Below are 72,089 nucleotides of genomic sequence, written 5' to 3'. Positions count from 1 at the left end.
GAGAATTAGCCATGAAAATGAAAGAATTAAGCCTTCATTCTGTCTTCTATCAATTATTTCAGTGCAACCAAAAAGCCATAGTGTACAAGGGAACATTCTTTATATATAAAAAAAAAAATATATATATATATATATATATATAAAAAAAAAAAACTTCCAGCTAATGAATGTGGAAGGATTAATAGGGTTAGAAAATCACCTTTTACAACTCCTAATAAACTAATGGATTCAGGCAATAATCACCAATAGATGAAATGATCATATGAAAGGTTGACGGGGAAATTTCCTAATGGAGGGATAAGGCTGTCATCGTCTTTGCCCACTGATCAATCTTAGCACCACTGTTGGAGCCTCCTGAAGTGCTGTTATTGGAAGTGCACAGCCCCCACCTATGTAGTAGTTGCCTAGTTTGAATCTCCAAAAAGCAAATCCTAAGAAAACGATTTGGGTGCAAGTAGTTTATTTGGTCCCAGGAAACATCCTTAAGGGAGTAGGGAAGTGAGATAGAAAAAGAAGAAAGCTACTACAGAGTGAATTAATGAATGGGTCACCACTCAGTATACCAGGATCGGTTCCTGTGGGGACCCTTTGAAAGAGTGCAGAAATCTCCCTAGACAGGCAGGGAAGCTGGGGTATTTAGCCACCTACTCCCGCCTTGCACTGCTCAAAGGCCGCTCCTGGGGTGTTAAGTCTTGAGCTCTTTTCATGGCCAGAAAATGCCCTCAGGTTCCAGGACACTGAAAGGAAAAGAGCTGCTGGTACAGCAGAGCTGCAGGTGGTCTCCAGGATTGACCCGGGGGATAAGGTGAGGCTCCGACAGTATCACCTTGCCAAAAGAGTTAGACCTTAGGGCTGACTTCTATTTACAAGGGAATATTGGAGATGGGGGATCGAGTTAAATGATACCATGAAGAAGCAAAGAGACAAATCCAGAATATGGCATGTTCTATAGAATAAACGATTTCTTCAACAAGGATGTCTCTGAGCTGACTACCACTGTGGGCAGCTGTGCTCAGTTGCGCTGGGGGTGCTCTGAGGAACCACGAGAACTACTCCTCAGAATTGTTTCACCTAAGGACAGCAGATGGTTTGTGCTTGACTATTAATCTAAACGTTGGTGATTTAAACCCACCCAGTGACACTGTGGAAGAAAGGCCTGGAGATCTGTTTCTGTAAAGATTACATCCCAAAAAAACCCTGTGGAGCAGTTCTACTTTGTAATGCATGGTCACCATTATTCAGAACTGACCTGACAGTAGTAGGTTTGTTTGTTTGTTTGTTTATGGACAGCAAGGGAGTTCCTGGGTGATACAAAGCTCAATGCATAGGCTGCTAACCGAAAGGTTGGAAGTTTGAGTCTACCCAGAGGCACCTCAGAAGAAAGGCCTAGTGATCTACTTCTGAAAAATCAGGCATTGAAAACCCCATGGAAACAGAACAACCAGAACAGAACTATTGTGAAGAGTTTAACCAATGTGACCAAAGAATATGTGTAGAAATTGTTGAATGGGAACCTAAACTGCTGTGTAAACCTTCACTGAAAACACAATAAGATATTATTAAAAAAAGAAAACTCTATGGAGCACTGTTCTACTCTGACACACATGGGGTTGCCACGAATCAGTCGACTTGATGGAAACTGGGTTTCAAAGACAGAAACTGAGGCATTTATTCACTGACTCCCATGATTAAGGGTTGCCCCAGGGGTATCAGCTTCCTCCATTTCCAGGCTGTGCCTGCCCAGGGCTGAGTGGCCTTCCCCAGCTGAAGAGAAAGCCCTGAGGAGAAAAGATAAAGGAAGCAGCAGGACAATTTGAAGTGGACTGCTGGCAAGGCTGCCTGAGTCTGACCATGTCATTCCCCTGCTTAAGATCACCAGGCACCCATCGATGGCTATGAGGTTCCGACCCTGAGATCCTGGTTATGGGGCTGGAGGATGGACTGCTGCTCCTTCGGCTGGGTCAGGTACCTAGGCCAGGCACCTGGGCCTGTGGGGCTAATGAGATATTGAGGCACTGGGTCTCTGACCTGGTCCCTGTTAGTCCCCTGTCCTGGTCTCTGTCTCTCCTCATCTCTCATCTCTCTGGTTCTCTCAGCCTCACTCAGCCTCATTTCTGTGTCAGCCTCATTCTCTCCCTCTCTCCTCCCTAACCTGTCCCTCTCTTGTCTCCCTCCAAATTTCCCTATCATCAGCCCCCTTCCTAGGCTCCCTGGGTGGCACAAACAGTTAAACACTGTTTCAAGCCCAGGCAGAGGTGCCTAGACAGACAGGGCTGGCGACCTGCTTCTGAGAGATCACAGCCTTGAAAACCCTATGGAGTGTAGTTCTGCTCTGCACACGAGGGATCACCATAAGTTGTAATTGACTTGACAGCGACTGATTTGCTTGTTTGTTTGGCCCCATTTCTGCCTCTGTTTTGGCTTCTGACCTCCACTCTTTGTGTCCTTCCTCTCCCTTCAGAATAGTTTTCTACTTTCTTGTCAGGATCCAGTTTAAAAACAAAATAAATAAAATCTCATTAAAAATTTTTTAATCACAAACATATAATAAAGAAACATTTAAAAGCTGGATAAATAGACAAATTAATAATTCCTTCACCCTGATTCGGCAGCTGGGGTCAATTTTGGTTATCTCCTTTCAGCCTTTCAAAAATTATTTTTTAAAAACATATCATCCTATAATTTGATTTTATGTTCTGCCTTTTTATCTCAATAATAAATTCCTCCAGTGGCTTCCACTCTCACTTAGAACAAAAACTAAAGCACCTTCACGGTGGCCTACAAGGTCCTATGCCATCTCCTTCTTCCACCTCCCTGTCCAGACCTCTCTGACCTTTCTTCCTTCAGACACTCTGCTAAGCCATTGTAGTGGTTAATTGTGTGTGTCAATTTGGCTAGGCTACTATTATTAGTAGTTTGACCAGCTGCTCTGTAATGCAATGTAATCATCTTCCATGATGTGATCAACCAATCAGTTTGAAGGAGAGTTTCCTTGGGGGTGTGATCAGCCTCCAGAATATAAATGGATATTCTGGCAAAGCACTCTCTTTCTTGACCCTGCACTCTTCTCATCGTCTGACCTATAGATCTTGGGTGGTAAGCCTGTAGAAGTCTCCAGCCTGTCAGCTGACATGGATTTGGGACCTGCCATCTCCACAATTGCGTGAGCCAATCCGTTGAAGGAAGTTTCTCTCTCACTCACTCTGGTTTTGCTGCTCTGGAGAACTCAAACTATGACAGCCACAATGGTGCCCTCACTTTCCTGAACAAGCTAGGCGTGTTCCTTTACACTGACTGTTCCCTCTGCCTGGAAAGTCTTCCCCCAAAAGCCTTCATGGTTCACACCTCACCAACTTTAAGGGTTTACTCAAGGATCATTTTCTCAGTCAGGCCTTCCATGACCACCCCACCCAAATGACAACACCCCCAGTGCACTGCCGATTTCTATTACCCAATTTTTCACTATAACAACAATGCTATAAAACAACTTTGCGTACATGTATTGGACAGACTCCTTTACTCATGCTTTTCTCCACCATTGCCTGGTTGGACATTTGGTTGAAGTGAAGATGCGTACATTAAAATTTCTATAGAATTGCCAAATTGCCCTTTAATAAGCCTCGCCAATGAATACTTCTATCAGTGGCATATGGCAGTGCATTTTTTCCCTCATCTGTCTTTTAATTTTTGCCATTTTGCTAAGCAAAAATATCTTATTGTTGTTTTAATTTTCATTTTATTAATTAGGACTGAGACTAAATATCTCTTCACATGCTTATTAGATGTTTATATTTCTTCCATGAATTTTCTTTCTCATACCCTTTGCCCATTTCTCTACTGGATTCTTGGTGTCTTTTTCATTGATTTTATAGTACTCTTTATATATTATGAGTATATTTAGCCAAGGTAGATTTTAACATTATCTAGTTCTACATAAGTACTACATCTCTGGAAAGAGACGATGGAAAAGCTCAATATCATCAGTCAGAACAAGGCCAGGGCCAAGTGTGGAACAGGCCATCAATTGCTCATATACAAGTTCAAGCTGAAACTGAAGAAAACTAGAACAAATCTACAAGAGCCAAAGTATGACCTTGAGTATATCCCACCTGAATTTGGAGACCATCTCAAGAATAGATTTGACCTGTTGAACACTAATGACCGAAGACCAGACGAGTTGTGGAATGACATCAAGACATCATACATGAAGAAAGCAAGAGGTCATTAAAAGACAGGAAAGAAAAAAAAAAACAAAATGGATGTCAGAAGAGACTCTGAAATTTGCTCTTGAACATCGAGCAGCTAAAGCAAAAGGAAGAAATGAAGTAAAAGAACTGAACAGAAGATTTCAAAGGGCAGCTCAAGAAGACAAAGTATTATAATGACATGTGCAAAGAACTGCAGATAGAAAACCAAAAGGAAAGGACACGCTAAGCATTTCTTAAGCTGAAAGAACTGAAGAAAAAATTCAAGCCTCGAGTTGCAATAGTGAAGGATTCTATGGGGAAAATGTTAAATGATGCAGGAAGCATCAAACGAAGATGGAAGGAATACCAGAGTTATTATACCAAAAAGAATTGGTTGACGTTCAACCATTTCAAGAGGTAGCATGTGACCAGGAACCAATGGTACTGAAGGAAGAAGTCCAAGCTACACTGAAGGCATTGCTGAAAAGCAAGGCTCCAGGAATTGATGGAATATCAATTGAGATATTTCAACTAACGGATGACGTACTGGACATGCTCACTCGTCTATGCCAAGAAATTTGGAAGACGGCTACCTGGCCAACCGATTGGTAGAGATCCATATTTATGCCTATTCTCAAGAAAGGTGATCAAACCGAATGTAGAAACTATTGAACAATATCATTTATATCACATGCAAGCAAAATTTTGCTGAAGATCATTCAAAAGTGGCTGCAGCAGTATATTGACAGGAAACTGTCAGAAATTCAGGCCAGATTCAGAAGAGGATGTGGAACCAGGGATATCATTGCTGATGTCAGATGGATCCTTGCTGAAAGCTGAGACTACCAGAAGGATGTTTACCTGTGTTTTATTGACTATGTAAAGGCATTCGACTCTGTAGATCATTACAAATTGTGGATGACATTGCAAAGAATGGGAATTCCAGAACACTTAATTGTGCTGATGAGGAACCTGTACACAGATCAAGAGGCAGTTGTTCAAACAGAACAAAGGGATACTGCGTGGTTTAAGGTCAGGAAAGGTGTACGTCAGGGCTTATCCTTTCACCATACTTATTCAATCTGTATGCTGAGCAAACAATTTGAGAAGCTGTACTATATGAAGAAGAATGGGGCATCAAGATTGGAGGAAGACTCATTAACAACCTGAGTTATGCAGATGACACAACCTTGATTGCTGAAAGTGATGAGGTCTTGAAACACTCACTGATGAAGATCAAAGACCACAGCCTTGAACATGGATTACACCTCATCATAAAGAAAACAAAAAACTGGACCAATAAACAACATCATGATAAATGGAGAAAAGATTGATGTCAAGAATTTCATTTTACTCGGCTCCACAATCATCTCCCCATGGAAGCAGCAGCCAAGAAATCAAAAGACGCACACCAAAGACACAAGGAAAATATGAGCCCAAGAGACAGAAAGGGCCACATAAGCCAGAGACTCCATCGGCCCGGGACCAGAAGAACTAGATGGTATCTGGCTACCACCAATGACTGCCCTGACAGGGAACACAACAGAGAATCCCTGATGGAGCAGGAGAAAAGTGGGATGCAGACCTCAAATTCTGGTTAAAATACCAGACTTAATGATCTGACTGAGACTGGAGGGAACCCAGAGGTCATGGTCTGCAGACTCTCTGTTAGCCCAAAACTAAAACCATTCCCAAAGCCAGCGCTTCAGACAAAGATTAGACTGGACTATAAGATATAAAATGACACTGGTGAGGAGTGTGCTTCTTAGCTCAAGTAGACACATGAGAGACTATGTGGGCAGCTCCTGTTTGGAGGCAAGATGAGAAGGCAGAGGGGGATAAGAGCAGGTTGAATGGACAATGGAAATACAGGGTGGAGAGAAGGAGTGTGCTGTCACATTGTAGGGAGAGCAACTAGGGTCACATAACAACGTGCATATAAGTTTTTGTATGAGAAACTGACTTGAATTGTAAACTTTCACTTAAAGCACAATAAAAAAGAAAAAAATTTATTTCCTGTATTGAAATAAAGTAAGCTTGCCAAAAAAAAAAGAAAGAAATCAAAAGACGCATTACATCGGGCAAATCTGCTGCAAAAGACTTCTTTAAAGTGTTGAAAAGCAAAGAAGTCACCTTAATAACTAAGGTGTGCCTGACCCAAGCCATGATATTTTCAATTGCATCACATGCATGCGAAAGCCGGATAACAAATAAGGAAGACTGAAGAAGAATTGACACCTTTGAATTGTGGTATTGGCGAAGAATATCAAATATACCATGGACTGCCAAAAGAACAAACAAATCTGTCTTGGAAGAAGTACAACTAGAACGCTCCTTAAAGCAAGGATGGTGAGACTACATCTTACATACTTTGTACATGTTGTCAGGAGGGATCAGTCCCTGGAGAAGGACATCATGCTTGGTAAAGTAGTGGGTCAGCAGAAAAGAAGAAGGCCCTCAACCAGGTGGATAGACACAGCGGCTGCAACAATGGACTCAAGCATAATGACGATTGTGAGCAGGGGCAGGATCTGGCAGTGTTTTGTTCTGAGGTACATAGGGTGGCTATGAGTTGGAACCGACTTGATGGCACCTAACAACAACAACATCAACAACAATGTGAGGGGCCTTCACTTCCGTATTACCATCTCCTGTTAAAGATCCCACTGTCTGGTTTGGGGGCTGATGAATGTCCTGAGGCATTTGAAGAGGGGGATAGATTAAAAGAGATTAGTGTGGATGGGGCTCCTGTCTTAGCTATCTGGTGCTGCTATTACAGAAATACCACAAGTGGATGGCTTTAACAAACAGAAGTTTATTCTCTCACAGTCCAGTAGGCTAGAAGTCCGAACTCAGGGCATCAGCTCCAGGGGAAGGCTCTCTCTCTCCATAGGCTCTGGGAGAAGGTCCCTGTCCTCAGTTTTCTCCTGGTCTAAGAGCTTCTCCGAGCAGGAACCCTGGGTCCAAAGGACGCACTCTGCTCCTGGCATTGCCTTCTTGGTGGTATGAGGTCCCCATGTTTCTCTGCTTGCTTCTCTCTCTTCTATCTCAAAAAAGAGATTGATTCAAGATAAAATCCAACCTTGTAGCTTGAGTCTTGCTTCATTAACATAACTGCTGTTAATCCCATCTCATCAACATCATTTACAGCACACAGGAAAGTCGCATCAGATAACAAAATGGCGGACAATCACACAATACTGGGAATCATGATCTAGCCAAGTTGACAGACATTTTTGGGTGATGCAATTCAATCCATGACAGCTCCTCAGCAAAGTCTTAGGGGATGGGTGGGTATCACTCCTGCTGGGCACTCTAGGCAGCCATCAATGAAGGCCTTTACTGGACAAGGAATAGCTGAATGACTAAAGTGGCTCTTCAGCCATTGTGGCCTGTGGCATCCACTTGAGTGGCCCTGTCCTCAGGAAGCTCCCAGGTGGTGGTGCTAGAGGGGACTTAGCAGTCTCTGAGCTGACTGACTCCACTCCCCCTCCTCCCTGTTTTTGGTCTCACAGGCTGTTGCCTCATCCAAGGCTTTCTTGACCTCTTTCAAGGTCATGCCTCATCCCAGTCACCTTCTCTTTCCCAGACCGGTGACCCTATTTACCTCCCCAGGTGGCACATGGATTGGGTCTTCGCTGTTCTCTTTTCGATCTATAGTTAAGGCATAAAGTCTTTCTCCAACTTCTTTCAGGACATTCCCTTTTGATTTTCAAGAGCATTTTCTTCTCTCCGCAAAAGCAACCACTTGTAAATCAAAGGCTTTGCCTTTCAAAAGTGTGGTTTCTGATGTGGGCTTCAATAGTCTATCTGGAAGTTAAAAAAACAATGACATCTGAACATTGACTGTTTCTCTCTCTTTATATTCCTGCAATAAAACTGCTAATTCCCCTGGAGGTAAAGTGGAACCTCTGATTGACATGAGGAAGTAGAAGAAAAAAAAAAAAGCAAAACTGTTATTATTTCAAGATATTTTCTTGTTGCATTTCTGTATGTCTGAGGCAGGTTTGTTAGTCTGCTCATAGAGTCTTTTGTCATCCAGAAGTTAAGATATTTTATGTTGTCAAATATATCCATTTTTTCCTACTTTTCTTCTTACACTTTTATGGGGTTTTGTTTTTTACACTTAGGTCTTTAAATCAAAGGGACTTTATACGTGTGTCTGGTGGGAGGTAGAGTTCAAATTTTACATTTTTCAAATTGAAGAGCCATTTTTCCTAAAGCCATTTATTAAATAGTCTGTCTTTTCCTTATTCATTTGAAATGCCACACTTACATAGATAGATAGACAGGTAGATAGGCAGGTAGGTAGGCAGGCAGGCAAATAGATATACTGATAGATATATTTCTAGTTTCTAGCCTGTCCAAATTATTTTAAATTACCTTGTTTTATAAGATGTTTTTATGTCTAGTTGGACTGTTCCTTCTCATTTTATTCATTAAATTTTTTTCTTGGGTATTCTATTCTTGTGTATTTTCTAGTTTAACTTGAGAATCAGCTTGTCAAATTCTATAAAAATACCTTTGATATTTTGATTGGAATTGCCTTAAATTTGTAGAATACTTTGGGGAGAACTGACATCTATACGATGCTGAGTCTTTCCATCCAGGATTGTGGAGTGTCTCTCCATTTACTCAGATCTCCTTTTATGTCCTTCTTTAAGTTTTATAATTTTATTCATATCAGCTTATTCCTCTGTATATGGGAAGATTTTAGTTGTCACTGTAAATGGAATCCGGAGCATAGCACAGGGACTGTCCCTTATCTGTCCCCAGCCCAGCTCCCGGATGCACGCACGCCTGGGTCCAAAAGACATCTGGGCCAGGAAGTAAAACCTTCAGGAGTCATTTCACTGAAGCCTCTGCAATAGGCAGCACGTGATTCCAAGCAAGAGGTTTGGCAGAAAGGGAAGGGAGGGGTTGAATTGAACAGGAGCTAGCAAGGTCAAGGGGAGGGACTTTCAGGATCAGAGAGTTCATTGTGAAAGAGGACAGAAAAAGGGAGAAACATGCTGGAGAGCGGACTGACACTCAATGTCAATACTGATGTAGCTAAAATCCATTTTTTGTAGGTAAAATGCTGGAGAGTGGATTGTGGCTTTGGAGCCAGGAGACCTGAGTTTGAACATGGACTCTGTCACTCACTAGCTGCGTTACCTTGGGGAAGTTACTTATCTTCTCGGAACCCCAGCGTCCTCACCACCAAAATAAGGGTGATAGTGCTTTTCAGAATTGTAATTATATACTTAGTTGTTTAATTATGTGTGTACCTCCCACTGGACTATAACTTCTCATGGGCAGGGGCCACGTGGGTTTAATTCATTAATGTATAGGGCTGCTTTGCAGCGCTTTTGAGGGAGTTAGAAAAAGGCACCCTTTTTGAGCAGACGCAGCTCTGCGAGGCTCCAGCTTGGTGACTAGTCCGTGGGCTGGGCCTTGGCCTCTACTTGCCCCTCAGCCAGTGTCCTTGTACAGCGAGCAGCCTACCCTGGTGTGTATCCCCAGTGCTTAGCATAGGCCTGGCACATGGCAGGTGCTCATGAAATTCCCTTAATCGATGATTAAATGTGGGGGTTTAGAGAGAGAGAGATGAAGCAGGAGGTATTTCTGGGAGCCCCTGAAAGGTCCTCACTCTTGCTCAAAAGAAAGCTTCTCCTTCCAGGTCCAGAACAACACAGAATTTTCCAAGGGCTTCATTTGCTGCATTTCTGTAGAGGCTGGGGGTACCAGCACCCAGACTGGGATCCGTACAGGAATGGGCCAGTGGTATGAACTCCTCAGGCTTATCTGCATGAGGCAGAGGTGCCTCCGTTAAGAACCCCACTAGGGAAGATGGGAGCCTGACTCCATAACGAAGCCTTGAGCAATCCAGGGAAGTGGTGATGAGGAATAGCTCGGGAGGCTCTCTGAGGAGGGAAAGAATGTAATGGCCCGAAGGATGGGGGGGAGCCAGCCACGTGAAGAGCAGAGAAGAATGCTTTAGGCATGCGGATAGAACGCACAAAAATCCTGAGGCTGGAAAGCAGTTGCCTGGCCCGTTTGGGGAGTTGAACATGGGCCACTCATTAGGTGCCCTTTGGTATTTGCCTCTCTTTGAGGCTCAAGTAACTGAGACATGCCTCACTGCACCACTGTCCCCCAATGACATGTACATCATTTCTTTGTATATGGCTGGCCTAGGGGCTGATAAGGAGTCACTGGGTAGCGCAAAAGGATAGACGCTAGACTATTAGCCTAAATGTGGGCAGTTTGAACCCACCCAGAGGCACTCGGAAGAAAGGCCTGGTGATCTGCTTCCAAAAGATCACAGCCTTGAAAACCTTATGGGGCACAGTTCTACTCTGTACACATGGGGTTGTCATGAGTTGCAACTGACTCATTGACAACTGGTTTGGTTTTTTAAGGACTGATAGAGTCATTCCACTGAGACAGATGAGGATCCCAGCTTCATTGTGTATTGGCTGCAGACTCTGTTAAGTTATTCAATTCTTCAGAGCCTCTTTTTCCATCTTTCAAAGGGGGATAATACTGACCTTACCAAATGTCTTAGTTATCTAGTACTGCTGTAACAGAAATACCACAAGTGGATGGCTTTAACAAAGAAAAGTTTCTTCTCTCACGGTCTAGAAGGCCAGAAGCCTGAATTCAGGGTGCCAACTCCAGGGGAAGGCGTTCTCTCTCTGTCAGGTCTGGGGGAAGGTCCTTGTCATAAATCTTTCTTGAATGAGGAGTTTCTGAGTGCAGGGACTCCAGGTCCAAAGGACACGCTATTCTCCTGGCTCTTGTTTCTTGATAGTATGAGTCCCATGTCTCTCTGCTCCCTTCTGTCTTTTATATTTCAAAAGATATTGGCTTAAGACACAACCTGATCTTGTAGATTGAGTCCTGTCTCATTAACACTGTTGTTAGGTGCCATCCAGTCAGTTCCGACTCATAGCGACCCTATGTATAACAGAACAAAACACTGCCCGGTCCTGGCCATCCTCACAATCCGTGTTATGCATGAGCCCCATTGTTGTACTCACTGTGTCAGTCCATGTCATTAAGGGTCTTCCTATTTTTTGCTGATCCTCTACTTTACTGAGCGTGATGTCCTTTTCCAGGAACTGATCCCTCCTGATAGATAACATGTCCAAAGTGTGTGAGACGTAGTCTCGCCAAACTTGCTTCTAAGGAGCATTCTGGTTGTGATTCTTCCAAGACAGATTTGTTCACTCTTTTGGCAGTCCATAATATTTTCAATACTCTTCACTAACATCACAATTCGATTCAAAGGCATCAATTCTTTGGCCTTCCTTATTCATTGTCCAGCTTTCGCATGCACATGAGGCGACTGAAAACACCTTGGCTTGGGTCAGGCAAACTTTAGTCTTCAAGGTGACATCTTTGATTTTCAACACTTTGAAGAGGTCTTTTGCAGCAGATTTGCCCAATGCAATGCATCTTTTGATTTCTTGACTGGTGCTTCCATGGGTGTTGATTGTGGATCCAAGTAACATGAAATCCTTGACAACTTCAGTTTTTTTCTCCGTTTATCATGATGATGTTGCTTACTGGTCCAGTTGTGAGGATTTTTGTTTTCTTTATGTTGAGGTGTAATCCATACTGAAGGCTATGGTCTTGAATCTTCATCAGTAAGTGCTTCAAGTTCTCTTCACTTTGGGCAAGCAAAGTTGTGTTATCTGCATAACATAGGTTGTGAATGATTCTTCCTCCAATCTTGGTGCCCCATTCTTCTTCATATAGTCCAGCTTCTCAGATTATTTGCTGAACATACAGACTGAGTAAGTATGGTGAAAGGATACAACCTTGACGCACACCTTTTCTGACATTAAACCATGCAGTATCCCCCCGTTCTGTTTGAACAACTGCCTCTTGATCTATGTACAGGTTCCTCACGAGCACAATTAAGTGTTCTGGAATTCCCATTCTTTACAATGTTATCCATAATTTGTTATGATCCACACAGTTGAATGCCTTAGCATAGTCGATAAAACACAGGTAAACATCCTTCTGGTATTCTCTGCTTGCAGCCAGGATCCATCTGACATCAGCAATGATATCCCTGGTTCCACGTCCTCTTCTGAATCCAGCTTGAATTTCTGGCGTTCTCTGTGGATGTACTGCTTCAGCTGCTTTTGGATAATCTTCAGCAAAATTTCACTTGCCTGTGATACTGATGATATTGTTTGATAATTTCCACATTTGGTTGGATCAGCTTTCTTCGGAATAGGCATCATAAATATGGATCTCTTCCAGTTGATTGGCCAGGTAACTGTCTTCCAAATTTCTTGGCGCAGATTGGTGAGCATTTCCAGTGTTGTACCCATTTTGTTGAAATATTTCAATTGCTATTCCATCAATTCCTGGAGCCTTGTTTTTTGCCAATGCTTCAGTACAGTTTGGACTTCTTCCTTCAGTACTATTGGTTCCTGATCATATGCTGCCTTCTGAACTGGTTGAATGTAGACTAATTCTTTTTAGTATAATGACTGTGTATTCCTTCTATCTTCTTTTGATGCTTCCTGCATTGTTTAATATTTTCCCCGTAGAATCCTTCACTATTGCAACTTGTGGCTTGAATTTTCTCTTCAGTTCTTACAGCTTGAGAAACGCCGAGCCTGTTCTTCCCTTTTGGTTTTCTATCTCCAGCCTTTTGCACATGTCTTTATAATACTTTACTTTGTCTTCTCGAGCCATTGTTTGAAATCTTCTGTTCAGTTTTTTTACTTTATCATTTTTTCCCTTTGCTTTAGCCACTTGACATTCAAGAGGAAGTTTCAGAGTCTCTTCTGACATCACTTTGTTCTTTTCTTTCTTTTTAATTACCTCTTGTTTTCTTCATGTATGATGTCCTTGATGTCATTCCACAACTCATTTGGTCTTTGGTCATTAGTATTCAATGCGTCAAATCTATTCTTGAGATGGTCTGTAAATTCAGGTGGGGTATACTCAAGGTTGTACTTTGGCTCTCGTCAACTTGTTCTGATTTTCTTCAGTTTCAACTTGAACTTGCATATGAGCAATTGATGGTCTGTTCTATAGTCGGCCCCTGATCTTGCTCTAACTGATGATATCGAGCTTTTCCATCATCTCTTTCCACAGATGTAGTTGATTTGATTCCTGTGTATTCCATCTGGCGAGGTCCACATGTATAGTCACCATTTATGTTGGTGAAAAAAGGTATTTGCAATGAAGAAGTCATTGGTCTTGCAAGGTGGGATTATCGGCAGTTATGTTAATGAGGCTGGAAGCATCAAAGTAGATGGAAGGAATACACAGAGTCATTATACCAAAAAGAACTGGTGAATGTTCAACCATTTCAGGAGGTAGCATATGATCAGGAACCAATGGTACTGAAGAAAGGAGTTCAAGATGCAGTGAAGGCATTGGTGAAAAACAAGACTCCAGGAATTGACAGAATATCAATTGAGATGTCTCAACAAATGGACGCAGTGCTGGAAGTGCTCACTCACCTATGCCAAAAAATTTGGAAGACAGTTACCCGGCCAATCAACTGGAAGAGATCCATATTTATGATGCCTAGTTCCCGGAAAGTTGATCCAACCAAATGTAGAAATTATTGAACACTATCATTTTTTTTTTATCATTAGTATCACACCTAACCTAACCAAGTGCCGTCAAGTCGATTCCGACTCATAGCGACCCTATGGTAAGTGAAATTTTGCTGAAGATCATTCAAAAGCAGCTGAAGCAGTACATCCACAGAGAACGCCAGAAATTCAAGCTGGATTCAGAAGAGGATGTGGAACCAGGGATATCATTGCTGATGTCAGATGGATCCTGGCTGCAAGCAGAGAATACCAGAAGGATGTTTACCTGTGTTTTATCGACTATGCTAAGGCATTCAACTGTGTGGATCATAACAAATTATGGATAACATTGTAAAGAATGGGAATTCCAGAACACTTAATTGTGCTCGTGAGGAACCTGTACATAGATCAAGAGGCAGTTGTTCAAACAGAACGGGGGGATACTGCATGGTTTAATGTCAGAAAAGGTGTGCGTCAAGGTTGTATCCTTTCACCATACTTACTCAGTCTGTATGTTCAGCAAATAATCTGAGAAGCTGGACTATATGAAGAAGAATGGGGCACCAAGATTGGAGGAAGAATCATTCACAACCTATGTTATGCAGATAACACAACTTTGCTTGCCCAAAGTGAAGAGAACTTGAAGCACTTACTAATGAAGATTCAAGACCATAGCCTTCAGTATGGATTACACCTCAACATAAAGAAAACAAAAATCCTCACAACTGGACCAGTAAGCAACATCATCATGATAAACGGAGAAAAAAACTGAAGTTGTCAAGGATTTCATGTTACTTGGATCCACAATCAACACCCATGGAAGCACCAGTCAAGAAATCAAAAGATGCATTGCATCGGGCAAATCTGCTGCAAAAGACCTCTTCAAAGTGTTGAAAATCAAAGATGTCACCTTGAAGACTAAGGTATGCCTGACCCAAGCTAAGGTGTTTTCAATCGCCTTATATGCATAAGAAAGCTGGACAATGAATGAGGAAGGCCAAAGAATTGATGCTTTTGAATTGTGGTGTTGGTGAAGAGTATTGAATATAGACTGCCAAAAGAGTGAACAAATCTGTCTTGGAAAAATCACAACCAGAATGCTCCTTATAAGCAAGTTTGGCGAGACTACGTCTCAAACAGTTTGGACACGTTGTCAGGAGGGATCAGTTTCTGGAAAAGGACATCATGCTTGGTAAAGTAGAGAATCAGCTAAAAAAGAGGAAGACCCTCAATGAGATGGTCAGTGTCCCAACAATGGGCTCAAGCATAACATGGATTGTGAGGATGGCCAGATCCGGGCAGTGTTTGGTTCTGTTGTATATAGGTTGCCATGAGCCGGAACCGACTGGATGGCACCTAACAACAACAACAACAATCCCACCTTATGAACATCTTAGAGGTAGGATTTATAACACTTAGGAAAATCATGTCAGATGTCAAAATGGTGGACGATCACAGAATACTGGGAGTCATGGACTAGCCAAGTTGACACACATGTTTTTGGGGGACACAATTCAATTCATAACACTGAGTTATTGGGAAGATTAAATAAATTAAGAAATAGAAAAGTTCCTAACATACAGCCTGTCACAGAGCAGTTGCTCAAAAAAAAGAAGAAAAAAAAAGCCCCAGATTCTTGCCCTCAATAATAAAGAATAAAGGAAACAATTAAAAACTGTAGGAAAAAATTAAGATGTACAAAGAGGGAAATATACAAGCACACTCCTTGACTCAGTAATGAATAGTATTTAGATGACCACAATAGTCCTAAGCTTTTTATTGCCTTTTTTTGGTCTTTCTGTGCTAACTGAAAATTCCAATATAATGTTGAACAAAGGCAGTCATAGTGGGCAGCCTTGCCTTATTCTTGACTTTAAAGGGAGTGGTTCTAATGTACACAATTAAAGATGACTGCTACCTCAGGCAACCATGGGAATAGTGAAATCTGAATCCTCACAAAACCTCTGAACATTTCCTTCCTGCAACTAAACAGTCCTTGACCAAGAATGTCGTCTTTTTTATGCTTCGATTGTTTCATGACTCCACATTGCCTATGGAATAAAATTTAAGCTTTTTAGCCCAATGCTTAAGGCCTCTGACCCTTTCCCAATGGTGAGTCAACAAGGTTCGCCCATTCCCACCATACTTATCATATTCCAAATGTGTGGGCATTCCAGATCACAGCCCTCTCCTTCATGCCTGACTGCCTGTGTACACGCTCTTCTGTTTGCCTGGAATGCCCTTCCTCTTCTTTTCTGCCTGGAGAAATCCTGCTCATCTTACAAAGGCCAACTTACCGGCTTGCTGAGGCTTCCCTTCCACTCCCTCTAGCACGTGGTATAAAACTCTTTTACAGCCCTGAACACGGAGCCCAACAGGTACCAGGATCTTTAAATGTTTGCTGAATAAATACATACCTGAACCCCTGACTAAAATTCTAGGTTTCCAAAAGGTGTGGGGATGGAGGGGAATCCTGTTCCTCCAACAAACCCAGACAGTGCTGTTGCCTCAGCCTCCAAACTTCCCGCACATGTTCGAAAATTTTGTCTTTTGCCTTTATACTTGAACAAGGTTTGGCTGAAAATGAAATTCTTGAGTCACGCTTTTTTTCCTTGATGACTTTGTAGGTGTTGCTCCATTGTATTCTAAAGCTTGATGCTGCCATGAAGTCAGAGGCCAGCCTGGTATTTTCTTCCTTGTGATTTTCCTTTTGATTGTGGTGAAAATACACATAACAAAACATAAGCCATCTTGACAATTTCTACATGTGCAAATAAGTGACACTGATTCGTTCTTCAAGTTGTACAGCCATTCTTGCTATCCTTTTCCAGATCATTCCACCACCATTAACATAAACTCAGTGCCCCTAAACAAAAACTCCCCATTCCCACTTTCCTCCTACCCATGGTAACCGCTAATAATTTTTGGTTTCTATACATTTGCTATTACATTTAAGTGAGGTCATACAATATTTGTCCTTTTGCTACTGACTTATTTCACTCAGCATGATGTTTTCAAGGTTCATCCATGTTGTGGCACACAATACAACTTGATTTCTCTTTACGGCTGAGCAGTATTTCATTGTGTGTGTATACCACATTTTGTTTATCCGTTCATCTGTTGATGGACATTTCAATTGTTTCTGCCTTTTGGCTATTGTGAAAAGTGCCGCAACGAACATCGGTGTACAGGTTTCTGTTTGTGTTCCTACCTTCACTTCTTCTGGGTATATACCTAGGTTTGGAGTTGCTGGGCCATATGGTAGTTCTATTTTCAACTTTTTGAGGAACCGCTGAAAGGCTTTCCACACTGGTTGTTCCATTTTACATTTCTACCGGCAGTGGATGAGGGTTCCAGTTTCTCCACAACCTTGCCAACACCTGTTGTTCTCCATTTTTTTTTTTAAATCATTGCCATTCTAATGGGGGTGAGGTGGTATCTCATTGTAGGTTTGATTTACGTCTCCTTAATGGCTAATGGAAACCCTGGTGGTGTAGTGGTTAAGAGATATGGCTGCTAACCAAAAGGTCAGCAGTTCAAATCCACCAGGTGCTCCTTGGAAACTCTATGGGGCAGCTCTACTCTGTATTATAGGTTCACTATGAGTCGAAATCGACTCATTGGTAGTGGGTTTGGTTTTTAAGGTCTAATGATGTTGAGCATCTTTTCATGTGCTTGTTGGCCATTTGAATATCCTCTTTTGTGATATGTCTAAGTCCTTTGCCCATGTTTTGATTGGGTTGTTTGTCATTTTGTTGTTAAGTTGCAGAAATTTTTTTAAATATATTTTTTGGATATTAAGATCTTTATTTGGACTTGTTCTTTTTGTCTAGATGCCCAAAGAATTCTTTCTTAATTTTGAAATCTAATAAATTTTCTAGAACTGATCTTGGTATTTGATCATTCTGAGTCAATTTTCCCATGTCTCAGTAGCTTTTCAATTAGTCTTTTTTTTTTTTTTAAGATACTTTCTTGAATTATGTCTTAGAATATTTGTTCAGTGCCATTATTTTGGTTTACTTCTTCAGGGACTCCTGCTATGTGTATATGGATTCTCTTTGCTATTTCCTCTCTTGTTACTTAAAGTTAAAATTTTTGCATTTTATTTCTCTCACTTTCCTCGTTTCTATCCTTTCTGTCCCTTATTGTGTTTTAGCAGAGACTGTTATCTCTTGTGCTACTTTCAATGTGACTTTTATTTCTGCGATGTTGTCATTTTACTTCTGCTTTTTCCTGAACCCTGACAGTTTATGTTTTATTTCCATATGTCATCTTGTTATTATTCCCATGAACTCTTTTATCTTTTTCTTTTTTTATATTCTTGTTTGTAGAAGTAAATGTTTCACTGAATTTTATTTTGTTTGTGTGTCAACTTGGCTGGGCCATGATGCTCAGTGGTTTGGCAGTTGTATGATGATGTGATCACTTCCATGATGAGATTTGATATAATGTGATCACCTCCATGATGGGATCTGCTGTGAGTAGCCAGTCAGTTGAATGGGAGTTTCCTTGGGCATGTGGCCTGCATAGAATATAAGTGGGCATTCTGGCAATGCTTCTGGACTTTTGCTTGCTCTGGATCCTGCAGCTGGCTCCTGTTCATCTGACCTCCAGTTATTGGGACTTGAACTAGCAGCTTACCTGTCGTCTTGCCTGCCAATCTTGGAATTTATAGATCTTCGAAGCCTGTGAGCAAGAGCCAGGCTCTTTGTCCTGCCAATCTTGGTTTTGCCAGCCCCTGCAGCTACGTGAATCTAGAGAAGCTTCTATTCTGACCCATGGGCTTGGAACGTTCCAGCCTCTACAACCGCATGAGCCATTTCCTTGATATAAATCTCTATGTATATTTATACATTTTACTGGTTTTGCTTCTCTAGAGAACTCTGCCTAAGGTACTTTGTGTTTACCCTGTTGAATGTTCTTTATTTGTTTTTTGTTTGATTCTTCTTTTCATTTCTTGTTCTTTTTCTCCTTTTGCTTCTTGCAATATCCGTGAACAGATCTTGAGATGTTTCATTGTTGACTACTCATATTTGTATGATGCAAATTTTTCCTGGGCCAGCTATTTGCAGGAGTTTTCCTTATGACTCAGGGTTGTTGTCTTAGTTACGTAGCGCTGCTATAACAGAAATACCACAAGTGGATGACTTTAACAAGGAGAAATTTATTCTCTCACAGTCTAGGAGGCTAAAAGTCCGAATTCAGGGTGCCAGCTCCAAGGGAAGGCTTTCTGTCTCTGTCAGCTCTGGGGGAGGTCCTTGTTACCAATCTTCCCTGGTGGAGGAGTTTCTCAGTGCAGTGACTCCAGGCCCAAACGATGCATTATTGTCTTGGCTTTTGTTTCTTGGTAGTATGAGGTCCCCCTTTCTCTCTGCTTGCTTCTTTCTTTTATATCTTAAAAGAGATAGGCTTAAGACACAATCTAATTTTTTAGATTGAGTCCTGCCTCATTAACAAAGCTGTCTCTAATCCTGCCTCATTAACATGCTAGAGGTAGGATTTACAACATATAGGAAAATCATATTAGATGACAAAATGGTGGACAATCACACAATACTGGGAATCATGGACTAGCCAAGTTGGCACACATTTTTAGGGGACACAATTCAATCCATGACAGTTGTATATGAGTTCTTTGAGCCTTTACTTCTTTATAGCTAATGGAGATGGGGCTGTTACAATTTAGAGTCCCTCCTTTCCCCCAAACCTCATTTAACTGTGCGTGATTCTTAGTTCAGCCTCAACTCCTCTGCAAAAAAAAGGTCTAGGGAATCTCCTGCTGCTGCCCTTTGCCCTATGCATGCCTTACCCTCATGGGGTGGCCCTCCCTATCTTGCTCTGAGATACATTTTCCACTTACTCCTGAACTCCTTTCTGAGGTTCCCAGTTTTTTTGTTTCTTGTTTGTTTTTTTAGTGAGTTTCAGATTTCTTTTTTTTTTGGTTTCCTCAAAGATGGAGTTTGTACTTTTTTCCCCTTCATTGCTGTTTTCTGAGAAGTGGGAAAGCACCAACTTTAACATTTTTTAACAAGAGGTACCAACTGTATCACGAATCCATCCACTTCTCTGTCCCCTTAAGTGGCTTCCCATTGTACCTAAGTCAAAAGACCAATTCTCCATCACAGCCTATGAGCTCTGTGCGATCCGGCCTCCACTGACCTCTTTGGGCTCATTTTTAATGCACCTTTAGAGCATTCTAGTACAGTGGATTCTTTCCTTTCATTCCTTGGAAGCCCATGTTCTATCCTGCTTCGGGGCTTTTACCCAGGCTGCTTCCTCTTCCCTTCTGCCCTTTGCCTCACTGACTCCTACTCACCCTCCAGATCTCAGCTGAAAAAGTCTCCTCCCCAAGAACACTTCCCCGATGCGCTAGACAAGGCCCAGCAAAATGTCTAATGATCCCAGGACTCTGTACCTTTTCTCCGGGTGCAGAGAGTCAGGACACACTGTGGACTTTACGACCATATTACTTTAATTCCATTTATCAACCCACCAGGCTTTCATCAGGATGAAAGCACAATTTCCACTTGGCCTTTTGAAATCCTGATAACAGTGCTGGGGCCCCCGTTGCAGAGGTATCCAGAGCTTCCATGCTAGGGAGGGGGATCTGGGATGAGAGGAGGGTCTGGTGAGGAGAGTGGAGGAAATGCCAGGAAGGAGAGAAGATACAGCCCTCCAGAAGCCAGTAGGACTGTTTCCTGATATTGTTTGAGCAAAACTATGGGCGTTGGCCAATGGCAGGGTGGTGCTCCCGATCCTTGAAGCTCTCTGGAGAAGCAGGGACTGAATTGCTTCCTGAGACAGCTTGGGTTTTTTCATTTAATTGTGTTTTTATTGCACAAATGACATTTAAACAGCACGAAAGGCAATGTTTAAAAAGAAAGAAAACCAGTCTGGACCCCATCTATCTTACACGTCTGATGCATTGGAAAGAGCACTGGACTTGGAGTCCAACACACCAGGTTTGGCGTCTCTGCCAATTACCGGCTATGCTACCTTGGACGGGTTATCACCCCTCTCAATGCCTCAGTGGCTTTAACTGTAAAGTGGGAACAACCCCACTTCATAGGGCTTTGGGGAGAATTGGGGAATTAAGTGAGATAATGTATGTGTAAGCCCTTGGCATGGTATCTGGCCAAGTTTTTTTTTTTTATCAAAGCAACTGTTTTCGTTTTCCTGTATTTTCTGCCAAGATTTCATCAAGTCCAGATGCACATTTTGCACACTTGTGATCATGCTTTAAATTTAATTTTGCAATCTGCTTCTAAACTTACTATATCATAAGTACTTGTTTTGACATTTTCACAATTACTTAATGGTGGAATGCCATGCCATTGAATCAATTTATCATTATTTATGTAACCATTCATCTACTGTTGGACATTTTTTTAGTGTTATAAATAAATTCTGTTTTGAACACCTTCTACATGTAGCTTTTTTTTTTTTTCCCACATGAAGCATCTTAAAAGTTTATTTCCTTATGACCAATTCCTAAGAATAGGATTGCTGGCAAAAGTATATAATCATTGTTAAGAGGCTTAATATGTCATAGCTAAATTGCTTTCCAAAACGTTCATAGTGATATATTTCTGCCAGTTATGTGTGAGCAGACTAATATTACAAAACTTCATTAGCTTTGGATGCTTTCATTTTAATTTTTTAAACTAATAGATGGAAGATGATATATTATTGTGGCTTTCATTTATATTTCTTCTATTGAAGGTTGAATATTCTTTCATGTTTGCTTACTACTTCTATTTCCTTACTTGAATTGCCTGTTGGTGAACTTTGCCTGGATAGCTCTTGGCAACTCAGATATTTTTATTGATGTGTATGAAATCTTTATATAATATAGACGTTAACCATTTGTCATTTTCCCCACTCCCAAGTGACTTTTTTTTTCTTTTTATTGTGCTTTAGGTGAAAGTTTATAGCACAAATTCGTTTCTCAGTAAAAATTTTATGCACAAATTGTTTTGTGATATTGGTTGCAATCCCTGCTTTGTGTCAGTACTCTCTCCCTTTGCCCTTCCACCCTGGGCTCCCCATGCCCATTCATCCAATTTTCCTGTCCCTTCCTGACTTCTCATCTTTGCTTTTGGGCAAGTGTTACCCATTTGTTCTCCTATACTTGACTGAACTAAGAAGCATGTTCCTCACATGTGTTATTATTTGTTTTATAGGCCTGTCTGATCTTTGGCTGAAAGGTGGGCTTCAGGAGTGGCTTCATTTCTGAGTTAGCAGGGTGTCTGGGGGCCATAGGTGTCTTGGGGGTTCCTACAGTCTCTGTTAGACCAATAAGTCAGGTCTTTTGTGTGCGTGTGTGTGAATTTCAATTTTGCTCTACATTTTTCTCCCTCTCTGTCCAGGACCCTCTATTGTGATCCCTGTCAGAGCATTCATTGGTGGTAGCCAGGCACTATCTAGTTCTGCTGGGCTCAAGCTAGTGGAGGCTATGTGGTTCATGTAGTCCATTAGTCCTTTGGACTAACTTTTCCCTTGTATCTTTGGTTTTCTTCAAAGGATTATTTTTTGTGTGTGTGTCTTTGGTTTTCTTCATTGTCTTTTGCTCCGGATGGGATGGGACCGATAGGTGTATCTTAGATGGCTGCCTGGAAGCTTTTAAGACCCCAGACACTACTCATCAAAGGTGAATGTAGAACATTTTCTTTATGAACTGTTATGCCAATTGACCTAGATGTCCTCTGAGACCATAGTCCCCAGCACTCAACCCCAGGAACTCAGTCCCTCAAGGTGTTTGGGTGTATCTAGGAAGCTTCTATGATTTTGCTTGGTCAAATTGTGCTGACTTCCCCTATATTGTGTGCTGTCTTTCCCTTCACCAGAGTTAACACTTGTCTACTATCTAGTTAGTGATTTCCCCTCCCTACACCCACCCTCCCTCTTAACCATCAAAGATTTTTTTTTTCCCTGTGTGGAAACCTTCTCTTGGGTTTTTATAATAGTGGCCTCATATGATATTTGTCCTTTTGTGATTGTCTTATTTCACTCAGCATAATGCCCTCCAGATTTATCCACGCTGTGAGATGTTTCATGGATTCATCATTGTTCTTTATCATTGTGTAGTATTCCATCATGTATATGTACCATAGTTTGTTTACCCATTCATCTGTTGATGGACCCATAGGTTGTTTCCATTTTTTGCTATCGTGAATAATGCTGCAGTGAACATGGTTGTGCATATGTGACAGCTCTTATTTCTCTAGAATATATTCCTAGCAGTGGGATTGCTGGATATATGGTATTTCTATTCCTAGCTTTTTAAGAGGTGCCACACCATTTTCCATAGTGATTCTACCATTTTATATTCCCACCAGCAGTGCATAAGAGTGCCAACATTTGTTATTTTCTGTTTTTTGATTTGTGCCAGTAATGCCGGGGTGAGATGGTATCTCATTGTAGTTTTGATTTGTGTTTCTCTAATGGCTTTTTTTTTTTTTTAATGGCTAATGGGAGGCCTGGTGGCATAGTGGTTAAGAGCTCAGGCTGCTAACCAAAAGGTTGGCAGTTCAAATCTACCGGTCACTCCTTGGAAACTCCATTGGGCAGTTCTACTCTGTCACTATGAGTCAGAATGGACTCGATGGCAACAAGTTTGGTTTGGAATGGCTAATGATTGTAAGATTTTCCTCATGTGGCTGTTAGCCGCCTGAATGTCTTCTTTGGTGAAGTGTTTGTTCATTTCCTTTGCCCGTTTTTGATTGGATTATTTGTCTTTTTTGTTGTTGAGGTGTTGAAATATTCTATAGATTTTGAAGATTAGACCCTGGTCGGATATGTTGTAGTCAAAATTTTTTCCCCAATCTGTAGGTTCTCTTTTTACTCTTTTGGTGAGCATGTGTTTAATTTTTAGGAGCACCCAGTTATCTAGTTTATCTTCTGGTATTTGTGCATTGTTAGTTACGGTTTGTATTGTATTTATGCCATTGTATTAGGGCCCCTAACATTGCCCCTATTTCTTCTTCCATGATCTTTATTGTTTTGGGTTTTATATTTAGGTCTTTGATCCATTTTGAGTTAGTTTTTGTGTATGGTGTGAGGCATGGGTCTTGTTTTTTTTTTATATACAAATGAACATCCAGTTCTGCCGGGACCATTGTTAAAAAGACTATCTTTTCCCCATTTAATAGACTTTGGTCCTTTGTCAAAGATCAGCTGACCATAGATGGATGGATTTATGTCTGGCTCCTCGATTCTGTTCCATTGGTCTATGTGTCTGTCTGTTATTGTACCAGTTCCAGGCTGTTTTGACTACTGTGGCTGTACAGTAGGTTCTAAGTAGTGTGAGGTCTCCTACTTTGTTCTTTTTCTTTAACAATGCCTTGCTTCTCCGGGGCCTCTTTCCTTTTCATATAAAGTCGGTGATTAGTTTTTTCCATCTCATTAAAGAATGCTATTGGTATTTGGATTGGGATTGCATTATATGTGTAGATCGCTTTTGGTAGAATTGACATTTTCACAATGTTCCATCTTCCTATCCATGAGCATGGTATGTTTTTCCATTTATGTAGGTCTCTTTTGGTTTCTTGCAATCACGTTTTGTAGTTTTCTTTGTATAGGTCTTTTACATCCCTGATTTGATTTAGTCCTAAGTATTTTATCTTTTTAGGGGCTATTATAAATGGTATCAACTAAGTTTGTTGAAAAGCAAAGATGTCACCTTGAAGACTAAGGTGTACCTGACCCAAGCCATGGTATTTTCAATCGCATCATATGCATGTGAAAGCTGGACAATGAATAAGGAAGACCAAAGAAGAACTGATTCCTTTGAACTGTGGTGTTGGTGAAGAATATTGAATATACCATGGACTGCCAAAAGAATGAACAAATCTGTCTTGGAAGAAGTACAACCAGAATGTTCCTTAGAGGCAAAGATGGTGAGACCGTGTCTTACATACTTTGGACACGTTGTCAGGAGGGATCAGTCTCTGGAGAAGGACATCATGCTTGATGAAGTAAAGGGTCAGCAGAGGAGCAGAGGGTCAGCAGAGGAGGACCCTCAACGAGATGGATTGACACAGGGGCTGCAACATGGGCTCAAGCATAACAGCAATTGTAAGAATGGCACAGGACCAGGCAGTGTTTCGTTCTGTGGTACGTAGGGTCGCTATGAGTCAGAACTAACCTGAAGGCACCTAACAACAATAACATAAATGGTATTGTTTTCCTGATTTCCTTTTCAAAGTTCTCTTTGTTGATGTATAGGAATCCAACTGATTTTTGTATGTTGATCTTGTATCCTGCTACTCTGCTGAAGCTTTCTATGAGTTCCAGTAGTTTTCTTGTGCAATCTTTGGGGTTCTCTATGTATAGTATCATATCATCTGTGAATAGGAGTAGTTTTACTTCTTCCTTTACAATTTGGATGCCCTTTATTTCTTTTTCTTGCTTTATTGCTCTAGCTGGGATTTCTATCACAATGTTAAAAATAGGAGTGGTGATAAAGTGCATCCTTTTCTTGTTTCCATTCTAAGGGGGCCAGGTGACACTTTAATTTTAGTTCTTTTTTAAAGTATACAAACTTTAAAGGTTTTACCTATCAATCTTCACATTTGTGATTTTTTTTCAATTGCATTGTTGTTTACCCAACAAACATTGTGAGAGCACCCAGTCTACATGCCAGGTGTATGAAGGAGTACTAGGGGGTTATAGGACACCCCAGTTCCTGATTTCCCAAAGATCTTGGTTAAGGTGGGGATGCAGATATAAGAACAATCACAATGTTGTCTTGATAAGCGCTGTAACAGTAAAACTGCAAGAGCAACAGCGGCAGCAACAGTTCATTGAGCTACTTCTCTGAGCCAATTCCTATTTTAAGGACTTGCATACACTACTCATTTAAATTCCATGGTAATCTTATGACTTAGGTCTGTTGTTGTTGTTGCATGCCATTGAGTCAATTCCAACTCATAGCGACCCTATGTAAAACAGAACAAAACGCTGCCTGGTCCTGTGCCATCCTCACAATCATTGCTATGTTTGAGCCCATTGTTGCTAGTAAGAGTCAAAGCCAGTATTTGAAATCAGGCTGTTGACTACAGAGTTTGCCTCCTAACCACCCGTACTAAACTACCTCCCTAGGGCAGGGTGGTGGTGGTGGTGACCTGGCAGTCATAGGGGTGGAAAGTGCATCAAGAAAGGCCTCTAGGAGGAGGTGAGGTCAGAGCTGAAAACTGAAAGATGAAGACAACTTCATCAGTAGGCAAGGGGTTGTGGGGGAATGGGCATTTCATAAAGAAGGTGGTTCTATTATTATCCACATTTTATTTTTTTCATTTATTCATCACAGGCTCCATGCTAGGTGATGGGAATACACCTAAGACAAATTTCTGTTCATTAAAGCCATCCATTTGTGGTATTTCTGTTATAGCAGCACTAGGTAACTAAGATACTGATAATGTCAATGTAGTCGTTGTTAGCTGCTGTTGAGTTTGCTCTGACTCATGGCAATCCCATGCACAATGCAATGATATCTGTCTGCATGGAATTTACATTCAAACTGCGGGGGGCGGGGGCGGTGAGAAGGGAGAGGGAAGATGTATTCAATGTTTGTCATTTGTTGCTACTCAACAATCCTTTCTACATTTTGATTGTTTCTTATATCTCACGTTTGTCCTTCCCAAAGCAGAAGCCAGCCTCTCTTGCATCCAGGGTGTGGATGTATGAACTAGGTTTCTCAATCACACTCACCCACCTGAGATATTAATTGTCAGGTGAGCTATGTATGGAAACATTGCATTTCTATTTTGCCACTTGGGTGGTGGCCGAGGCAGCACGGTTTGGGGTTCGGTGAGAGCAGCAGCAGCATCTCCGCTATTGGCCCAATTCTATAGCGTGCTCTTCAGATATTCTTGAGAGCTACATCTAGGGACTATTTCTTGAATATACAATGACTCTAGCATCCTTAACTACTAACATCCCTTTCTATTTAAACTAGCCAGAGTGGACTCTGTTGTCTGCAAGCAAGAGTATGAATGACTATACAAACAAACATATAAACAGACACACTGAGGAAACAAAGGGGTTGGGAGGTTAAGAGCCTGGCCCAGGTCACCCAGTGGTAGAACTGAGCTCCCAAACCCAGGAGGGTGAGAATCTAGAACCTCAGTGCTCATCCTAGATGCCGCTGGGTCAATCCACCTGTGGCAGGATCAGTCTTACGGGGGTTGCCCACATTCTCATCCAGTCTTCCTCCCTGCACGCTCAGCCTGGGCAGAAAGAACACTAATTTCCTCTCCCCTCATCAGGTGCACAGGTTGCAGATGACTGGGAAGAGAGCCTTTGCACATGGTGCCCTGGCCCAAGGCTCTTGATCTCTTGCTAGGACCATTGTACTATCCTCCTCCCTTGAAGACTGCTACGTGTTGTGTATTTAAGAGCTATGGGGTTGTCATGAGTCAAAATCAACTCGATGGTAATAGGTTTTGTTTTGTTTTTTGGTGTATTTTTATTATTGTTATTATGCAAGTCTGTATCCTTCTCGGGTTCAGAATGAGGGCCTGGGGATTGAAACTTGACTGGACTTGTCTCAGAAAAGGCGAAAGAGGAGAAATAACCCAGGGTGTGTGGACCTGAGGTCGTGGACTCCCCAGACCCTGTATGTCTATATGAAGAAGGCTAACTCCAGTGGCCCTGGAAGCAAGATTTAGGCCCTTCAGTGTCACTATTAAGACCAGCTGAACAAGGGAAAACGGAGGCTCCTGCCCACAATCCAGGATCTGCTTTAATTAAATCAGCTCCTTGTCCTGGGAGACAAAACAACTCGCTAAGGGCACTGAGCTGATGGCAGGGGAAGTCAATCGCACAGAAGTGGTTTATCCACTGGCAGAGTCAGCCTGTTAGCAACTCAAGATGCAAGATGTTTTTCTGTTGGATGCATTTCTTTGCATTTTCCAAGGCTAGTGGATCAGTAACTACAAACAGCTAAAATAAATTTCTGTCTCTGCTCTCCATACCACGAGACCAGGAGATGTATCATTAGATAACTTAGGTTCCCATCAGGTGTTACTGCTGTCAGTGGCTGCTGTCCACGACCTCGCTGGATCCTCACAACGGTTGCGCACGGTCAGGGCTACGGTGCCTATTTCACAGATATGGCAGCTGAGGCTCAGAGACAGGACATCATTACCCAGATTTCCTGAGCTGGTCATTGGCCTCAAGGCCTCTACTCACATAAGCTGTTTATCATTACTATGTTATTAACATTGTTTGGGCATTGGTGGTTCAGTGGTAAAATTCCCACCATCCACGCGTGAGACGTGTATTTGATTCGCAGTCAGTGCACCTCATGTGCAGCCAACACCTGTTTGTTGGTGGAGCCTTGTGTGTTGCTATGATGCTGAATAGGTTTCAGCAGAGCTTCTAGACTAAGCTGGACTAGAAAGAAATGCCTGGCAATCTACTTCTGAAAATCAGTGAATGAAAACCCTATGGATTACAATGGAACATTGTCCAGTCTGAAATGGATCATAGGGATGGTACAGGGTCAGGCGGCATTTCATTCCGTTGTGCATGGGATCGTCATGAGTCAGGGCCAACGCAACAGCAGCTAACAACAACAACACTGGCATCATCAGTGTCTTAGTTACCTAGTGCTGCTATAACAGAAATAGCACAAGTGGATGGATGGCTTTAATGAACAGAAATGCATTTTTTCATAGTTTAGGAGGCCATAAGTCTGAATTCAGGGCCCCGGTTCAAGGGGAAATCTTTCTCTGTCAGCTCTGGGGGAAGGTCTTTGTTTCTTTTCAGTTTCTGTTCCTTGGTATCTCAGTGATCTTCATGAGGTGTGACATCTATCTTCCCCTCTGTACTTCCTTTCTTCTGTGCCTAATCTCCTTTCATATCCCAAAAGTGGTTGGCTTAAAACACACCATACACTGATATGGTCTCATTAACATAACAAAAATCCCTATTCCCAAGTGGGATTACAACTACAGGTATAGGTGTTAGGATTTACAACATATACTTTTGGGGGACACAATCAATCCATAACAGTCAGATTCCCAGATGTAAAAAACCCTGTTGTTGTCAAATCTAACTCATAGAGACTCTATAGGACAGAGGAGAACTGCTCCACAGGGTTTCCAAGGAGCAGCTGGTAGATTTAAACTGCCATCCTTTTGGTTAGCAGCTGAATTCTTAACCACTGCACCACCAGGCCTCTGATTCCCAGTCTAGGGAGTAATAATGATCCTCAGAGAGGAAAAGTAGCTTGCCCAAGGCCACACAGCCAATGAATGGCAAGGCTGGAGTAAGGAACCATGGTATCGGGCTGCAGAACCCTCTGCTTAGCAGCTGATCGGTGAAATCAATGTGGAGAGAAAGGCAGGAGACTTGTATTGCGGAGAGGCCCCTGGGCAGATAAAAAAGCTCCTCCCTCAGCACCAGGGGCATCAATTCCTGGCTCTGAGAGGACACGCACCTCCCCTCCCCCCAGGGCTGCTGCTCTATTTTTAGCCTCGAAGGCATCAATAAGTGGAGCCTGGCAGAGCCCGCAACTCCTGGCTGCCTGATATTAATACCAAAAAAAACCAAACCAAACCCAGTGCTGTCGAGTCGATTCCAACTCATAGCGACCCTATAGGACAGAGCAGAACTGCCCCCTAGAGTTTCCAAGGAGCGCCTGGCAGATTTGAACTGCCGACCCTTGGGTTAGCAGCTGTAGCACTTAACCACTATGCCACCAGGGTTTCCCCTGATATTAATAAGAAGAGGAAAATGGACCACGTATTAAACTTTCTGTGTGCTGGACATTATCCAAAGCACTTCACATGTATTATCTACTTAAATCTTTACAACCTTCCTATGAAATAAACCAAAAAAACCAAGCCCATTGCCGTCAAGTCAATTCCAACTCATATTGACCCTATAGGACAGAGTAGAACTGCCCCAGCGGGTTTCCAAGATGTAAATCTTTACAGAAGCAGATTGCCACATCTTTCTCCTACAGAGCAGCGGGTGCCTTTGAACTGCCATTCTTTCAGTTAGCAGCCGAGCACTTAACCACTTCGCCACCAGGGCTCCTTCCTACGAAATAGCTACTATTATTACCATCATTTTGTAAATAAGGAAAATGAGGTTCAAAGAGGTTAGGGAGCGTGACTGAGGCCGCACAGCTGAGGAGCTGCAGAGCCAGGATCCAAATGCAGATCACACAGGTCTGTGAGGCCCTGAGTCCATGCCCTTCCCCCCTTACCACCTTCATGGAACATGACTCTGGCCGGTGGGCGGCCTGGCCGGTGAGGGGCAGGATGGGCAGACATGGCAGTAAACAATCACAACAGCAGGGAGGTGCTGTGAGCAGGCAAGAACCACTTGCTCCAGCTGATGGGCTGGGAAATGCTTTATTGAGGCAGAAACCAGGACCTCGGAGTCCCAGATGGAGAAGGGATGGAAGGACATGGCAGGCCGAGGGAATAGCCCAAGCAAAGCCAAGGGAGTGTTGAAGTGCAAGGTGTGTTTAGTGAGCAGTGAACAGTCTGGTGGGCCTGGAGAGAGGAGGAAGTTGAGGCACACACTTGAATGCTGTGGGGGCGGGGGGGTTCTGGATTCTGGAAGGATTGTGAGCAGAGGTGTGACAACCATGTCTGAACTTTAGAATGAGTGTAGAGGATGGATTTGAGACTGGAGGGAGGGAGATAAACCATTATTCCTACCACTAATAGTGATAAGAGCTCCATTTATCGAACATCCACCACATGTCTGTAAGTTGTCATAATGCAGTGGTTTGTGTGGTGCTGTGATGCTGGAAGCCATGCCACTGGTATTTCAAATACCAGCAGGGTCGCCCGTGGTATACAGGTTTCAGCAGAGTTTCCAGACTCACACAGACTAGGAAGAAACGCCTGGTGATCTACTTCCCAAAATTAGCCAATGAAAATCCTATGGATCACAACAAAACATCCTCCAGTACAATGCTGGAAGGTGAGCCCCCTGGGGTGGACGGCACTCAGCATACACAGTGGCCGCAACAATGGACAGGAGCACACCACTACTGTGAAGACGGCACAGGACCTGGCAAAGCTTTGATCTGTTGTGCAAAGAGTTGGAGCCGTGAGCTGGAGCCAACTTGATAGTAACTAACAACAACAACAGCAGCAGCATTTGGTTGATATTATCATCATCTTTCTTTTACAGATGAGAAAACTGAGGCTTCCAGACATCAAGTGACTGCCCAGGGTCACTAGGATAGGAATCTGAGTCTGGTTGATTCCAGAGACCTCAGCGCTAAAGTGGTGCTGGCTGGCTGGGAAGGTATGTAATAAAAATAGTTCCAGGCAGAAGGGCGAGGCAGCTACTTGCATTTGTCCAATTCCGGGAATGGAGAAGATAAGATAGGTTTCAAAGATAATAGAAAGACAGATTTTACTTTGTTTTTTAAATAAGTTTGTTCATATACCCTGAGGGTACCAGCTACATCACCGAGGTTACAAAACTTTTCTGGAGCCTGAACTGGAGGACAACCCAAGTGGGAAGAGTATTGTTTCTGCAGGGCCGTGGCAGGGCAGGGGAGCAGGCCAGGGTCCAAAGTTCGGTGTGTCCGGCAGCTCTGAGGCCCTCCATTATCAGAGGTGCAGCCAAGGCTCAGGGTTTGGAGGCCCAGTAGCAAGTGGCAGGGGTGAGCGAAGGCAGAAGGGGTCAGTCTGAGTCTCAACTGCGTCTGACATCTGATGTCAGTGAGGTCAAAAGTCTCCAAGGGGGCAGGAAGTATACAAAACAAGCCTGGAGCTTCTTGTAGTGCCAAAAAGTCAGAAAATGCTTTAATGCACACACACACACACACACACACACACACACTGTCATGGATTGAATTATGTCCCCCCTAAAAATGTGTGTATCAACTTGGTTAGGCCATGATTCCCAGTGTTCTGTGATTGTCCTCCATTTTGTGATTGTAATTTTATGCAAAAGAGGATTAGGGTGGGATTGTAACACCCTTACCAGGTCACATCCTGATCCAACACAAAGGGAGTTTCCCTGGCGTGTGGCCTGTACCCCAAAGGGAAGCTAGCAGAGAAGGGTGACCTCATACCATCAAGAAAGCAGCACCAGGAACAGAGAGCGTCCTTTGGACCTGGGGTCCCTGCGCCTGAAAAGATCCTCGGCCAGGAGAAGACTAAGAACAAGGACCTTCCTCCAGAGCCAACAGAGACAGAAAGCCTTCCCCTGGAGCCAACGCCCGGAATTTGGACTTTTAGCCCACTTTACTGTGAGGAAATAAATTTCTCTTTGTTAAAGCCACACACTTGTGGTATTTCTGTTATAGCAGCACTAGGTGACTAAGATACACACTAATGTTGGCATGTCAAAGAGACACAGGAACCATCTAAAAGCATGCCCAATGGCCAAAGCTGGAACAATCTGAGCGACAAAATAAATAAAGTAGCATTGGATTATAACCCAAAGTATAAAATAAATATCCATGAGTCCATGCTGATATACATAAATGATTGCATAAATGATACAAATGATTGAGAAGAGACAAATCTCCCATGCAAAATTCCAAATAATTTATGTAACTAGCTACTCTATCTCAAGGAGGTAGAGCCTAACTCCCCTCTCCTTAGGGGTGGGCTGCACACAATGGCTTCCTTCCAAAGAGTTCAGTATGGAAAGGGGGAACAAAGTCACTTTACAGTGCAGCAACCTGATGACCAATACCTAAACCAGGGGGTCAGAGTCAACATCAACAGTGATCAGCCATGTTGATATGAAGTGTGTCCACCAGCAGTCTTGGTTAGGGTGCCAGCAGCACCTGGTAGCCTTGGAAAAGGTCCACTTCTCATAAGCATAGTATATCCACCTACAGCAGCCATGGCTCTTGTTTACTGCTGGCTGCATCTGCCCACATCCCCACAGGATGGGGAGCAGGAACCCTGGAACATCTGGCCGTCTTCCTCAGCTGCTAGAAGCTCAGCGGACAGGAAACGCACTCACTTCGGCAGCAGCCTAGCACCTAGAGGTGCAGCCACAGCCACAGCATCTCAGGACGGCTCTGTCAGAGGCCAACAATGCCCAGCAAACCTGGCAGTGGTCCTGAGCTACAAGGGTGAGCAGTTCAACATTAGAAAATCCTACCACTGTATTCACTGATTTAAGCAAAAAGACTATCAAAATACGTGAGGAAAACATATAAATAAAATTCAAGACCCATTAATAGAAAAAATAACATTTAGCAACTTAATAAGGAGTCCCTGGGTGAGTGTTCAACTAATAACAGAAGGAAACATCTTTAACCCGATATATGTTATCACTAAAAACTATAGCAAAAATCATACCTAATTGTGAAATTTTAGAATTTTCCAATGAAAAGTCAAGAACAAGACAAGGATCTCCATGCATCTATTCACTTGTTGTTAGTTGTTGTTATTAGTTGCCTTCCAATCGATTCCAACCCATGGCGATCCTGTGTGTGCAGAGTGTAACTGCTCCATAAACTGCTAGGGATGTCTTCTGAGGTGCCTCTGTGTGGGTTCGAACTCTTGACCTTTCAGCTAATAGTCGAGCCCTTAACCATTTGCACCATGGCAGCCCTAAACAATGCACTAAGGCAAGAAAAATAAATGCGACATATAAGGAATGGGAAGGAAGAGATGAAATTGCTGTTGTTTTCAGATCATATGATCATACACTTACAAAATAATCAATAGATAAGTTATTAGAATTAATAAGATAGCTCAGTGAGATTTTTGTTTACAAGGTCAACTGCCTCCCTTTACATTGGCAATAACCAAGTAGAAAGGTAATATGAAAAAAAAAAGCAACAAAAATTATAAAGTATAGAATAAACCAAGCCCACTGTCATCAATTCCAATAAACTAACAAAAACATGCAATATTTTGATGGAGAAAAATCACAAAAATGAATTGAAGACCTGAAAGGATGGAGAGAGAGATATATTTACGGATGAGAAAACTCACTATTATAAGTATTCAATTGTTCCTCTAATTCAATGAAATTGTAATGTAAATCCCAATGGAATTCTTCAGGGAACTTAACAAAATGATTCTACAGTTCATATGGAAGAAGACAGGTATACAGATAGCTAAGACAATTATGAAAAATAGAAACCAAGTTGGAGACCAGGGCTTGTCCCCAGATATCAAGATGTATCAAAAGCTCTAGAATTAAGACAATGGGTTATTGGTCAGGAATAGACAAATGGATTAAGAACAGAGAACAGAGAGCCAAGAAATAAATCCATGTACTATTGGGAACTCGGTATACATCAGAGGTGCTGTCATGGATCAATGGAGGAAACAGCAAACAACTCAGTAAATGGCATTGGGCCCAAACCTGGGCAAAACTTTACTTCAACTATTTTTTTTTTATGATAATGAGACCTTTTTGAAGATCAGGAGACAGAGACTGGCCAGAGAGCCTGGCTGGGTTCCAAAACCAACTCTCCCTCTTACTGACCTTGGACAAGTTACTGTGCCTCTTTCCTCATCTGTAAAACGGGGACAATAACAGTACTTACCTTGTAGACTTGGTATGAAGATTAAATGACTTAATATAGGGAAAGGATTTAGACCATTCCCTGGCTTGCAGTTGCATTATATAAGCAATAGCTATCACTGTCCTTTCATCCCTGATAACACGTGGTGCTAACATCACCTCCACTTCCCCCTTTTCTGCTCAACAGTGGGAGTCTTTGATTATCTAAATGGACCGGAATGGCTCAGTTCACCTGGTCTTTGGGGGCCCGGTTTAGTCTCTGCTATCATGACCAGGACATTCTATAGTGGAGATCTCACTTTTTAAAAATTATTTCCTTAGGGCAGTAATTGTGGTCACTGGTGACATCCAATCTCAACTCTTACCTCACTTGTCACCCTGAAATCCACCGCAGTTGGATGCTTTTCTTTAAAACAAACAAAAAAACTATATTTTATTTAGCCTAGTCCCATTCTCCCTACTTCTCTCTTCTTACGGTTCCTACCCCTGTTCGAGATTCCATTGAGAAACCACGCAATTGGCACCTCCACCAGGGAGCCCTCGGGAAGGAACGAGCGCCCCCTGCCGGGGCCGGGACACCTGAATGCCCGGGGAACCGCCTTTTCCGCATCTCCAGGGGCTCCGCCCCCATCCTTCGCACGGGCTCCCAGCATCACGTGATGCCAGCCCCTTTCCAGTTTGGGGGTGGAAGCCGGGGTTGGGGAGGCAGGGGACCACAGGTGAGAGACTGGACCAGCTAAGGTCGGGTTTCCTTGGCGGTACGGGCCGGGGAACGTGGGTGGGAGGTCTATCAGAACATGACCGACATGAGAGGGAGGGAGGGGAGATTGAGAATTAACCCCATTCAGTGTTTGCTCCATGCAGAGTAGCTAGTGCTAGGTCTTGAGTTGGGAAGAGAATTCAGGCTCTTCCACTTCCTATCTGTGTGTCCTTGGAGGAGTCAACGTTTCTGAATGTCAGCTTCCTCTCCTGGGGTTGCTAACATGAAATGAAGTAATACTCATAAGTAATTGATAATGGCAACTGTTCTTATTATATCCCACTTAAGCAAGAGTGTAAACTGTCACAGATGGGACGACCTTAAAGGTCACTATAGCTCAACCCTTTTTGGAGGCAGGACTTCCCTCCCTCATCATGGGCGCTAGCTAGGACCTGGTACGGTGTTTACATCCCTGGGTGCTGTCTCCTGTGGCCTCCAGGGAGTGGGGGGGCTCCTCTGGAAGGGAGGCTGCCTCCCAGATTCGCACTGGCCCGGTGTCCGGAAGGGGTTGGCAGGTCAGACCTCTTCCATGAAGTCTCCTCTCTCTGTCTCCTGCCTTCTGGTTTTGGCCCCTGTAGGTGGACAGACATGTCTCAGGAGGGGGCCACAGATGGCCCCAGCACAGAGAACCCTGTTCTTAGTCCCCGAGGCCGCTCTGGGATTTTCCAGGAGGACGTGAAAGGAGTCAGCTTCATGCCAGTTCTGGCGCCAGACAGACCAGGGGTGAGCTCTGGGGCTGGAGTGTGGGCTGGCAGCAGGAAGAGGATCCTCATGGAAGAGGCCCATCCAGGTATTAGCTCCCAGGCTGGGAGTTCTGCTCGGGCCAGCCTGGGGGCCGGGGGCTCTGGCACCAGGGCCCACGTGGTGGTTCTGGAGCTGCCAGCTGTGGGACAGAGTCAGGACGCGACTCCTGCTCCCAGACTCTGCCCACAGTGCCAGCTCAGGGGAGGGCCCGGCCTCCAGGAGGCACCAGCTTTCACTGCCTGACAGCTTAACTAAAGTTGGCCCAGAATCTTGGTAGCATGTCAGTGAGAGCTTTGGTTGGCAGGGAGAGGCCAGCAGGGGTGGAGGAGGCAAGCTGCCCAGGCTCAAAGAGGCCGGAGAAGGTAGGATGAGTTCTCCAGGGTGTGATGGAAAAGCCCCACCCTCAGCACAGAGGAGCTCCTGAAAGGAGCCTACCATTGTGACCAGGCTAAGCCCCTGTGGGGGCAAGAAAGAAAAGCAGGGTGTGTGGGCCTTCTCAGAAGGTGGGGAGAGGGCTGGTGGCTTCCTGTGGCTTGGTGAGGGCCCCAGTGGGGACAGGGCACTAACCTGAAATCCTCAGGAGTTCCTCACAGTCCTCTTCTCCCAAAGACACTTGGTCTGGGCCTGGAGACCCAAGTGTTAGTTGGGTGGGAAGTGCTTCGGGATTGAGAAGTTTGAATATTTGCCCACTGCAGGGGCCGGAGTTCAGCCGGGCACCCTGTGTGATCCTGTTGGTCTCCTGCTGCCCAGTGGAATGAAGGCCCTCAGGCCAGCCCCAGAGAATCCTCCACAGAACCCTGCACTGTGCCTGAGAGTGTCTGGAGACGCTTCTACAGTGTTGCAAGAAGCTGAGCACCTTGTGGGGACTGGCAGTGACGATGGCCCTACCCCTTCACACAGCCAGGAGGAGCTGGAGGTCAAGGCTCAGCCAGGGTCCTGGGGGAGGCAGGAGCAAGTCCTCTCTGTCTGTACTGACACCCACGTCAGCTCTCTGGAACCCTTGGCCAACCTCCGCGCCTCCCTGAAGCCTGCAGTCAGCAAGGCCCACGCAGGCCCAGTCAGGGGATCAAGAAGATCTAAGTGTGCTGTATTGAGGAGGGTCATGGACGGAAGCTCAGGCAACTCCAGTCAGGACCAGTCAGAGGAACCCAGCCCAGGAGGCTGCCCCAAACTGGTAAGCTGAGACTTAGAGGTTGGATAGGGAGGGCCAGGCCATATCTCCCACCATCATGCTTGGTGGTAGAACCTAATAGAGCTAAGCTGCATGGGCTTTTAAAAAATTTTTAGCTATTTTTTATTGTTCTTTAGGTGAAAGTTTACAGATCAAGTTAATTTCTCATTTGAAAATTTATACATATACTGTTTTGTGACATTAGTTGCAATCCACCAGTATGATAGCACACTCCCCCTTTCCACCCTCGGTTCCCTGTGTCCTTTCGACCAGTTCCTGTCCCATCCTGCCTTCTCATCCAGCTTTTGGACAGGAACTGCCCATTTGGTCTAGTATGTCAGATTGAACTAAGAAGTACATTCCTCACATATATTATTTTTTGTTTTATAGTCCTGTCTAATCTTTGAAGAGTGGGCCCCAGGAATGGTTTCAGTCCTGGGCCAACAGTGTATCCAAGGGCCGTAGTTTCAGGGGTTCCTCCAGTCTCTATCAGACCATTAAGTGTGGTCTTTTTACATGAATTTGAATTCTGTTCTACATTTTCCTCCTCCTCTGTCTGGGACTCTCTGTTGTGTTCCCTATCAGGGTGGTCATTGGTGGTAGCTGGGCACCATCTAGTTCTTCTGGTCTCGGGTAGGTGGAGTTTCTGGTTCATTTGGTCCTTTAGTCCTTTGGGCTCGTATTTTCCTTGTGCCTTTGGTTTTCTTCATTCTCCTTTGCTCCAAGTGGGATGGGACCAATTGATGTATCTTAGATGGCTGCTTGCAAGCTTTTAAGACCTCAGATGCCACTCACCAAAGTGGGATGTAGAACTGGTTAGGCTCTTAATGAACATTGTCTCTCCTACCCATTTTATAGATGAATAAACTGAGGCCTATCAAGATCAGGACTGAGGGGAAAAAACTACGTTTGCTGAATTTCTGCAAGGGGTTATTATCTTTTGGAGTCAGTGAACCCTGGGTTCAAATTTTGCCTATGCCCACTTCTTAGCTGAGTGACCTTGAGATATCATTTAATCTCTTGTCTGAGTTTCCTCATGTATAAAAACAGTATACTAATGCCAAGGTAAAGGAGTCCCTGGGTGGTGCCAGTGGTTAAGTGCTCAACTACTAGCCTAAAGGTTGGCGGTTTGAACCCACCCAGAGGTGCTGGAAGACAAACCTTGGGGATATGCTTCCAAAAAAGGAAGCCTTGAAAACCCTATGGAGCTGTTCTACTCTGCACACATGGGGTGGCCACGAGTTGGAATTGACTTGATGGCAACCATCACCAATAAAATGCCAATCTAATGGGCTTGTTTTGAGGATTGAACGAGGTTTTGGTGTAAAATAATGTGCCTACCACAGCATAAAAAAAGGCACAGGTAAATTGCCTAATTCACATTACATTTGCTTTTCACTTAGTGTTAGCAGTCGCCTTATAAGATAAGCATTAGCCACATATTTCCAGCTGGGGAAACTGCTAACCAAAAGGTTGGAGCTTTGAGCCCACAAAGAGGCACCTTGAAAGAAAAGCTTGGTGATCTACTTCCAAAAAATCAGCCATTGAAAACTTTATGGAGCACAGTTCTGACACACATGGGGTCATTATGAGTCAGTATAGTCTCAACGGCAGCTGGTTTTAGTATATGTCTGACCACCACCCAAGTGTCAGTTTATCCTACTGCAGTGGCTTGTGTATTGCTGTGATGCTGGAAGCTATGCCACTAGTATTTCAAATACCAGGGGGGTCACCCGTGGTGGACAGGTTTCAGCGGAGCTTCCAGACTGAGACAGACTAGGAGGAAAGACCAGGTGATATACTTCCAAATATTAGCCAACGAAAACCTACCGATCACGATAGAATATTATTCGCTATTATGCTGGAAGATGAGCCCCGAGGTTGGAAGGTGCTCAGAACGCACAGTGGCTACACCAATGGACTTGAGCATACCAAGCGTTTTGAAGATCAGTATCAGTCAACGTTTCATTTTGGAGCTGACTCATAGCAACTAACAACACATATATGTGAACATCTACACATTGAGCTTTTTAATGTAAAAATAGGCACATAGTGCCCCTTATTGTTCTGGGTCTTGCATTTTGTTTATTTTTTAAGCTGTGTAGCGTTTGAAGGTCTTTCCAAGTCCGTGGGTACTGATCTGCCAAATCTGTGTTTTCATGAACCCTGCATTGCATCTGTCTATAGATTTACTTTTCACAGCCCCAGAGCGCTGTCAGGATGAGAGGACGGGCTATGACTTCCTCTTCCCATTTCCGACCACTGTAGTGTAGGAAGAGCACGAGCCCCAGAGCCTACGGGCTGGCACGCAGTCCTGGCTTTGCTGCTTTCTGAATGGCCTAGACTAGTGACCTCAGCTTTCTGAGCATTAATTCCTACATCTGCAAAATGGGGGTTATTAAGAGTACTTAGCTCATAGTGGGAGTAGTGAGGGATCCATGAGATGGCGCTTGACATTTAAATGTGCTTGACATTTAACACAGTGCCTGATATAAGGAAAGTGGTACTCAAAAATGTCACCTGTTATTGACATACACAATTTTGTCCTGCTGTAAGTAATGTGGAGCCCTGGTGGCACAGTGGTTGAGAGCTACGGCTGCTGACCAGAAGGTCAGTGGTTCGACTCCACCAGCTGCTCCTTGGAAACCCTATGGAGCAGTTGTACCCTGTCCTGTAAGGTCGCCATGAGTTGGAATCAACATGACAGCAGTGGATTTTTTTCCTAAGTAACGCCAGGGTGAGCACCCTTGAGGATCTGGCTTCCCCTATTTCAGATTATTGAACCAGAAATGGGTTCGTGGGTCTGCAGCCTTTTGGGGACCTGTCTGAGCATGGTGGCAGAGCCAGGTTCCTTGACTGGATGCAGCCCCAGTTGCTCTCTTCTAGACCCAGCCTTAGCTCTTGGACAGAGTCTGTCTTCCCACAGCTCCCCAAACAACCTATTGCCATGGCGACGGGTGCCACCTTGGGGGGTACTGAGGCTGAGCTGTGACAGGGATGGGAGGGCAGTTGGGGGCAGGGCTGAATGGGATGTGGGCAAGTGTGGGCATACGTGAACATAGTGCCCAGCTGGCTTGGAGCCCCCTCTGACGGTTCTGGCACCTTCACCTGGAGGCAGCCTGGCCTGTGGCGGAGCAGACAGTTTCAAGGTCAGGCTCTGCCTCTTACTACAAGACAACCCTAAGATGTCTCCTCTCTGAGCCTTAGTTTCCTCCTCTTTGAAACAGGAGAATAAGCTGAGCCCCAGAACTGCTGGGAGTATGATGAGGTTGCCCATATATTCTTCCTGCTTGAAATAGAGACTTTTGTGGGGAGGGTAGGATGGAATGCCAGCTCTTGTCTGCTCTGAACCCTACAGCAGCCAGTGAGGCTGCAGCCACCCTGTGGGGCAGGGACAGAAGGCCGGGATAGCAGGAGGCATGGGGAGAGCCATTTTGCCAGTGCCCCCTACTCTGTCTTCAGTCGGCCCATCACAACCAGGGAGGCACACAGCTCCTACTGCCCAGTCCAGACTCACAGGCACAAGGTACCCTGTCTGCAATTGGAAAAGGTCAGGAGAGGTGAGGTGGGGCAAGAGTTGTAAGGGAGGAGCATGTCTTTCTAGCAGATGGGCAACCTAAGAACTCTTTTTATTGAGAGCCTTACTACATAAAAAAACTAAAACTAGTTTTTTTACTACATACCAGGAGCTTCATAGAGGTCATCTCATTTAATCCTCACAATAGCATTAAAAGTCAGTGTTAATAATTCTGTTTTACTAAGAAAATTTTGACTCAGAGAAGCCAAGTGACCCACTCAAGGTCACACAGCATATAAGTTAGGATTTGAATTGAGGCCAGGACTCCAGCGTTTACGCTCTGAGCCAAGGAGTTTGGCTAAGGGGTTTGTTATAGGACTTTATTATGATTTGTCAGCAAACCAGGGGGCCCCTCCAGGAATCTCACAGCCAATTATGGTCTGTGGGCTGACCACCTGCTTTTGTTAAGTTTTATTGGAACACAGACACAGCCATTTGTTTACTTATTATCTGTGGCTGACTCCATGCTACAATGACAAAGTTGAGTAGTTGTGATTTAAAAAAAAAGTTGTCTTGGAGTTAACTCTGACTCATAGCAACCACACTTGTGTCTGAGTAGAACAGTGCTTCACAGGGTTTTTAGTGACTGATTTTTCAGAAGCTGATCACCAGGTCTTTCTTACCAGGCATCCCTGGCTGGATTTGAACCTCCAACCTTCCTGTTAACAGCTGAGCGCATTAACCATTCCCACCATTCATGGACTAGAGAGTATATATCCTGCAAGCCTAAAATATTTTCTGTCTGACTCCCTACAGAAAAAAAATCGCCAATCCCTGGAATGAACACCACGTACTCATCACCCTAGCGACCGTGAACCCGTGACTAATCCTGCCCCATCCATACCCTCCATACTCACAGTCTCTCCCCTCCCCCATCTAGAATTATTTGGAAGCAAATCCCAGACATCATCTCATTTCATCCACAGATATTTTAGTTTATAGCTCCAAAAGATTAAAAAAAAAACTCTTTTAAAAATATAATAGTATTATCATGCCTTAATAAAACTTCCATAATATCATCAAATATTCAATGTTCAAATTTCCAGTAGTTTTATAAAGGTCATAATTCATTTTTATACTTTGTCTTTTTCAATTCAGGATGCAAATAAGGTCCACACATTGCAATTGGTTTATATGTTTTTTAAGTCTCCTTTGATTTCTAGGTACTCCCTCTGTATCTTGTTTTTTTTTTGCCCTGGAATTTGTTTTTGAAGAAACTCACATTTGTTTTGTTTTGTAGCTTTTTGCATCCCCGTAGCATAGTTAAACATGTTATTTTGGCTCCTGTATTTCCTGTAAATTGGCTGTTGCATCCAAAGGTCTGATTAGATTCAGGTTCTGTGGTTTGGCCTGACTACTTCATAGGTAGTCATAGGCTAAAGAGAATTAAAACAAGTCCACGAGAGCCAAAGTACAACCTTGAGTATATCCCACCTGAATTTAGAGAGCATCTCAGGAGTAGATTTGATGCATTGAATACTCATGACCAAAGACCAGACGAGTTGTGGGATGACATCAAGGACATCATGTGTGAAGAAAGCAAAAGGTCATTAAAAAGACAGGAAAAAAAGAAAAGACCAAAATCGATGTCAGGACAGACTCTGAAAGTTGCTCTTGAATACAGAGTAGCTTAACTGAATGGAAGAAATGATGAAGTGAAAGAGCTGAACAGAAGATTTCAAAGGGCAGCTCAAGAAGACAAAATAAAGTATTATAATGAAATGTGCAAAGACCTGGAGTTAGAAAACCAAAAGGGGAGAACACGCTCAACATTTCTCAAGCTAAAAGAACTGAAGAAAAAAGTCAAGCCTCAAGTTGCAATATTGAAGGGTTCTGTAATTCTGGGTTATACACAAAATATTGAATGATGCAGGAAGCACCAAAAGAAGATGGAAGGAATACACAGAGTCACTGTACCAAAAGAATTGGTCAATATTCAGCCATTTCAGGAGGTAGCAGATGATCAAGAACCGATGGTATTGAAGGAAGAAGTCCAAGTTGCACTGAAGGCATTGGCGAAAAACGAGACTCCAGAAACTGACGGAGTACCAATTGAGATGTTTCAACAAACGGATACAGCACTGGAAATGCTCACCCATCTATGCTGAGAAATTTGGAAGACAACTAACTGGCCAACTGACTGGAAGAGATCCATATTTGTGCCCATTCCAAAGAAAAGTGATCCAACAGAATGCAGAAATTATTAAACGATATCATGAATATCACATGCAAGTAAAATTTTGTTGAAAATAATTTAAAAAACAGTTGTAGCAGTACCTCACCAGGGAACTGCTAGAAATTCAAGCCAGATTCAGTAGAGGACGTGGAACAAGGGATATCATTACTGATGTCAAATGGATCTTGGCTGAAAGCAGAGATACCAGAAAGATGCTTACCTGTGTTTTATTGACTGTGCAAAAGCATTCAACTGTGTGGATCATAACAAATTTTGAATAACATTGCTCTTTTAGTCATCTAGTGCTGCTATAACAGAAATACAGGTGGATGGTTTTAACAAAGAGAAGTTTATTCTCTCACAGTCCAGTAGGCTAAAGTCTGAATTCAGGGTGCCAACTCCAGGGGAAGGCTTTCTCTCTCGTTGGCTCTGGAGGAAGGTCCTTGTGATGTATGTCTTCCCTTGGACTGGGAGCATCCAATGTAGGAATGCTCTACTCCTGGCACTGCTTTCTTGGTGGTATGAGGCCCTGCCCCCCCCCCCCCCCCCCCCCCCCCCCGCTTGCTTCTCTTTCCTTTTATCTCTTGAGAGATAAAAGGTGGTGCAGGCCACATCCCAGGAAACTCCCTTTACTTTGGATCAGGGAGGTGACCTGAGTAAGGGTGGTGTTACAATCCCACCCTAATCCTCTTAACATAAAACTACAATCACAAAATGGAGAACAACCACAGAATACTGGGAATCATGTCCTAACCAAGATGATACACACATTTTTGGGGGGACATAATTCAACCCAAGACAATTGCAAAGAATGCAAATACCAGAACACTTAATTGTGTTCGTGCAGAACCTGTACCAAGAAGCAGCCGTTTGAACAGAACAAGGAGATACTGAGTGGTTTAAAATCAGTAAAGGTGTGCATCAGGGTTGTATCCTTTCACCGTACTTATTCAGTCTGTATGCTGAGCAAATAATGAGAGAAACTGGACAATATGAAGAAGAACGGGCATTAAGATTGGAGGAAGACTCATTAACAACCTGCGTTATGCAGATGATACAGCCTTCCTTGCTGAAAGTGAAGAGAACTTGAAACACTGATAAAGATCAAAGAGTACAGCCCTCAGCATGGATTACACCTGAACATAAAGAAAACAAAAATCCTCACAACTGGACCAATAAGCAACATCATGCTACATGGAGAAAAGATTGAAGTTGTCAAGGATTTCATTTTACTTGGATCCACAGTCAATGCCCTTGGAAGCAGCAGTCAAGAAATCAAACAATGTATTGCGTTGGGCATGTATGCTGCAAAAGACCTCTTAAAGTATTGAAAAGCAAAGATGTCACTTTAAGGACTAAGGCACATCTGACCTAACCTATGGTGTTTTCATTTGCCTGATACGCATGTAAAAGCTGGACGATGAATAAGGAAGACCAAAGAAAAATTGATGCCTTTGAATTATGGTGTTGGCAAAGATCATTGAATATACCATGGACTGCCAGAAGAATGAACAAATCTATTTTAGAAGTATAGCCAGAACGCTCATTAGAAGCAAGGATAGCGAGACTTCATCTCACGTACTGTGGACATGTTATCAGGAGGGACCAGTTCCTGGAGAAGGACATCAGGCTTGGTAGAGGGTTGGTGAAAAAGAGGAAAACTCTCAACAAGATGGATTGACACAGTGGCTGCTACAATGGGCTCAAACATAGCAACAATTGTGAGAATGATGCAGGTCTGGACAATGTTTCTGTCTCTTGTACACAGGGTCATTATGAGTGGGAACTGACTTGATGGCACCTGTCATAGATTGAATTATGTCCCCCCTAAAATGTGTGTATCAGCTTGGTTAGGCCATGATTCCCAGGATTGTGTGGTTGTCCTCCATTTTGTGATTGTAATTTATGTTGAGAGGATTAGGAAGGGATTGTCACACCACCCATACTCAGGTCATCTCCCTGATCCACGGTAAAGAGAGTTTCCCTGGGATGTGGCCTGCACCACCTTTTATCTCTCAAGAGGTAAAAGGAAAGGGAAGCAAGCAGAGAGTGGGGGACCTCATACCACCAAGAAAGAAGCACCAGGAGCAGAGCATGTCCTTTGGACACAGGGTCCCTGAGCCTGAGAAGCTCCTTGACCAGGGAAAGATTGAGGACAAGGACCTTCCTCCGTAGCCAACAGAGAGAGAAAGCCTTCGCCTGGAGCTGACACCCTGAATTTGGACTTTCAGTCAACTTTACCGTGAGAAAATAAACATCACTTTGTTAAAGCTGTCCACTTGTGGTATTTCTGTTATAGCAGCACTAAATGACTAAGACAGCACCTAACAACAAACAACAACAACTTCATAGGTGGTAGTGTGTCCTTTCCATCAGAAGGCACGTAATATTCTCACAGTGAAACCTGTGAGAACGGGAATTCGATGGGCCTGGCTTGTTTTTCCTGGTCTCCCAAGATTTCTACCTTTGACAGGGTACAGTCTTAACACTTTTCAATTGCTCGGTTTAGTGGAAAATGTTTCAGTTTTCCTTCTTTGACAAGTTTCCACCTTCCAAGGATTCCAGCTTTTGCAGGCTTTACTGTACTACTTTCTATTTTTCTGGTGTGTTTATAAAATGGTAACTTTTAAAAATTACATCTTCTGTTTGTTGGTGGTGTGTAGAAATGCCATTAATTTTGTTTATTGTTTTTGTATCCAGAACTCTTGCTAAACTCGTTTATTAATTCGCATAATTTATTAGGATTTTGTTTGTTTTCTATATAGACAATCGTATAAGGCGAGAATTGACAGTTTTGTTTCCTCCTTTCCAAATCTTACTCCTCTTTTTTTCCCCTCTTTCTTCACTATGCTATGTAAGATTTTCAGTGCAATATCGAATGTTGTCGGTAGTTGCCATCGAGCCAACTCCGACTCATAGCAACCTTATGTATGACAGAATGAAATGTTGCCCAGTCCTGCACCATCTTCATGATCATTGATACGTTTGAGTTTGCTTTTATGTAGTGCCTTTCAACCCAGGGGCTCATCTTCCAGCACTATAGCAGACAGTATTCTGTTGACATCCATGAGGTTTTCATTGGCTAATTTTCAGGAGGCACTCACCAGTTCTTTCTTTCTTACTAGTCTGTCTTAGTATGGAAGCCCTGCTGAAACCAGTTCACCATGGGTGACCCAGCTGGTATTTGAAATACTTCCATGGTGGCATAGCTTCCAGAATCAGCAACACGAAAACCACTGCGGTACGACAAACTGACAGATGAGTGGTGGGTAACGTTGAATAGAAGCAGCAATGGCAGGGATTTTTGTCTTGTTCTGGATTCTAAAGAAAATGCTGTTATCATTTCACCATAAGTATGTTTGTTATGTTTTTATGTAGATGCCCTTTATCAGGTTAAGGATGTTGCCTTCTGTGGCTGGTTTGCTAATTCTTCTAAATGCATGTTGTATTTTAACAATCTTGTTCTCTGCATTTATTACCATTGTGAATTTCATTAGTTGGCTTTTTTTAATGTTGAGCTAATCTTGCATTCCTAAATGAACCCAACTTAGTAATGTTATATCTTTTTTATATTTCCTGAGTATATTATGATAATATTTTGTTTAGAATTTTTGCATTTATATGGATGAGTGAACTGCCCTGAAACACTTGCCCACGTACTATCCTTGGGAGGTTTTGATATCAAGGTTTTGCTAGCCTCAGAGACTGAATTGCAGAGTCTTTCTGCTCTACGGAATAATTAGTACAAGATTGGAACGCTCTGTTCTTTGAACATTCGGTATAATAATTGGTAAAACAGGCTGGGCTGATAATTTCTTTAGGGAAGAAGTTTTCTTTGGGGAAGATTTTTACCTACTGATTTAATTTATCTAGTGGTGATAGGTTTTTTCTTTTTTTTTTTTTTGTCTTAGGTCAATTTTGGTAAGTTATATTTTTCTAGAAATGTATCAGTTCTCTCTGAGTTTTCACATTTATTGACATGTTGGCAAAAAGTTTTTCACGGTAGTCTCCTTACAATAATTGTGACTGTTTTTCACAACAGTCTCTTTTCACAATGATCATTTTAATGTCTGTGCATTCATAATTATTCATTCCAAATATTGTTTGGTTGTATCTTCTCTCTTTTCCTTAAGTCTTGCCATAGAATTGTCTGTTTTATTCGTTTTTTCAAAGACCAGTTTTTGGTTTTGTTGATCCTCTAATGGTTTGTTTTCCACTTCATCATGTTTTGCTCTTACCTTTTTTTCCTTCCTTCATCTTTCTTTTAATTTATTCTGGTATTTTACCACATCTTAAAAATGATGCTTAGTTCATTAATTTTCTCCTTTCTAATAAAATCATTGAAAGCTGTAAATGAACTTAAATGGTCATTTTAACTGTATCCACATCTCATTCTCCCCTTTTGTTCCTGTTTTTCTGAGTACTTTTACCATGAAAGGAGGTTGGATTTTGTCAAATGCCTTTTCTGTATCAATTGAGATGAGCATGTGGGGTTTTTCCCCCTTTATCATTCTGTTAATGTGGTGTATTACATTAATTAATGTTCTTACATTGAACCACCTTGGCATTCCTGGGATTAACCCCAGTTGGTCCTGATGTACAATGCTTTCAGCGCGTTGTTGGATTCAGTTGGCTGTGGAGGGTATTTGCATCTGTATTCATCAGGGATGTTGGTCTGTAGGCTTCTTGTGGTGTCATTATCTGGCCTTGATATCAGTGTAATGCTGGCCTCATAGAATGCATTAGAAAGTGTTCCTTCCTCTTCTATTTTTGACAGATTTGAGAAGAACTGGTGCTTATTCTTCTTTAAAAATTTGGTAGGATTCACCAGTGAAGCCGTCTGGTCCTGGACTTTTTTTGTTGAGAAGTTTTTTTATTATTATTTTTGTCTCTTCCTGTGTTACAGGTCTGTTGAGATTTTCTGTTTTTTCTTGGTCCAATTTAGGTAGTTTGTATATTTCTAGGAATTTATCCATTTCATCTAGGTTATCCAGTTTGTTGATATACGATTGCTCATAGTATTCTCTTACTATCCTTTTGATTTTTGTAAGGTTGATAGTAATGTCACCGTTTTCATTTCTGATTTTAGTTACTAGTGGCTTTTCTTTTTTTTTTCTTTGTCAGTCTAGCTAGAGGTTTTGTCAATTTTGTTGATCTTTGTAGATAACCAACTTTTGGTTTCATTGATTCGCTCTCGTTTTTCAATTCTCTATTTCACTTATCTCTGCTCTAATCTTTATTATTTCTTTCATTCTTGTTGCTTTGGGCGTTATTTGCTATTCCTTACCTAGTTTCTCACGGTATAAAGGAGTCCATTGTTGTTGTTGGGCTCCATCGAGTTGATTCTGACTCGTACTGACCCCATGTGACAGAGCAGAACTACTCCATAGAGTTCTCTAGGCTGTAGTCTTTATGGGAGCAGATCACCAGCTCTTCCTCCTGTTGAGCCGCTGGGTGGATTCAAACCTCCAAACTTTTGGTTAGTAGCCGAACACTTAACTATTGTGCCACTAGGGCTAAAGGAGCCCCTGGGGTGCAAACAGTTAACACGCTTGACTGCTAACTGTCACAATGGAGGTTCTAGTTCACCCAGAGGTACCTCAAAAGAAAGGCCTGGTGATCTGCTTCCCAAAAAAATCAGCCATTGACAATTCTGTGGAGCACAGTTCTACACTGATGTGCGTGGGGTTGCCACGAGTTAGAATAACTCAACGGCCGCTCATTTCACCACTCGACTGTTAGTTTGTCATACTATAGTGTCTTGCATGTTGCTGTGATGCTGGAAGCTATGCCATTGGTATTGCAAATACCAGCAGGTCACTCATGGTGGACAGGTTTCAGCAGAACTTCCAGACTAAGACAGACTAGGAAAAAAGACCTGGTGATACACTTCCAAATGTTAGCCAGTGAAGACCTGCGGATCACAACAGAGCATTGTTTGACTCACTTGTTTTGGCCATGTCGCTGGGAGGGACCAGTCACTGGAGGAAGACATCAGGTGTGGTGAAGTATACGGCCGACGAGCGTGTGGAAGACACTCCGTGAGATGGATTAGCACAGTAGCCGAAATGCTGGACTCAGACATGCTGGTGACTGTGAGGATGATGCAGGACCAGCCAACGTTTTGTTCTTTGTGCATGAGGTAGATTGCCATGATTCAGAGTTGACTTAATGGCAGCGGCCTATGATCTCTTTTTTTTTTTTTTTTGCCCAAAACTTGAGGTTTCTTTTATTAGACATCAACAACCACAATTTCCTGTGCAAGTCTGAATTCTCACAAAAATTGCCTAATAATGTGACTTCTGGTCTCTGCTGGTCACGCAGTAGGAGGGTACAGGTGCAGAAGTGCAGAGGTAGAAGCCAGCTCTTGGCTGGATGAGGAGGCAGGGCACTAGCACCTTTTCAGGTCTCCCTTCAAGAAAGTGCCAGCAGGAGACAGGGACTAAGTAGGGCCATGGGGCCAGGTGGCTATTCACCAGGAGGGGGTGGGAGGGGGTGGTCAGGTGAGCCAGCAAGAGTTGACAGCGAAGGGGCAGTGGTGAGAGGGGAAGGCCAGGAAGCAATTGCTCTGAAGGATAGGGTGGAGTGAGGGGGAGGAAGAGGCTGGCCTCAGGACCCCGACATCCCGGGAATAAAGCAGCGAATGGACACAGGGTGGACTCACTCAAAGCTTGAAGGACCTGGCAGGTGCATCCGCACTGTGGAAGCCTGTTTCCTCTGTAAAATGAGTTTTGCTGCCATCCTCAGCCCCCAGGGCCTAGTCATCATCCCTGACAACCTGCGGCCCCTGCTGGCGCTGCCACAGCCTGCCTCCCTCGTGGTGCGACGTCACCGCACCCTCCCCAGCCAGCAGCGGGGACTGAGCTGAGCAGGCCAGGCCCCCCACCCTGCCCCACGCGCTGCGCCCCACCCTTCTTCTTTTTAAGTGTAGGCATTTACAGCTGTGAATTTCCCCCTGGCTGTAGTCTTCGCTGCATCTCACAGGTGTTGGTATGTTGTGCTTTCACTATCATTCCTTTAGTCTGTAACAAAGGAGCCCTGGTGGCACAATGGTTAAGCATTCCAGGAGAGGGTGGTTGGAACCCACTAGCCACTCAGGGGAGAAAAGACTTAAAGATCTGCTCCCGTGAAGATTACAGCCTAGGAAACCCTGTGGGGCAGCTCTGCTCTGTCCTGTAGGATCCCTGTGAGTGGGAATCAACGCCAGTGGCACACAACAATAACAGTCTCTGACAGCAGTTGCCTCCTAGGGGACTCCGAACTTATGGCGGCCCCATGTGTTTCAGAGTAGGATTGTGCTCCTTGGGATTTTCAATGGCTAATTTTCTTTTCTTGAAGTAGATCACCAGGCGTTTCTTCCAGGGCACCTCTGGGTGGGGTCAAACCTCCACCTTTTCGGTTAGCAGCCCAGCACATTAACCGTTTGCACAACCCAGAGACTCCATTCCTAAGTATTTTCTAATTTCGTTTGTAATTTCTTCTTTGACCCATTGGTTGTTTGTTTAGCTTCCACATTTTTGAAATATCTGGTTTTTCTTCTATTATTGATTTCTAGCTTCATTTCACTATGGTCAGAGAAGATACTTTGTATGATTTCAGTCTTTTTAAATTTCTCGAGGCTAGTTTTGTGACCTAAGATATGATCTGTTCTGGGGAATGATCCAGGTGCACTGGAGAAGAATGTATATCCTACTGTAGTTGGGTGAAATATTCTATAAATGTCTGTTAGGTCTAGTTGGTTTACGGTGTCCTTAAGGCCCTCCATTTTTTTGTTGATTTTCTCTCTAGATGTTCTGTCCATTATTGAAAGTAGTGTGTTGAAGTTTCCAACTACTAATTATAGAACTGTCTGTTTCTCCTTTCAGTTCTATCAGTATTTGCTTCACATATTTTGGGCTTCTGCTGTTTAAAAAAAAAAAAATGTTATCGTCTAGTCTTTTCCAATTATAGCAACCCTATAGGACAGAGTAGAACTGCCCCATAGGGTTTCCAAGTTTGTTAGCAGTCGATTTCTTAACCACTGCACCATCAGGGCTCCATGCTGCTAGGTGCATATATATTTATAATTATTACCTCTTCTTGATGAATTTACCCCTTTACTATTATATAATGGTCTTTGTTGTTTCTCTTACAACAGTTTTTGACTCAAAGTCCATTTCATCTGTAATAGCCACTCAAGCTCCCTTTTGGTTTCTGTTTGCATGGAATATTTTTTCTGCCCTTTCACTTTTAATCTTTGATTTAAAATGGGTCTGTTGTAGACAATTACAGTTGGGTCGTGTTTTCGTATCTATTCTGCCAATCTGTGCCTTTTGATTGGAGAAAGCAATCCATTCACACTGAATTACTGATAAGGAAGGACTTACTTCTGCCATTTTGTTATTTGTTTTCCGTGTGTCTTATACTTTTTCTGTCTCATTTCCTCTAATGCTGCCCTTTTTGTGTATTTAGTTGATTTTTTTGCAGTGAATCATCTTGATCCCTTTCTCATTTCCTTTTGGGTATATTTTTAAAGAAATTTTCTTTGTGATCACCATGGGGATTATAACATTTACTGTCCTAAATTTATAGCAACCTAGTTTAAATTGCCACCACCTTCGACAAGATGGATTGACACAGTGGATGTAACAATGGACTCAAACATAGCAACGATTGTGAGGACAATGCAGGACTAGGCAGTGTTTTGTTCTGTTGTACATGGGATCACTATGAGTCAGAACCAACTCAATGGCACCTAACAACAATAGTTTGTCAGTTTATTGTACTGTGGTGGCTTGTGTGTTGCTGTGATACTGGAAGCTGTGTCAATGGTATTTCAGATACCAGCAGGGTCACCCATGGTGGACAGATTTCAGTGGAGCTTCCATACTAAGACAGGCTAAGAAGAAAGGCCTGGCAATCTACTTTTAAAAACTAGTCAGGGAAAACCCTACAGATCACAAGAGACTGTTGTCCAATATAGTGCTGGAAGATGAGCCCCCTAGGTTGGAAGGCACTCAAAATACACAGTGTCCCAACAATAGACTCTCGAGCATACTAATGATATGAAGACGGCATAGGACTGGGTAGTGTTTCATTCATTATACATGGGGTCACTATGAGTCAGAGCCAACTCAGAGGCAACTGACAAGTTGAAGCCCTGCTAGAGCAGTGGTTAAGAGCTCGGCTGTTAATAAAAAGATTTGGTAGTTCAAATCCACCAGTTGCTCCTAGGAAACCCTATGGAGCAGTTCTACTCTGTCCTAAAGGACCGCTATGATCGACTCAACGGCAACGGGTTTGGTTTTTTATTTTTTGTTTTAACTTCAGGAACGTACAAAAACTCTGTTCCTGTACTATTCCTCCCTCTGTCTTTATGTTGTTAATGTCGCAATTGCATCTTTATACATTATGTGCCCAGTATCAGAGACTCATGATTATTATTTATACTTTTGTCCTTTCTGCGATGTAGAACATAATAAATATAGTTAGCAACCACAAATACAGCAAAACTGGACTTTATGTTTTCCCTCAAAATTATATTTACTTAAGGTCTTTATTTTTTCATACAGCTTCATCTTTTATACTAAAGGACTCCCTTTAGCATTTCTTGTAGGGCAGGCTGGTGGTAACAAACTCCCACACCTTTTGCTTATCTGGGACTGTTTTAATTTCATCCTCATTTTTGAAGGACAGTTTTTCTAGGTACAGGATTCTTGGATGATGACAGTTTTTTTTTTACCTTCAGCACTTTGAATGTACCATCCTACTGCCTTCCGGCTTTCAGGATTTTTTAGGAAACTTACTGATTATTTTGTCAGCTTGATTTATCAAATAGAGAAATATATTAAAATTTCTTACTATAATGTGAATTTTTCTTTTTTCTTGCAGTTCTGTCAATTTTTGCTTTTTTTTTTTTGAGATTATGTTATTAGATGCATATAAGTTTAGAGTTGTTTTAGCTTCCTGGTGAGTTGTTTATCATTGTGTAGCAATTGCCTCTAATTACTTTTTGCCTTAAAGTCTGTTTTATCTGATATTAACGTAGCTAAACTGACTTTATTTTGGTTGGTATTTGCCTGTTTACATATTATTCCATTTTTTTTCTTTTAACCTTTTTTGCACAGTTGATTTTTAGAAATGGATCTTACTTCTTTAAAGGTCTGATAATTTTGTATTTATCTGAAGCATTAGTCTGTTTACCTTTGTTTTAGTTACTAATTTATTTGGATCCGTTCCTACCATTTTATTTTGCTTTGCACGTGTCCTACGTTTTCTATACTTTTCTTCCTTTTATTGCCTTCTTTTGGATTGATTATTTCTGCTTATTCCTTTTTATCCCTCAAGTAATTTGCAAGTTTTCTTGACTACATGAATACCTAATTTGTAGAAATGTAAATTCTCCTTAGAAGTGAGAATGGTCTTTGGCTCACTTACTCTGGACACATCATCAGGAAAGACCAATCGCTAGAAAAGGACATCGTGTATGGTAAAGTACAGGATCAGCAAAAATAAGAGCAAGAGATTTATTGACACAATAGCCAGAACAATGGGCTCAAACATAACAATGATCATGGAGATGGTGCAGGACCAGGCAATGCTTCATTTTGTTATACATAAGGTCACCATGGGTTGGAGCTAAATCGACAGCAATTAACAACCACAAAAGGTAGTTACTATCTTTATCCTCCTCCAAAATAATACAAAGATCTTGAAATGTGTTAATTCCAAGCATGCACCTTCACAATTTATGTGATGTTGTTATCCAGGAAATTGGCCCTGTAATGTTTTTTTATCCCAGAAATTACACATCTATCATTATAGTTTTGTCTAATCGATGTTTGTTTAGATTTAACAACATATTTATAATTTTCTTTGCTCAAAATTCCTTCTTACATCTTAGCTTTTCCATCTGGGATCATTTTTCCTTCCTTCTGCCTCAAGTTAATCCTTTAGAATTTGCTTATTGAGAAAAGTTGTCAAGAAAAACAAAAACTCGAAACCCCAAGAATATGACCCCCAGTACTTTTAGCTCAGTACTGAAGTCACTCCTGAGGTTTACCCTTCGGCCAAAGATTAGACAGGCCCATAAAACAATATGAGACTACAGGGGCACACCAGCCTAAGGCAAAGGACTAGAGGGCAGGAGGGGACAGGAAAGCTGGTAATAGGGAACCCAGGGTCACGACGAGAGTGTTGACCTGCCATGGGGTTGGTAACCAATGTCACAGAACAGTATGTGTACTAATTGTTTAATGAGAAGCTGGTTTGTTCAGTAAATCTTCATCTAAAGTACAATAATAAAAAAAAAGAAAAACAAAGACTCTCTTGGTTTTCTCTACATTATCTTTATTTCATCATAATTCTTGAAAAATGTTTCACCTGGGTCCACAATTGATAGTTATTTTCTTTAAGCACACTGAAAGTACTATTCTGCTATGTTTTGCCTTTCATTATTACCGTTGAGAAGCTAGCTGTTTGTCTAATTGCCATTCCTTTGTAGGTAAAATGTCTTTTAGTGAGAGGTATTATAGCCTACTGGTTAAAGGTGTGGCCTCTGAAATCAGACTGCCTGTATTTGAAATTCAGCTCATTGGTTTACGAGCTGTGTGATATTAAATCTTAACCCATTGCCATCAAGTCAATTCCAACTCGTAACAACCCTATAGGACAAAGTAGAACTGCCATATACAGTTTCCAAGGAGCACCTTTTGGTTAGCAGCTGCAGCTCTTACCTACTATGCCGTTAGGGTTTCTGTGCGATATTGGACAAGCTAGTTAACCTCTCTATGCCTTTATGTGTCTCAGTTTCCTCTTCGGTAAAATAGAGATAATAATAGTACCAGTATGGTGAGGATTAAAATAACTAATATGTGAAGCATTCAGAACAGTGGTAGCACGTTTTAAGTGCTAGCTATTATTATTTTTTTATCTCCTTGCTTTCAAGATCTTGTTGTCATTGGTGTTCAGCAGCTTCACTATGATGTATCTAGGTGTGGATTAATTTTTATTAACCTTGTTTGGAATTCACTGAGCTCTTTGAATCTGTGAATTGGTATCTTTTATCAATTCTGGAAAATTCTTAGTCTGCCTCTTAAAAAATTCTTAGAACACCTCTGCCCCATTCTCTCTCCTCTCTCCTTTTGGAGCTTTAGTCAGATTAGTTAGTCCTTCTCACTCTATCCTTTGTCTTGTTGGTTCTCTGTGCTGTAAATATTCTGGATAATTTTTGCAAATGTATCTTCCAGTTCACTAACTCATTTCAGCTGTGCCTAATATCCTATTAAAACTACCCACTGAGTTTTAAATTTTAATTATTATGATTATATTTTCATTTCTAGAAGTTATATTTGGTTCTTAACCAAATCTGCTTAGTCATTTTGTATCATTTTTTTCCTCCTTCACTCATGCATTTGACCTTTCCTTTTATTTCTTTGCACATATTAAGACTGCATATTTTATATTCTGGCCTAAGTTCAGTATATAAAGTCTTTGCTGGTCTGATTCTGCTGCCTGTTGTTTTTGAGCCTTGTTAGTCTGGTGTAACCCCTCAGACAGGGTCAACCAAAAGGTTTAAAATTGTGAAGGGCTGTTCTTAATATAAGGAGCCCTGGTACCGCAGTGGTTTAGCACTCAGCTGCTAACCGAAAGGTTGGTGGTTCAAAAAGGAGGCTCCATGGGAGAAAATACCTGGAGATCTGCTTCTGTGAAGATTAAAATACAGCCTAGGAAGTCCTGTGGGACAGTTCTGTTCTGTCCTATAGGGTCCCTATGAGTTGGAATCTACTCGATGGCACACAACAATAATTCTTAATATATTTCCTACCGCTTTCCTTCCCAGGCGTATTCCATTTTCTCACCGCCCCTCCCTCCCACCCCCACCCCCGACCCCGCTGCCTTCTTTTCACACATGGGGTTACCGTAAGGCAAAATCTATTCACTGCAGTGGTTTTTGGCTTTGGTTTTTCACTTTACTTTTTGAAAAGGCTGATTCATTTGCATGGTTCCAAAAAAAAAAAAGGTGCAAAGTTTCCTTCCCACTATCCGGTCCCTTCCCTGCTGGCCCCAGTTATTGGGTTCCTGTGGATACTTCTGGATATGTTATGCATAGTCAAGCAAATGCAGATTTACAAATCCTTTTTCTCTCTTTTTAATGTGAATGGTGGCACACTGCACACACTGTTCTGAACTTGTTTTTAATAAAAAATATGTCTCTGATTATAAAAGAAATACGTGCCCATTTTGAATAACATAAATATCCACGTGTCTATAAGTAGAAAGTGAAAGTCCCCCTGGAATTTTATTCCCCAGAGATAATCCCCATTATGCATCTATAAATACATATTTACATAAATGGACTTATGCAACAGATGCTGTTCTGTAACCTATTTTTTTTCTTTTTCTCCTAGTAATACATCAGGGTGTCTTCCCACAGTTCTTTCCATGCCAGTCAGTGCTCTCAAGGCCATCTCTCAGTATAGCCCAGGAGTTAAGTGCCTAGGCTTTAGAGTCAGACAGAACTAAGTTCTAATCCCCATTAGTAGCTATGGGACTTTTCAGATCCTCACTGAGCCTCAGTTTTCTCATCTGTAAAATGGGGATAGTGATAGTACATACCTAATGGTGTTGTTCTGAGATCGTAATGAAATCACGTGTGATATGCTTCCTCCGGGGCCATCCAGCTTATAAGCCCCTGGTGAGTGGTACATTTTATTATGATTCCCTCACCCTTTTAATGGTCACATAGAATCTGTAGTGTGATGTGTCACCATTTATTAACCATTCCCCCTTTGATGGACATTGGCTTGTACCCATTTTTGTTGTTGTTACAAATGCCAACTCAGTGAACATTGAACATACACCTTTTTCCCTGACGTGAGTGTCGTCTTGGTGTGAATTTCCTGCGGTGGGGTCATGGATCCTCAGGATTCTAATTTCTGCACCCTCTTTCTCTCCAAGGAGGAAGTGGAAATGCCCCATGGGGTGAAGCATGTGTGTTATGTAGGTTTTTTTTCTTTTTATTACTACCTGTCTTCCTCTGCCTTCCTCCCTTTCCTCAGGACTGGCAGGGAGTGGGGGATCCTACCTAGTAGATGCAGTCCTAGCCCCTCTGGCTTGCTCTCCTCCAGTGCATCTGAATATTCCCCTTCCCCTATGATACTGGTTCAAAGTTTCCCCTGATCCTTGGAACATAATCATTTCATGGTAATTCATTTAAGGATAAGTTTTCAGATACACCTGCTTCCAAAACAATTCCTTGTGGTTTGCAATAAATAAAAAGAATTGAAACACACTTAAAATGGGATAAAAGCTTAAAGGAAAGAAAGGGTAAGGAGAAGGGGAAATTTTGTTAAAATAACCCCCTCGTCCTCTACCAACCTCGGAAAGCTATAACTGCTAGGCTCAAAGTTAACATTGAGCTTCCTGGCAGCCATAGCAAAAAGGGATATGTCCCCCAGATGAGATGCATGTCTGGTCAGCAGGAAGGTTAGAAGAGTCCCAGCAGAGGGTCCTGTTAACTCTGAACGTGGCTGGGGTGAGAGGGGAAGGTGAAAGGATGAGAAAGAAGTCAGGTCCCTTTCCTGGAACAGGGAGGCCAGGCAGTCAGCAAATATTTATTGAACCTATTATATTCCAGACTTTTTCTAGGCCTTGGGGTTACAGCAGGAACCAAGACAGACATGTTTCCTACCCTCACGGAGCAGACAGTCCAGTGGGGGAGAATGACATTAAACAATCACAGGTGAGAAGAGTATCTGAGGGGAAAGAGTGGCCACCTACACCTTTCAGCTCTAAAATTCTCTCCCCTGCAGTTTGGTTCTGGGACGGTGATCCGGCTTCTGGGGGCCATCAGCCACAGCCAGACAGGAGGGCCACAGCCTCCAAAGCTGGAGGCCCTGGAGAACTTGATGGAGGTCAGCTCAGCCTCACTTACCCAGAGGCCCAGAAGAAAGGCAAGGCCTGTGGCCCAGAGCCCCGCTGGGTGCCAGGTACAGAACCGGGTCCTTTACATACAAATGTTGCTTTATCCTGCTAAGTGGGGTGCCTTCACACCCAATTCACAGAAATGTCACTGAGGCCCAAAGATGGCATGACTAGCTCTCAGTCACACAAAACGTAATGGCTAGAGAGAGATAGGATTGGACCCCAGATCTGCTGGCCCATGGGCCTGTGCACTGGGAGAGGCTGGGCCTGCAGCACATTTGGGGAGGGAGCAGGCAGCCTTTGGTCCTAGCTGACCAGCATGTCTGCCATGCTGGGGTCCTCCAGCTGCCTCCTTCTGATGGACAACATGGGGCTCTATGACCTCTGACCCTTTCTGCCATACAAAGAGCCATTCCCTGCCCCTCAGAGACCTCACCATCTTGGCCATGTCCTCTTTTTCTTGCAGAAGGAGGCTCCTGTTCAGGAGGCCAGTGCTGAGTGTCCAAGGGTGAGTTTTTGTGCCCCAGCCACACGGCTTCCTTCATTGGATCATGGTTGAGGGGAAGGTGGGAGGAGGGAGGCAGCTCAGGGCAGGTAATAATCCCCTGGGGCCAGGAAGCTGGGCTCAGAGGGGCAACCTCAGTCCCTTACCCCTCCCTCTCAGGCTCTGCTTCTACACTGTGGAGAATTGGAGGCTGAAGAGGGGGAGCCTGATGAAGGAGAGTCAGGGGAGGACTCAGGTGAGGGGCCGTGAAGGGTACCCTCTCAGCTGCCTCTTCTCTTCCAGGGACTACTGGGGAGGGTCGGGCCCAGCTCCTGGTCCCTAGTTGCTGCGAGGACTCTTCCCCCTCCTCCCTAATCAGCCTACGGTCCTTCCCCAAAGGGGTGGGGGCTTTTGGCTACCTGGGCCCAACTCCCAGAAGGATGGGAGAGCCTAGGCCCCTAAGGGTAGGATCCCTCCCCGGTTTGCCTGAGCTCCTCAGCGTTGAGTCTGCCCCCTCCCCATGCTCCTGAGCACCCCGTTGGGGCCCGGGACACTCTCTTCCTGCAGCTCAGCCTCGGCCCCAGCAGGAGAAGCTGTCCCTGGATATCAGGGTGCGGGGCATTGTGGTCCACACCATGCAGGAGGTGCTGCAGAGTCGGTAAGACCATGCTCCCCACTTCCCTGACATCCAAGACACCCTGACAGGACTGCCCCCACATGTCACCATCTCCCAGGGCTCCGTAGGCTCGAGGCTTTTATAGCCAAAGGAGACCATGCCACACCATATTCTAGAGCTGCTGTGGGCCTGGCTAACCCCATTTTGTAGCTGCGATGTTACGCTCCCACCCACTGGGCCTGTGGAGAGCTGGAATGTGAACCTGGGTCTCTGGCTCCAAGGTCAAGCCGTCGCATTAAGCCACTGCAGCCTCTGCTCAGGTCCTCATGGATGTCACCCACAACAATGCTTTTAGACACAGTGAGACTCTGTGCTGGCACAGCGTCGGAGAGCTGAGCCTACAGCTCTTGTTTACAGATGGTGAGACCAAGGCTCAAAGAAGGAAGACTTTGCAAAGACCACGCAGCATGTCAGTGGCAGATTCAGTGTTACACATCCAGGGTCTTCTGACCTCCAGGCCAGGGCTCTGTCCCCTCCCTGGACTGATACTTTACCCTCAGGTTTTCTCCCCTTCACACACACCCCTGTTCCATCAGCTCAGGGGTAGAGCATGGGCTGAGGAGTGAGATGGATCTGGATTCAAATCTCGACTTTGCCACTATAACCGCATTACGTCGGGCAAGCCCCTTATTTTCTCTGAGCATCAGTCTCCCCATCGGTAAACTGAGAATGAGAATAGTCCTTCCTCACACGGTTGGGATGAGAGTCAATGGTTCATGTAGGAAAAATATCCTTAAAAGAAAGTGGAGTTGGCCCCGAACACCCGGACCCTGCTCCCCACACATATCGCTTCCCTCAGGCTGAGTACCTCGATGACCCCACAGGCTCAGTCCCCATAACCCTGCCCTTGCACCTCTCAGCCTTCAGGAGCTCCCACAGCTGGCGCTGAGTGAGGAGGCAGTGGAGAGCATGGCTGCTGGCATCGAGGCAGCCCTCTTCGACCTGACACAAGACACCAACTGCCGTTACAAGGCCAAGTACCGCAGCCTGGTGTTCAACCTGCGTGACCCCAGGAACCCAGTGAGAGGGGCTGCGGGCTGGGCCAGCCTCTCCCTTAAGCTGCAAAGCCCTGGTCACTGGGCAGGACTTTGGGGAGGGGGCCCTGAGAGTACAGTGCAGCCCCTGTCCCCTGCCCCTGCAGGACCTTTTCCTCAAAGTGGTTCGTGGAGATGTCACCCCCCATGGCCTGGTGCGGATGAGCTCAATCCAGCTGGCTCCCCAAGAGCTGGCCCGCTGGCGGGACCAGAAGGAGAAAAGGGTGAGCTGTTGGGCCCAGCCAGAGCAGGGGACAGGACAGAGGGAGATCGGGTGTGGGTGTGGTAGCCCGAGGATGGAGCAGGGAGACAGAGAGAGAGAGAGCAGGCTGAGGAGGAAGATGGAGCAAGACACAGGAAGCACAAGAAAGACAAAGAGAAACATAGAAACAAGGAAAGAGAGAAAGAAAAGGCAGATGGGGGAAGAGGCAGAGAGGCCTTCCCCACAGGAAGAATGGGAAAAGAGGCAGCAATGAAAGGATTGGGGACAGCGAGCAAGGTCAAGGTGACATATTTTCCACTTGGTTTTCTGTGGAGTTAGGATGTGTGTGGGGTGAGAGGAGGAGGCTAGGGACGATGGTTCAGAGTCTGGGGTCATGGTTGTCATCAACCACCCATGGTGGGGTAGTCCCCTTGAGGTGTCCCTCTCCCCGTCCCAGTCTGCAGAACCCTTCAAAAGACTGGAAGTGAGGCCGTGGACCCCACACTTCTCAGTCAGTCCCTGTGCACCCTGCATCTGTGGGTCTCTCCTTGCCTGAGAACTCCTCAGGGGCAGGGTGCGTGTGGGCACTGAGTGGGCTTTGGGAATGCTCGCCTAGTGGTGGTGGGTGGCTGAGTGACAGAGGGAAGGAGGGAATAATCTAGGGACTGGGGCTCATTGGGAGGAGGTGGGACGCTGAGGCGCCTGTCCTGGAAGACACTGGGCTGATTAGAATTAATAACTAGAGTCCATTAGGTGAACCAGCAGCATCCATCATAGGTTGAGCTTCTGTCCAGACACTGTGGGGGGCCAGAGAGCAGGACTGGCTACATAATTTTTGGGGTCAAGTGCAAAATGAAAATGCAGGCCCCCTTGTTCAAAAACTATGAAGAATTTCAACATGGTGATAGCAGAGCGTTAAAGCAAGCGTAGGGCCCTTCTCAGTGCAGGGCACTATGTGACTACACAGGTCATACTTTATGAGGCCGCCCTGCCAGGGAGGCTAGGACCCCTGTCCTCAGTGGGTGTTAGAAGAGGAGGCTCATGCTTTCAGGAAACATTTCAAACAGCATGACATTGATCAGCAATAACTATCACAATAAGAATCAACCAGCACTGTAAGCACTCTACATATGTTGTTTAATTACATAATGGTCTCAACTTATTCCAGGGAACAGATAAACTGAGGCTTAGAGTGGCGGAGTGGCTTGCCCAAGGCCACACTGCGTTGTGTTTCTTTATTAATAGCCTAGTTGGGACCTCAGAACCTGCACTCTTTCAGCTACACCACACCCTTCTCAGGGCAGATGATGGGGGACAGTCAGAGGTAGAATTGACTTGTGGTTGAAGGCCAAGTCCAGGAAGGCTTCCTGGAGGAGGCAGGGTTTGAGTTGAAGGCTGAATAAGTGGAATATGGGGACGTAGGGCTGAAGGAGGAGGGCATTCCAGGTGAGGGGAATGGCAGGAAGAAATGAACCCAGGCTGTCTGACTCCAAAGCGTGTCAGAATGGAGGAAGGGAAGTGCCTGGCATGGAAGGGGAACTACAGGAGCAGGGCCTCAAGGGTGGAGGGTGGGCACTTGGCAACCAAAGACCCACTAAACCCAGCTGAGCTTGGGCTCCCCCACCCACCAGAGCCTGGAGATCATTGAGCAGCAGCAGCAGGAGCCCTGCAGACTCCCAGCCACCAAACTGACCCACAAGGGCGAGCTAGAGATCCCACGGGACATCGATCAGATGCTGACCCTGGAGGATCTGGTGGTAAGTGTGACCCTGACTTGGCTCTAGGTGAGGCCTGTGCCCAGGGATCCCACTCCTCACCTCACTCACTGTGTGGCTTGGTGAAGTTTCCTGACCCCCTGAGGCCCACCTTATTGATTAATCATTGCCGCACAGGGTGCAGGTGAGCATGGAGTGAGATAGAGCCACCTGCATAGGCCCGGAGGTGCCTCCTTGGTGCTGGTTCCCTTCCTTTTTGCCCAACCCTGAGGCCCCCCACGAGAATGGTCGTCAGTCCTCACACTGCAGTCACTGCTCCCCACCTCAGACATTCCATCTGGATATTGGGTTGGGAAACAGGCTGGCTACACTGCTCCACGAGGGAACAGAGACCTTTTCTATTCAGTGGAAGGGCTAGGGGCACTCCAGGCAGGACAGCACCCAAAGCCCCAAGGCAGCTGGTGCAGCGGGCCTCCTGGAACTTGCCCTGGGACCTGGAAAGTCACCAGGAATCACCACAGTCTAGGTCTCCTCTTGTTACTGGGGATCTTGGCCACCATCCTGCTCCTCCCTCCACTTTGGCTCCTCCATCTGGCACCCATCAGCTGTGCTTCCTGCAGCCAATCAGCACTGCCCTTGGCTTGCCTCAGTTGCTTTCAGAAGGTGGCCACTCAGGCTCAGCCTAGGCTGTGGTTGGGTGACCATGGGTCAACTGTTCACCCTGGTCCAACTGGCCATGTCTGGGGTCTGGGGTGCAGGGAAGGCCCCTTGAACCATGTTCTTTGACTCAATACGTATTTATTGAGAACCTGCTGTGTGCCAGGCAAAGTTCTAGGCACTGGGGAAATGGCGGTGAACATGACAGACAAAAATCCCTGCTCCCCGCACAGGTCAGTGTCCAGGAGAACCACTGCCTGTGCAAAGGAGCCCCAAGGGAGTGTGGCTGCTTCCCCAACCAACACCAGTCTCTATTCCTTGAATAAATTGAATGTAAATATAGAGGGAGCTGCTAGGTAGACCTAGTGAGAAGCCCTTAGACCCCAGAGAGAGGAGGAGAGAAAGGAGGTAGCAGAGTAGGCAAGGAGAAAATGATATATAATAACAATCTTTACTCTCTATTGGACACCTACTATGTGCCCTTTTAACACATAGTGCCTCATCCAAAACCTAACAGTGAACTATGAGGTAGGTGCTATTATTATGCCCATTTCATGGATGAGCAATGTGAAGTCATTTGCCCAAGGTCGCACAATTTGCAGTTGGTGGAGCTGAGATTTGAACCCAGGCTCTCTGACTCCAAAGCCTGGGCTTTGGCACTGCTGTGCAGGTGGTTTACGAGGCAAGTTAGGGTTTCAAAATCTGATGTCACAGAGTGTTCTCCCTGAAGCAATGTTTCCTCTTTTCTTTATGCTTTTTGCTATGGTTTGAATTTTTTACAATGAACATGAGATAACCCGTTGCCATCGAGTCGATTCTGACTCATAGTGCCCCTGTAGGACAGAGTAGAACTGCCCCATAGGGTTTCCAAGGAGCGCCTGGTGGATTCGAACTGCCAACCTTTAGATTAGCAGCCATAGCATGAGATGTGTGTGTGTGTGTGTATATATATATATATATATATAACATTATATGTAACCAAACCCAAAACCCATTGCCATCGGGTCAATTCCAACTCATAGTGACCCTATAGGACAGAGTAGAACTGCCCCATAGTTTCCAAGGAGTGGCTGGCGGATTCAAACTGCTGACCTTTTTGGTTAGCAGCTGAGCTTTTAACTACTACACCTCCAGGGCTCCAGCATTATATATATATATATACCAGTGCTGTTGAGTCGATTCCAACTCATAGTGATCCTATAGGACAGAGAAGAACTGCCCCATAGTGTTTCCAAGGCTGTAATCTTTACAGGAGCAGACTGCCGCATCTTTTTCCCTCAGAGGGGCTGGTGGATTCAAACTACCAACCTTTCGGTTAACAGCCGAGCACTTAACTACTACACTACCAAGGCTCCTCATGTACAGGTAGTCTCCGGGTTACGAACGTCTGATTTTCCTATAGCCTGTAATTAGGAACCAACCCCCGTAAAGCCTATTATGTTAAAAATTTGAGGTACGTACAATGGTTTGTAATAACAAATGGGCACTAATTTGTGACGCTTGTCAAAATATTATTACTGTATTATGTTAAAGATGTTCTAGTGTATCTTGAAGTGTTTTTTTAAAAGTTTTCTATGCGTAGAAAGGTACACTATATAGTATGTACTAAGACAAACATTTGACTAACTGACGTTAGATCTGAACCATACCTAACTGGTCCAACTTATGCGCAAATGCAACTTAAAGACAGATTTAGGAATGGAGCTGGTTCGTAATCCAGGAACTGCCTATATATAAAGCATTTTATATATATGTAGTTAAGAGCTACGGTGTGGTATGGCTGCTGACCAAAAGGTCGGCAGTTCGAATCCACCAGATGCTCCTTGGAAACCCTATGGAGCAGTTCTACTCTGTCCTGTAGGGTTGCTATTAATTGGAATCAACTCTAAGGCAGTGGGTTTGGTTTTTGGTTTTTATACACATATACGTACATAAGTGTATATATATACATCTATATAGCAATATCATTATCAACTGTTTCATTAACCAACATTTTACATTTACAACAATAGTAAAAAATGTATGATACGACTATTGCACATTAACGATGTACATCTGGCAGTAACAAACCCCAAGGTGTGAGGCAAGAGTAACACTGGCTGTGATGGTTAATGTTATGTCAGCTTGGCTGGGCCATGATTCTCAGTGGTTTGGCAGTTATATAATGATGTAATTTAGCAGTTATGTAAGGATGTAGTCATCCTCCGTTTTTTGGTCTGATGTGGTTGTCCTCCATTTTGTGATCTGATGTAATCACCCCCCATTTTGTGATCTGATGTGAGCAGCCAATCAGTTGAAAAGGGAGTTTCCTTGGGGGTGTGGCTTACATCTGATATAAATAGATGTTTCAGCAAGGCTCACTCTTGTTCTGGATCCTGCATCCTGCATCTGACTTGTCATTATCTGACCTCTGGTTCTTGGAACATGACCCAGCAGCCTGCTGCCTGACCTGTAGATTTTGGGATTTGCCAGCTCCCACATAATGCCAATTTTTGCTTAACCACCTGGTCTTTGGAACTTAACCATTTTGATAAGTGAGGAGTGGGCATATGTATGCATGTATGTGTGTGTGTGTGTGTGTGTATATATATATATAAAATCTTCCTGGGTGGTGCAAATGGTTAACATGCTTGGCTGCTAACCAGAAAGGTTGGAGGTTCAAGTCCACACAGATGCACCTTGGAAGAAAAGGCTGTCTGGCAATCTACTTCAGAAAAAAATCAGGCATTGAAAACCCTATGGAACAGTTCTCCTCTGACATGCATGGCAGTGCCATAAGTCAGGTTGACTTGATGGTAACTGGTTACTGGTATATATATATATATCCAAAAAAACAAACCAAACCAGTTACTATCGAGTTGATTCTGACTCACAGCGACCCTATAGGACAAAGTAGAACTGCTCCATAGGGTTTCCAAGGAACAGCTGGTGGATTCGAACCATCAGCCTTTTGGTTAATAGTTGTAACTCTTAACCACTGCCCCACCAGGGCTCCATATATATGTCAGTACTACATATATATATATACATATATATATATATGGAAACCTGGTGGTGTAGTGAGTAAGAGGTAAGGCTGCCAACCAAAAGGTCAGCAGTTCAAATCCACCAGGTGCTCCTTGGAACCTCTATGGGGCAGTTCTACTGTCATATAGGGTTGCTATGAGTCAAAATCGACTCGACGGCCACGGATTTGATCTGTGTGTGTGTGGTCAGTACATACTGTGTTTTGTGTTTAAAGCTATTTTGTAGTGAGAGAAAAGAAGTGATCTGGCAATTTGGCAGCGGACATCAAGAGTCTTAAAAATATTCATTCTCCCTGATTCTCTCATCTGCTTCTGGGAACTTATTCTAAGGAAATAATTCAAAGTTTAGGAAAAATCTTTCTGCATGAAGATGGCCTCGGTGCTATTTATATAATCATGAAAAACTGGAAACAACCCAAATGTCTAGCAACAGAGGTGACGTGTAAACTACAGCCCGCCCCGTCAGTGTGGTTTCGGCAAAGGCTGTACAATGTGGCAAACGCCTCTGCTATAATTAATGAATACAAAGTTGAATATTTGATTCCAGCTACTTTAGTAAAAGGACCTCAAAACCTTGTATTCGAAAAAATGATTAGAAAGGAATATCCAGGATACCAACCGTTGTCCTGAGTGGTAGGACAAGGGGTGGTTTTTTTTTTTTCAGTTTTTCTGTACAAATAATGAAAGAATATATTATCTTACCAAAGATAAAATAAGCCACGCCCCTGAGGTCCCCAACCCATGGAGGGCCCCCGACGTCCCCAGCTGCCTTCCCAGCCCACCCTTCTCTCCTGTGTCTCACAGGGACCCATGGTGCCCGTAGACTGCAGCCCACTGGCCCTGCCTGAAACGTCGAGGGACACCACAGAGCAGCACAAACACCACTTCCTAGACCCTAACTGTCGAATCTGCAGCGGTGGGTGCAGGGGCGGTGGGCAAGCTGGGGCTGAGTGTGGGGTTCAGCAGCAACAGGCACCCGTGGCCTGGGGATGACCATACCCCGGAGCATCTCAAAAAGAGCCTGGTTCAAATCCTGGCTCTTAAGCCCTGGACTGGCTTCAGGCTCACTGTCTGTTTAAGCTCCTGCCTCTGCTATTTGCAGGGTGGGAGCCCTCATGTGAGCTGCCAGACTACTTTGAAGCCACCAGGAGGAGAGGGGACAATATCTTCCAGAGAGTCCCAAGCCCAGCCCCTTTGTCCTCTCCAGAGATGCCCCAACCCAGGGAGAAGCCTCCCACAGATACCCAGGACAGGTGTGGGGCCAGGGGCAAGGAAGTGGGCAACTGGGGGCGGGGCACCAGCTGCTGTAGCAGACACAGCAGGGGCTTGTCGTGCTGTGTGGCCTTGGGCATGTCCAACTGCCTGTGTGGGCCTCAGCTTCTCTATCTGTGCAATGGAGCGAATCATCCCAGCCTCCTGGACCCTCTTGCACGAGGCTATTCTTGGACCAATGTGTTGGTTCAGCCAGCACTTTGTTCTAGCCCCCCACCTCAGGGATCTAGGCCTTGGCCTAGAAAGAAAGGGAGCAAAAGACAGGGCAGAGACTCTGGGGGAAGTCCTGGTAACCCGTTCTCCCTGGCCCTGTCTCTCTGTCCCTCTGTCCCTGTCTCCAGGCCCCATATACCTGCTGGGCCCACAAAGGCCCCACCCAGCCAGCCACCCTGGGAGGGGTCTCTGGACATGTTCTCCATCAAGCGGTTCCGGGCCAAGGCCCAGCTGGTCTCGGGGCACAGTTGTCGGCTCATTCAGGTACTCCTGTTCTGTGTGCCGGGGTCACCCTTACACACTGGCCAGCCCAGTCAGCTACTCACACTCCCATTTATACACTCCTCCATTCTTTTACTCATTCGTGTACTCTAAAACAAGTCATTGCCACCCCTCTGTGCCAGGCCCTGTGCCAGGCATGGGGGTAAATGATATGCCAGCCCCACTCCTGCAGAGACACATGTGATAAAGGGCCCAAGGCACCAAGGGCCTGGGAGAGGAGTCTGGTGCCTTCCTGGCCCTGCCCAGAGGCAAGTTTGAGGAGTGATTGTTGGGTGACTGAAAGATCAAATAGTGTTGGAAGGGTGGGAGACTGGTGGAGGGAGTGAGGGGCTTCTGAGAACAGCTGTAGGAGATGGGCCTGGCCAGGCTGGAGGCCTCCAGGGGCAGTTAGGGCTTTCTGGGCAGCCACTGAGGATCCTGACATACTGCTTGCCCAGCCTCTTCACCCAGGGCTGCAGCCTTCCAGGTGATTGGTATTGAGTCCGCCCTGAGCAGGTGGGAAGCTGGGGGCTGACTGGCCATCCTACCTGCCCCCAGACCCTGCCCGACGTGATCCGTTCAGCGGGCTGCATTGCCCCCAACACTGTCTGGGACCTGCTGGCCAGCATCTGCCCGGCCGAGGCCAAGGTAACTGACCACCCTTGGGTGACACTCTTCTCTTAGTACCTTAGCCCAGCCTTAGTCTCCTGTAACAGATACCACAAGTGGGTGGCTTACAGAACAGAAATTTATTTTCCCAGCGTCTGGGAGGCTAGAAGTCTGAATTCAGGGCTCCAGCTATAGGGGAAGGCTCTCTCTATCAGCTCTGGGGGAAGATCCTTGTCTCTTTCAGCTTCTGTAGCCCGGTGCGCCTCGGTTCCTTGGCAATCTTCACATGGCACCTGCCTTCCTCCCTCCACCCCGTTTGTGCCTGTTTCTCTGTTTAATCTACTTTTTAAATCTCAGGCATGACTAGGTTTAGGACACACCCTACACTGACATGACCTCATTAACATAACAAAGAAAACCCTATTCCCTAGCGGGAGTACATCCACAGGTATAGGGGTTAGGAGTCCAAAACACATTTTGAGGGGACTTAAATTCAATCCATAGTATTGCCCCATCTCCTTCTCTCTCCACCTCTGGGGCCGAGGCCTGGTTTTGGGGATACTGGGTCTGGTTTCCAGCAGGACTTCAGACTCATCACGTGACCCTGAGAAGTTCCCCCCATTGCCTCCACTGTACAATGGGAACCCCTCACAGGGCTCTTGGAGGTTTAGGAGAGACCAGGGGTATTTGCAGGAGCAAGAGGCAGCTGCTTCTAAAGCTGCTGTCCTTCCTGCGGCCACAGGACGTCAGCGTGGTCAGACTGTGCCCACGTGGAGCTCGGGATACCCAGAACTGCCGCCTGCTCTACTCCTACCTCAACAACAAGCAGCGCCATTGCCTGGCAGCTGTGGACCACATGGGGGTGGTCCTGCTGCCCCTGCCTGCCTTCCAGCCCCTGCCCTCCAGATTGCGCCCTCTTGGAGGCCCAGGTGAGTGCCCGATGCCCATACCAGCCCCTGCCTCCCCTTCCTTGGTGACCAGACTGGGCCTTGTTGACACAGCTGCCCACGTCTCACCAGATGCAGGCACATCTCAGAATGAAAACTCCAGAAACAGTAATACAATACTTGTATGAGCCAGTCACGTGCCTTTCCTGGAGCTGCTCTTCAGCAGATCCAGCTGGCCACTGCTTTGACTGTGGCCAGCACCTCCACAGGGCCTCCTGTCCCCACAAGCCCCGCTTCAGCACCTCAAATCGCTGGTGACTGTAAGCCATCAGCACCAAGCCTTACCGTGGCCCCCAAGCCAGGAGCTCCTACCCCTACCTTCCGCAGTGTCTTGCTGACTATGTGCACTGCTCTAGAAGCCTTAATTCATTTAAGCCTCAAAAGAACCCTATGCAGTAAAGTAAAGTAGATGCTATTAATTTCCCCATTTCACAGATGAGGAAACTGAGATAGGGGAGAGTGTAAATGACTTGTCCAGAGTCATCTAGCTAGGCAATAGCAGAGCCAGGCTTCATACCCAGATGGCACAGCTTCACAGACTGGGCTCCTAACCACTAAATAACACTGCCTTCCATTAGGAAAAAAAAAAAAAATTCATTGCCATCGAGTCAATTCATTAGACACCCCCTAAATAGAAACTCGCGGAACAGCCACATCTGACCCAGACACAGCAAGACAGAGTCAGATCCACAAACAGTTGGCTGAAAGCATCACCTAAGACGGGAGGGAGGGATGTTTTCACCACAGCTGTGCTGGGCCAGTGGGGCATTGGTGGTTCTGTGGTAGAATTCTTGCCTTTAATGCGGGAGACCTAGGTTTGATTCCTGGCCAGTGCACCTCATCCTCAGCCACCACCCATCTGTCAGTGGAGGCTCATCTATTGCTGTGATGCTGAACAGGTTTCACTGGAGCTTCCAGACTAAGATGGACTAGGAAGAAAGGCCTGGCAATCTACTTCTGAATATCAGTAAATGAAAACCCTATGGATCACAACAGTCTGATCCACCACCGATCATGGAGACGGTGCAGGACTGAGCAGTGTTTTGTTTCATTGTGCATGGGGTCATCGTGAATTATGGACCAACATGACAGGAATTAACAACAACATTCTGGGCCAAGTGTGGCCTTTGTGCATGGCAACCCACTAGGGCTCCAGGAAAGCAGCTTCAGGAGGAGGGGACTGTGCCTATTCCCTGAGCAAAGTACTGCCTGTCTTGGAGACAATGAGGTAGATTTTGAATCCGTAAAGCCTTAAGGTCAGACTTTCCAGGCCTCACCCTCAGCCAGGTGAACCCTTTCCCACCCTGAAACCAAATCTGAGATAGGCTTACCCTCTCACCTACTTCTCTCAGTATCTCACGGGCCTCTCTGCTGAGAAGCTCGTCTTGAAGTCTAACCTTCAGCCCTCCTGCTGCAGCCAGAATGCGGCCTCTGGGGGCTATGTGCTCTCCCCCATCAGGCATTTGGTGTCTTCCCTCTCTCTTTTCCTCTCTCCCCAGGCCTGGAAGCCACTCATTCAAGCCTGCTGCTGGCTGTGCTGCTTCCCAAGGCAGGGTTGCCAGACACAGCAGGTTCCAACCCCTTGAGGGGGAAGGTTCGCAAGACAATCTCCTTCAACAAGAAAGTGGAGACAAGATGCTATCAGCCAGAGGATGGGAGGGAGAGTGTGGCCCTGAAAGGCTCCCCTCCCCCCAGGGGTGCCCTGCAGCAGAGCCAGGGCAATGGCAGCCTGGCTCCAAGGGGGATTTGTGCTTGGCCAAGGCCCTCCAGAGGCAGGGGGAGATTGTGGGGAGAGTCTGAGGCCTCACAGGGTCCTGGGCTAGGGCATTGGACTCCAGGGTCAGGTGGGTGCCATTCCTGGGACCCCTTTCCAGCAGCACCAGCTGGCCACTACTTTAGCAGTGGCCAGCACCTCCACAGGGCCTCCTGTCCACACCAAGCCCTGCTCCAGCACCTTGAATCCCTGGTGACCATGAGCCACCAGCTCCAAGCCTCACTGAGGCCCCCAGGCCAGGAGCTCCTGCCCCCAACCTCTGCAGCATCTGCCCAGTGCCCTACAACCCCTGGGATTCTTGGCTTCCTCTGCCAGCCCCCTGCAGCTCCAGAACCCCCTGGCCCAGCCCCTGACTCCTCCTTGGGACCCACAGATGGGGCTGGCCCTGAGCACCCCCTTCCCAGAGAGGTCTGACCATCCATCACCCACCAGAAGAGGGGTGTCTCGATCTCTTTATGGGAGTTGTTCCAAGGAGAGAGGCAGGGGTGGAGGAAGAGGAGGGTCAGCATAACGCATCTGTCATGTTTGAATTCCTTGTTCTGCAGCCTGTTTGGTGTTGATTTTTGGTTCAATAAACAGTTGGACAAATTTGGGGCTGTATCTACTGACTGGTCAGGAGAGATCTCTGCATCTGCAGGAGGTCAGGTTTGGCCTGGGTGGGCGTGACCATGGGTTGCTGTGCTGAGGTGTAGCAGAGCTAAGTGCTGGGGCCAAAGGGGGCGGTTGTCTTGTGAGTTCCTTGTCTGAGGTCCTGAACCATCACTGTGCCTCAGGGCACAGCTGTTGTCATATAGGCTCTGGAAGCATGTTGTAAGTATTCTGAATTATCTGGGAAGAAGGGGTATTGGGAGAAGAGGGTGGGGAGAGAGAGAAAAATGAGCAGAGGCTGTTAAAGGGTACCAGTTTGAAAACCAATTGTCATGGGGTTGATTCTGAGAAATGGCAGCCCTTACGTGTGTCAGAGTAGAACTGTGCTCCACAGGGTTTTCAATGGCTGATTTTTCCGATCACCAGGCCTTTCTTCCAAGGCACCTATGGGTGGACTCTAACCGCCAACCTTTTGGTTAGCAGCCAAGTGCTTAACCTAGTTTGCACCACCCAGGGACTCCTGAACGGGCACAGCCACCTAGAGATTGCTAGGGAGAAAACTTGCAATGGTTTTAAAATTTTTCAGTTACCAAGATTTTTTTCTTTTGGACAGTGCATAACTCCATCATATTCTCTGTGTGTCTGTGTTTGTGTGCATCTGTGTGGGTGTGTGTGCATGTGCCTGTGAGCGTGTGTCTGTGTGTCTGTGTCTGCTTCCACGTCTGTGTGTGAGTCCCTGTTGAGGAACGTGGGAGATCCAGACGGGTCTCCTTTCTCTCTACCTCCTGCCACTCCCAGAGACTTGGAGGTGGGCACTCAGGGTGGGGTTGAGTTCGGATGTTAGTGCTGGATGGTGCTGCCTCTCCTTGGGCCGGGAATGTAAAGCGTCTCAGTGTGGTGTGTACCTCTAAGGGCTGACAGGGTAACCAACTGTTCCCTGGCTGACTGACCAGCGTGGGGAAGCAGGGCCAGTTTGGAGACCTGGACCTCTGCCAGGACCCCACTTTTCGCTCCCGGGCCTGAAGGGGCATACTCCTGCCCACCTCCTATCGAAGTCTACGCACATACCGGCCTTGC

The 72,089-nt window shown here is 44.6% G+C and overlaps 1 protein-coding gene across 1 annotated transcript; it reads left to right on the top strand.

Annotated features, from left to right (window-relative positions):
- The first annotated feature begins 35,564 nt into the window (after nt 1-35,564).
- Nucleotides 35,565-70,926, top strand: SPOCD1 (SPOC domain containing 1). The gene is given in 19 exon segments (XM_049878589.1): nt 35,565-35,772; nt 36,422-36,900; nt 56,589-56,630; nt 57,268-57,372; nt 57,443-57,619; nt 58,021-58,062; nt 58,219-58,294; nt 58,570-58,696; nt 59,575-59,734; nt 59,856-59,972; nt 61,582-61,707; nt 66,153-66,264; nt 66,451-66,602; nt 66,948-67,097; nt 67,653-67,742; nt 68,446-68,632; nt 70,150-70,649; nt 70,651-70,701; nt 70,740-70,926. Coding segments are annotated over 19 exon segments (2,994 nt in total). The 5' UTR covers nt 35,565-35,570; the 3' UTR covers nt 70,839-70,926.
- The last annotated feature ends 1,163 nt before the right edge of the window (nt 70,927-72,089 follow it).

This window comes from Elephas maximus, chromosome 3 (assembly GCF_024166365.1).
Source record: "Elephas maximus indicus isolate mEleMax1 chromosome 3, mEleMax1 primary haplotype, whole genome shotgun sequence".
Classification (NCBI taxonomy): Eukaryota; Metazoa; Chordata; class Mammalia; order Proboscidea; family Elephantidae; genus Elephas; species Elephas maximus.
Note: the sequence above shows the minus strand (reverse complement) of the source record. Positions and strands in the feature narration are given on the sequence as shown.